Below are 63,599 nucleotides of genomic sequence, written 5' to 3' on the forward strand. Positions count from 1 at the left end.
GATCAGAGTAGAATGCTAAAACAAGGAACTTGGCTTTATCCTGAAAACAATGGAGAGCCATGAAAGGTTATAAGTAAGGGAAAGACAATCAGATCTGGGAATAACAAAGATCCTTTTAGAGGCTTCTGTGAAGGGGGATTACAGAAAGTCAGACTGTAGGTCAAGAGACACAGGGCAGAACCTGAGGCAGAGGCCCACGCCAATGATGAGCAGTGATGGTTGGGTTGGACAGATATTTTTTACTTCCTCTGGGCCTCCCCACTCCTCTCCTGTCCTTCCTGCAAATCTGCCCTGTCATCGCCTCCACAGCTGACTGTGTCTCTTTTGTTGCCATCCCATCCACCTTGGCTCCCTACTTTCTTATACACCCCTGTCCCATCTGGCTCTACCACATTTCCCACAATTCCTAGTCTTTTTTCTCCTCTAGACTTTTGCTGTCTGTCGTCCTTCTCACTTTTCCTTCTAAATTTCCTGCTGTAGGCTCCTTTCAGCGCTCTCAGTGGGGACTCAGGCCACTGCCCTGACTGGTGCTGCAATCTTTCTCCCTCAGGACAGTTCCAGCATGCAGACATTCAACTGGTAGCAAGGTCTACAGGGCCATGCCTACGGAGGCACCAAGGCCCAGATATACCTGTAGTTCTAGGAAAGAAGCTGCTGAAGGATTCACCAAGGCTGCTGCCCCGCTGGGCTTCCTGCTGGCTGGTGAAGTGCTCTCATGTACAGCAGCTACTGCGCCACCCATACCTTGCCTATGTCCTGTGATGGCGCCTGAACTCCAGAGCCAGGAGACCTGAGTTTAGGAAACCCAGAGGGCAGGCATGGGGTGATCTAAGAACAAAGACCTAGGGACATGAAGACACACACAGGGAAACACACACTCACACATACACTATGTGACACATATACAAGGACACACACACACATAGACATGCAGACCTACGGACCTAGAGACTTAGTTAGATACTCCTGCCTCTTCAGTCCTTCCTGTCTCCAGTCTCCATTCTCTTCAATCCATACTTCACACCAGCTTTAGAGGTGGCTTTCTTAAAACAAAAATGCTGAGTCACCAGTCCTGCTTACAACCTTTCTGGCTCCCATGGTTATACTTAAGGCTCTTGGAGTTCCCCTAACAAACCATATGCTCTCCCACTGCTGGGCCTTTGCGTGTATTTTTTCTTCTGCATGAGATTTCCTTCCTTGGCTCCATATAGGTAGGTTTTACACATCCTTCAATTCTTAGTTGTCATCTCCTCTAAAAGGCCTTCCATGACCCCTCTTCTAGATTGCTCTCGGTCTCCTTCTGTGTTTTCATAGCCCACCCACTCCACCCAAGCTCACAGAATTTATCATACTAAGTAGTAATTGTCTGTTTATTTGTCTAGGGGCTGCTGGGGGATCTCTGACTTAGACTGTGAGCTCTTTGAGGGCAAGGACCTTTTCTGAATCATCTATGCCTGGCGCATAATAAATGTTTAGTAAATAGTGCTTAGTAAATACCTGCTGAATGAATTAATGAATGAATGAACCAATAAAGGAAGCCACGATACAGCAGTAGACACACACAAATACACACTCACAAAGACACAGGATTATACACGGAAAGACAGCAAGAAGGACACAGACATACATAGAAAAATAGTGTGATAGAGACATTCAGAAAAACAAGGCATGAGGATCTCAAAACAAAGAATGGATGTAGGGACACATAGGCATACAAAGAGGGGAACAGGAAGCCAGAATGACAGCATCAGGGACATAAACACAGAGAAACAAATGTTCTCTTGTTGGGCTTCTGTATCCCCATTTTGAGGTACATTTTGAGATACTGTCCCTGTCATAGACAAAGACACAGGAAGACAAAGAGAAGTTTACCCAGAGGCAGACACACAATGACTACTATAAAGACACTGAGACATAACAACATACAAACTAAGGGATAGATATGCACAGAGATCCACATACAGGAGCATAGAGATCAAGATACACAGTGACACATAGAAACACAGGGATACAGAGGTAACCAAGGAGATATCAGTCAAGACCATATTCCAAGACACCAAGGACAGAGAAGTAGAAACACAGAGACATGCAGATTTTGGGTGGGGGATGAGAGTAGAACACAGATACACAGGGCCAGAGACCTACAAGTATGTAAAAAAAGACACTACACAGACCCAGAATTTGTGACAAAGATCCAAGGACACTGTTACAGGCAGAGGAACACACTAAGAGTGAGACAGGAACACAGACATATATATTCTGATATCCAGTGACAAAGACATGGGGATGGAGACACATGAAGAGTCACAAACACTAGCAAAAAGATAGGGGCTAAGGGTCAGGCCAGATAACAGAGACATAAAGACAGGCAGGTGGATTCCCAGGTATGTTGGAGACATCGTAACATAGTGACAGGGACATAGGAATTTAGAGAGAGAAATCCTAGAACAAGTAGAAATGAGGATGTGAACCCACAAATACAGTCTTATAGATGCAAGCTAGTCATAGGGACAGAAACACTGGGACACGTCTGGTGGGATCAGGAATAAAGAAACCTAGCCACATAGTAACAGATACACAGAACATAAACAAATGGGTAGAACACAGTGACAAGGAAATCTATCCAGAGAGTCAGGGATGCAAAGACACAAAATCAATATATACCTGGGGCCACTTGGAAAGAGAGACACACAAAGAGGCAACCAAGGCCACAAACAAAGAGATGGAGACAGTGAATCAGATCCAGGGACACAGAGATAGTGGCTCAAAAATAAAAAGACATAGATCCAGATACCAGACACAGACAGACAGGGACACAGAAGTGGTGAGTCAGATCAAAACAAAACCAGGGACAGAGCAAGACAGAAAAAGAAGCAGATGCAGAGAGATACCCTGTCAAACAGATCCATAGAAACAAAAACAAAGTCATGGAGATCCAGAGAAAAAAAATCAAGGACTAAAAGAGAGTTATTGAGTCATAGAACAATTTAAGACACAGCCTCAGCAATGTAAAGAAACAATAATATAGAGACACTGACAAAAGCTGTGAAAAATAAATGGAGAAGTAGGGTAAATACCAAATCACATAAAAAGAAAACAAAGTCCCAGAGATGCACAGACTCTGGGACTCACCAACAAAGGGCATTCAGAAGGAGGTACAGGCAGATTCAAGAGCACAGACACTGGAATACAGAAGCTCAGAGAAAGACGCCCAGGAATAGAGAGACTCTGGAACACACTTAAAACGGAACACTGAGGTTCAGGGATACACAAAGATTTGGGAATGTACAGAGATAGGAACACACAGACACTGGAACACAAAGGCTAATGGTCACTCAGACTCAGAAATGCAGACATTAGATCACATGCAAAGATGCAGGGACATGTAAAGATTCAGGGACATGTAGGCTCAGGGATGCACCATGACTCAAGGACACATAAAGACTCAGGAACATGCAAAGATTCAGGGATATATAAAGAATCAGAAACACACAGAAACTCAGTGATGCACAGAAAAAAGGGATGTATAAACATTTAAACACGAAGGCCCATTAGATGCCAGACACTGAAACATAGAGATCCATGAGCACACTGAGACAAGAAGACACAGATACTAGATTACAGAGGCTCAGGATATGTAAAAACTCAAACACATTCAAGGACAAGGATGCATATGCACTAAAACACAGAGATCAGGGACACACAGAAACAGGGACATACAAGTAGGGGAATACAAATGAAAACTCGGGGACACTCAGAGATGGAAATGTACAGACACTGAAACAGAGATTAATGGAATGTACAACACAGGCATGCATAAAGAACGAGATGGAGAAACTCACAGACTTACAGAGGACCAAAGACATGCAGATACTAGACTACAATATACAATTGAAACCATAGACATCAGAACACAGAGACATTGGGACACAGAAACCTTGGAAAATTGAAATGTGCAAACACTGGAACTAAACCAAAACTTGCTCATACAGATATTAAGATATACACAGCCCTTTGAAAATACAGGCAACCACTAACACACACAGAAACACTGACACATACAAACACTTAACACACATGGACACTAGAACAGATGTCAGAAAACACAGGAATGCTGGTACACAAAGACAATAGGACCGGATACTACTACACAGGTACTGGTATATGCAGACACAGGGATACACAGGCAGAGGGACATATAGAACCTCACACACACACACACACACACACACACACACACACACACACACACTGGGATACACACCACTAGGACATAAGGAAATGAGTACAAAGACTGAAGCACACAAAAACTAAAACTCAGAGACATATGGTAATATGCTGACACTGGGAAACACAGACAGCAGGATACCTACACACTAAGGCACAGAGACACAAGGACATTCAAAAACACTGAAACATACAGACACTTTGACTCACAAACAGTGGAACAAGCAAACACTGTAATGTACAGACACTGGGCTACAGATATTGAGGTACACAGAAATACTGAAACTAAGAAATACATGTAATATGCAAATGGTCACTAGTGTACACAAACACTGGGACATATAGAAACTGAGGAACATAGATATTGGGACATACACGGTCATCAAGACATGTAGACACTAGAATATACAGTCATTAGGACATAAACAGATATTAGGACATCCGGGCATTAGAGTACAGAGAGGCTGCGATCTACAGATACTGGAAAATATACAGGTACTGGGAAATACACAGATACTGAAAAATTACAGACACTGACACACAGTAATTTCAATTCACAGACACTGGTGCACAGTCAAGTAGAGACAGATATTGGGACTTATACACATTGGAGTTCAAAGACACTGGAATACATAAATATTGAGACACATAGCACTTGGGTATATAGACACTGGGACACAGCTCCTGAGACACATAGACACTTGGATATACAGACATTGAGAGATACAGTCACTGCAACATTCAGGCATTGGGAAACAGAGTGCACAAACACTGTTAAAAACAACCACTGGGACATACAGACACTGAGACACACAGACATTGAGACACACAGACACTGCAAACACTTAAACCTACAGATACTAGGACACACAAACACTGGGATATACAGATACTTGGATATAGTTTCTGAGGCACACAGAAACAGTTGCTCAATAAGTATTTCCCAAGTATGGTAAGCTAGTAACACAAGGAGGAAAATGTAGCGGATGGAAGAGAGATGTCCTTCTTGTCCTCCTCCCAGCCTAGTTGGAGTGCTCCACCCACACAGAAGCCCTTTAGCAAATAGCACCAAATACTCTGAAACAAGGTTTAAGGAATGCAGGATTTTTAAAGGAAGTGAAGCTTGTCTTGTACCTTCAGAAATGGGTAGACTTCAGAGAAGAAAAGAAGAGGAAGAGAGCATTGTATCTAGTCTAACTTTTAACTCCCTTCTTTCTTATCTGGTCCCCTACCTGGCCCCTGGCTGTCTGAGTAGCTATCCACATTGGAGCCAGAAAAGCTTTGGAATGCCTAGAGGGTTGGATATCACCAGTGCCTCTGGAATCTCAGGGCTAGAGCTCAAGGGCCACTCTGGGGCCAAAAGCAGACAGATACATGATACAAATGTCTGGATGGTACAGACTGAACGAAGTCCAGCAATGGTCTCCTCCACTGTCACCCATTCGAGTGGGTACTTATATATACCATTTCCTTTTTCCATGCTATATGACCTCAAGTTGGTCAGTTCCTCCCTCTAAGTCTCCATCTCTGCTCTGTAAAATATAGAGAATCAATCCTATTATTCAGGGCTCTGAGAATGAAATAAAAAGGATATGTACATATGTATGATTTACATGTATATATATATATATATATATATATATATATATATATACACACACACATTTATAGGGCCTAGCTCAAGGCTTGACACATAAATGGTACCTGATGCTATTATTATTCCTCACAGAAAGTCAGAGGTAGAAGGAATTTAAAAAATTACCCACTCCAACACTCTCATTTCTCACATGGAGTAGCTGGTGACCAGAGAGGGAGAAAACTGCCTGAGATCACACAGCAATTTAGTGGCAGAAAAAGAACCTGTTCTTGTCAACTCCTTCTCAAAGGCTGCTTTTAACCCTGTCTAGCTGAGTTTGGGGAGCATTTTAGACTGTAAAGGCAAAGTCAATGAGTCACAATTAGTGGGTGTTGGCCTGTCTCCCTCAGTTGGAGAATTCATTTGTCTAACATTTATAGAAAATATCTCTATGCCAGGTTATTGCTAGACAATATTAGGTACTAGAGAGCACTCAGACCTGGTCCCTGCCCCTGAGATATTCCAAAACCTGAGATAAGATGTTTATCAACATAGACAACTACAAATAAACAAACAAATAGAAAATAGAGACGTGTGTATGCAAGGCAGTAAGGGGACAAAAGTGTGACTTTGGGGGATATTAGCCTTTCCTCCTATGAAATCTTAACCCTTCCACATCCACCCCACTTAAATTAAGTGACAATGGTGTTCTTCGATATGGATAACCGTGGTTTTTCAATCTTATGTAAAGTGTGACTAAAATAATCTTGAGAGACTTCCAGCTATGGCCGAATGAGGGAATCAGCAAATCTTCCCCACAAACAGTAACCATAAAACAGATAAAATTGATAAACACAACTATTTCAAAGCCCAAAGACATATAAATAATCTAAGAAGTGGTTGTACTTTAAAAACTGCTGATCTTGAAACAGTGCACCCTGTTTCCCAATGCCTGAATGTTGCAGTGACCGTATCTCTGGAGTATGGGTGATGCCCATGACCAGCAGCACTGTCAGTGGAAGTGACTGCTTAACAGCAGGCAAGTGGATGAGAATCTGCCAGTTCAAGCTTTACTACCCTGAGTTTGTGGTCATTATTGGGACAAGCATATTCCTGAGCCACAAGCTTCCTACACACACCTGAGGCTGTGTACATAGACATAGATGACTCAAAAGAAAAAGTAAAACCTAGAGCAAATTTAGAAACAGTCTGAACTTTGAATTCACTCCCCTACCCATACATAGATCCATTGGCAAACTATAGAAAACTTACTGGCTCAAAGTAATTGAGCATGACTTCTGACTAATCATTGACTAACCAATAAGTTATGTAGAAACAGGGGCAACCACTAGGAAGCCAGGCTTACAGGAATATTTAAAAAAGAAAACAGACACATCACTAGCTGCATACTACAAAAGAGACTAGTTACTAAACAAAGAAAAAATTTTTAAAAAGCAACAACAACAATCTTTAGGGAGAAAATATCATAATACAGAATTGCTACAAAAAAATAGAGAATCATATGGAAACTGGCATTAAAGAGCACAATAACTATAATGAGAAATTCACTAGAGGAATTCAACAGCAGATTCAAAATGGGAGAAAGAAACAATAAACTTTAAGATAAATAGATCTATAGAAATACAATTTGAAGAACTGAGGGAATAATAGACTGAAGAAAATGAACAGATCCTCAGGCATCTGTGGGACAACATCAAGCATTCTAAGGCATGTATAACAGGAGTCCCGGTAAAAAGAGGAGAGAGAGAAGGTAGCAGAAAAGCATACTTGAAGAAATCATGAAAATTTCCCAAATTTAATGAAAATCATTAATCTATAGATCCAAGAAGCTCAACAAACTCTAAGTAGGATAAATTTAGACTCCACAAGCAAACACACTATAGACAAACTTCCAAATGCCAAAATTGTAGAGAAAATCATGAAATCTGCAAGAAAAAAATGAATCGTCATGGACAGGAGAGAATCAATATTAACAATTGACTTCTCATCAGAAACAGTGGGGATCAGAATACAGTAGAATGACATAATCAAAGTGGTGAAATAAAACTAGAATTATCAAAAATGATGGTGAAATAAAGACATTTACACACAAATAAGGACTGAGAGAATTTGTGACTAGCTGACCAACCTTGCCAAAAATATTAAAGGAAGTTTTTTGGGCTGAAAAACATGATAACAGATAATAACTCAAATCTACGAGAACTCATAAATATGTAGATAAACATACAAGACTCTATAATATTGTTTTTGCTCACTTCTATTAAATTCTTTTTTTTTAAATCAAGATTGACTAAAGCAATAACTATGACACTGTATTATTGGGTTTATGATAAATGAAAATATAATAGATATGAAAATAGCAAAAAGGAAAAGGGAGGGTGAATATGTACATATATGTGTATGCTTAGATAGATATCTAGATATCTATATACATATCTATCTATCCCAAATAATTGCAAAATACACATGTTTTTCAAGTACATATGGAACATTTTTAAGAAAAAACATATTCTATGCCATTTAAAAAGTCTCAGTAAATTTAAAAGGATATGTGCTCTTACCACAATGAAAGTAACTTAGAAAATATGAGAAATTTCCCCAAATATTCAGAAAAAAAAACATTCAGAACAAACCAACTAAAAAATGGGCAAAAGACTTGCATAGGCATTTCTCCAAAGAGGACATACAAATAATCAATAAACACATCAAAAGAACCTCAACATCATTAATAATTAGAGAAATATAAATCCAAACCATTAGATACTGCCTCACACCCATTAGGATGGCTACTATCAAAAGAAGAGAAAATTAGAAAATAAATGTTAATGGGGAAGTGGAGAAACTGGAACACTTGTGCACTGTTGGTGGGAATGTAAAATGGTGCAGCCACTATGGAAAACAGTATGAGGGTTCCTCAAAAAATTAAAAATAGGGAGAGATAAAAAGTGGTGTAGATGATAGAGGCTCTGTTCATCCCTCTGGCAACCAAATCAAACTCGTGACAGAAACAAGGAGCAAACGGCAAGGAAAATCACGTAGGATCTAGATGAACAAGCCTTACAACTAGCAAGAGAATTAAGAAATCACCCTACAATGGCAGAAGGTAGGACGGGGCGAAGACGTGAGGCTGCCCAGTCTCGAGCAGCTGAGCAAGACGGAGGCAGTGGCAACGGCAGCTGGCAGCTACAGACGCCTCTTAAAGGGGCCGTGTCTGCGAGCAGACTTTTGGCATAATGGTCCTGCTTGCTCTAAGCACCGGCACCAGTTCGGTTGTGCAGGGGGCACCAGGGACTTATAGGGGGGCACTGAGTTGTCAGAATGAGGGGCAGAGATGAGACTCGCTCTGTACAGAAGTGCCAGCGGTATCCATTGTTCCTCTCTTGGGCCCTCCCCACTCTCAGTGTGCAGGCTGAGCACCACCATAGCAGAGACGTCATCAAAATGGATAACAGAGGTCACTCAGCCCAGAGGATTCTTTGAAACCCCACCTCCCCAAACTCGCAGCCCCAACCAAGCCACATCCAGGTGTATCTTTAGTGAGTCAGGTGCCCCTTGCTGAGCAGCGCCTGGACTCACACTGGTGTGGTCTTCTGAGGCAACTATAAGGACAGCATCTGTAGATTGCTTACTGAATCTTAACAGGTATCCCCCAGGGGGCACATGCTGGGGCTAAACTTGGCCTGCAGCTGAACCCCTCTCAGAACTGCGCCACTGGACACCTACTTCACAAAACCGCACTAATATGACTGGGAGACTTAAAAACTTTGCTTAGTACATAGAAACAGACACAGAAAGGCAGCCAAAATGGGAAGACAAAGAAGCAGAAACCATATGAGAGAACAGAATAGAGATCCAGAAATAATGGAGCAAACAATCTAACAGATGCAGAGTTCAAAACACTGGTTATAAAGATGCTCAATGAACTTAGGAGAAGGGTAGATGAATTCAGTGAGAACTTCAACAAAGAGATAAAAGACATAACAGTGGAAATGGAAATTATAAAAGGGAACCAGTCATAAATGAAGAATACATTATCTGAAATGAGAAGTATATTAAATGGAATAAACAGAGTGAATAAAGAAGAGAATCAAATGACCTATATAGAGGATGGGAAAGCCAAGAACACACAATCAGAATGGCAAGAAAAAAGAAGACAAGACTATAATAATAATTTAAGGAGCTTACGGGACACTATTAAATGTAAAAATATCCATGTCATAGGTGTACCAGAATAAAAATAAGACATTGAGGAGCTATTTGAAAAATAATGATGGAAAACTTTCCTAATCTGGTAAAGGAAATAGACATAAAACCCCAGGAATCTCAGAAAGTCCCCCAAAAAATAAACCCAAAAAGGCCCACACCAAGACAAATTATAATTAAAATGCCAAAGGTTAAATACAAAGAGAGAATCTTAAAAGCGGCAAGAGAAAAGCAATTAGTTACCTACAAGGGAGCACCCATAAGACTAGCAGCTGATTTCTCAAACTATGCAGGACAGAAGAACTTGACACAAAATATTCAAAATGATGAAAACCCATGATCTACAACCAAGAATACTTTATCCAGCAAAGCTATCATTTAGAGTCGAAGGACAGATAAATAGCTTCCCAGACAAAAAAAATAGCTAAAGGAATATATCAACACCAAGCCAGTATTACAGGAAATGTTGGAGGGACTTCTTAAGAAGAGAAACATGCATCAAAAACAGGAATAAAGAATGGTAATAACTATATTCCTATCAACAAATACCTCAAATAGAAAAGAATTAAGTGCTCCAACCAAAAAGTAACGTGGCTGAATGGATAAGAAAACAAGACCCCTGCATATGCTGCCTACAAGAGACTCACTTCAGATTAAAATACACACATAGACTAAAAGGAAGGAGATGGAAAAAGATATTGCCTTGATGGACCTAAAGGGTATTGCTCTAAATGAAATGGGTCAGATAAAGACAAATGTCACATCATTTCACATACATGTGGAATCTAAAGAACAAAATCAACAACAACAACAACAGCAAAAGCAGAAATAAACTCATAGATACCAAGAATATTTTGAGGGATACTAAATGGGAGGGAGGTTGGGGGTCACAAAAAAAAAAAGGCAAAGGGATTGAGAGGTACAAAAGGATAGGTGCAGAATAGACCGAGATGTAGAGCGTAACATGGGAAAGATGGTTAATAATGTTGTAATAAATATGTAAGGGGGGAAAGGGGTACTAGATTTAGTGGGGTGATCACTTTGTGAGTTATGTGGATCTCTGATCACTACGTTATACAACTGAAACTGGTATATTATTGTATGCCAGCTATAATTGAAAATAATTCATTGAATTGTCAATGTAAATACAAAAAAGAAAGAAAAAAACAAAAATAGAATTACCATATGATCATGCAATTCCACTTAAGGATATTCTCAGAAAGAATTGAAAGCAGTGTCTCAGAGAGATAATTGTAAACTCACATTCAGAAGAGCATTATTTACAATAGGCAAAAGATGAAAGCAATCCAAAGTGTCCATTGATGAATAAATGGATTAACAAAATGTGGTGTATACATACAATGAAATACTATTCAGCAATAAGAAGAAATGAGTACTAATATATGCTACAACATGAAAGAACCTCAAAAACATAAGTGAAAGAAGCTATATACAAAAGATTACATATGATATGATGCCATTTATATTAAATGTCTAGAAAAGTAAAATACTGAGACAGAAAATAGATCAATAGTTGCCTAGGACTGGAGAAGGGAGTTCAGATTAACTGTAAACAGACAGGAAATAATTTTTGGAGATAATAAGAATATTCTAAAACTGAATAGCAGTAATTATTACACAACCCTATAAATTTACTAAAGTATTTGAAATGTACATTTATAATATGTGAATTTTATGGCATGTGAATTATACCTCAATATAGCTGTTTTTAAAAATCATTTTAAGAAGATTTAGCTGATTTTTCAATCAGCAACATCACAATGATTAAATTCAGTGAATTTTCTGTAAATATACAGCTGCAAGACAATTCCTAGCACCTCTTTTTTCAACCAGATTGCTATTCATAAACCACACTGTTCTCTCTAGTCTTGAAAGAGTGGGAGTTTCCCAGTACCCAAATAAGGGTAGGGCATCCCAGGTAAAGGAAATGGCATTTGGTCTTTAAAAAGTTTGTAGCTTTCAGGAATGTTATGTAATTCAATATGTCTGAATTAGAGGATTCAAGATTGGGAGAAGAAAAGAGAAGCCAGAAATAAGCTGTGAATTGTCGATACCCACAGTTCCTGGAGAGCCTTGAACACTGGGCTAAGGAGCTTTGACTTTATTCCAGGGACAGTAGGAGGCCTGTGAAGATTTTAAGCAGAAAATTAACATGTTCAGATTGACAGATTAGGAAGAACTCTCTGGAGGCTTCTGTAGAAAATAATTTGGAAGAGAGGAGCCTGGGAGCTCTTATTACGTTCTAAGCACTGTGTTAGTCTCTGGAGATAGAGCAGTGAACTAGACAGAAAAAGTCTGTGCTCTCATGGAGCTAGTGAAAGAGAGCAAACAATAAACACGTAAGAAAAATAAAAATGATTATTTCTCGAGAGCAATAGATGTTATGAAGAAAATAAAATATGTTAAAGGAAAAGTAACTGGTGGAGCTCCTTTGGCTATATCGATCAGGGAACATCTTCCTCAGGAGCTGACATTTTAGTTGAGACCTGAATGAAAAGATGGACCCAATCATGGGAAAATCTGCAGACATAGTGTTCCAGGCAAGAAGGAGCAACTAAAGCAAAAACTCTGAAACTGGAACCAAATTGCAATATGATGACTTTGGTTTGTTTTAAGAGTCAGTGCTCTAGAGGTAATAAGGCCTGATCTAGGGTAAGGGCAACAGGGTTTAGAGGAGGAGATGAATGTAAGAGATATTAAGAAGGTAGCATTGCCAGGAAAAACTGCTCAAAATGACAGAATGGAACCTAAGCCAAATGTAATAAATGACTAAGCCTGGTAGTAGGATACCTGGCAGAGTGAGTGATTGCCAGTGGCCAGGACAGTTAGTAAATCTCCCTAGCACTGGAGTTAAGTGATTTTTTAAAAATAAAAAGCTTTCTAGAGGCAAAATGGATGTATTTCATGCAACAGTGAGTATTGATTACTTGCTGCTCATCAGGTACTGTTCTATGTGTTAGGGATACAGCAGTGACAAAACAAAAGCCCCTGCCTTCATGGAGCTTATGTTGTAGTTGGAGGAGACTGAAAAATAAACAGAGCTGAAGTGAAAAATAAAGCAGGATAAGGCAAAAGAGATTGTAAGGAAGAAAGCATATATTATTTTAGACTGGGTGGTTGGTCAGAGAAGATCTCACTGAGATGACGATTGAGCAACTAGAGTAATCAACCATCTGGTTTTCCCAGCACTGTCATGGTTTTAACTGAAAACCACACATCCTGGGAAACTCTTCAGTTCTAGGAAAACCAGGGCAGTTAGACTCCCTAAGAATGGAAAGATTCTTTCAAATATTTGTTAGCCATTTGTATATCCTCTAGGGAGAAGTGTCTATTCAGGAACTCTGCCCATTTTTTCATTGGATTATTTTTTTTTTGTTGTTGTTATTGAATTGTATGAGTTCTTTGTATAATTTGGATATTAGGCCCTTATCAGAGGCATTGCTTGCCAATATATTTTCCCATTTGGATGGTTGTCTCTTTACCTTGTTGACAATTTCTTTTGCTGAGCAGAAGCTTTTTAGTTTGATGTAGTCCCATTCATTTATTTTACCTTTTACTTCCCTTGCCTTTGAGATTAAATTCATAAAATTCTCTTTATTTTTTTTAAACGTCTACAGCATCCAAGTACTAACCAAGCCTGATCCTGCTTACCATCTGAGAACAGACGAGATCGGGCACACTCAGGATGGCATGGCCGTAGACAATATAAAATCCTCTTTAAGCCCAAGGTCCTTCAGTTTAGTTCCTATATTTTCTTCTATGCATTTTATTGTTTCAGGTCTTATATTCAGGTCCTTAATCTATTTTGAGTTACTTTTGGTGTGTGGCAATAGACAACAGTCTAGTTTCATTCTTTTGCAGGTGGCTTTTCAGTTTTCTCAGCACCGTTTATTGAAGAGGCTTTCCTTTCTCCACTGTATATTTGTGGGTTTTTTTTTGTTGTTGTTGAAAATTACTTGCCCATATAATTATGTGTTTACTTCTGGACTCTCAATTCTGTTCCACTGGTCCGTGTGTCTGTTTTGCTGCCAATACCATGCCATTTTGATTACTGTCGCTTTGTAGTATAATTTGAAGTCAGGCAGAGTGATGCCTCCAGCCTTGTTCTTTTTTCTCAGGATGGCTTAAGAAATTCGAGGTCTTTTGTGCTTCCATAAAAATATGATGATTTTTGTTCTATTTCTTTAAAAATTGTCAATGGGATTTTTATGGGGATTGCATTAAATCTATATAAAGCTTTAGGTAATATAGTCATTTTAACTACGTTGATTCTTCCAACCCAAGAACACAAAATATCTTTCCATTTCTTTGTATCTTCTTCAATTTCTTTTAATAGAGTCTTATAGTTTTCATTATATAGGTCCTTCACATGTTTCGTTAGATTTATTCCTAGGTATTTTATTATTTTTTTTTATTGCAATTGCAAAAAGAATTATTTTTTCTACTTCTTTTTCTGACAATTCATTATTAGATTTTAGGAACGCTATGGATTTTTGAACTTTGATTTTGTGTTCAGAAACTTTACTGTGTTTGCTTATTGTTTTTAGTAGTGTTCTTGTGGAGTCTTTAGGATTTTCTATATAGAGAATCATGTCATCCACAAATAGTGACAGTTTGACTTCTTTGTTTCCTATTTGGATGCCTTTGATATCTTTCTCTTGTCTGATTGCACTAGCTAGGACCTCCAATGTTATATTGAATAACAGTGGTGATAGTGGACAGCCTTGCCTTGTTCCTGATTTTAGAGGGAAGGTTTTTAGTTTTTCACCATTAAGTATAATGCTCAACATCCCTAGCTATTAGGGAAATGCAAATCAAAACCACAATGAGATACCATCTCACGCCTATTAGAATAGCTATAATCAACAGGACAAGTAATAACAAATGTTGGAGAGCATGCAGAAAAAAGAACCCTCATACACTGCTGGTGTGACTGCAAATTGGTACAGCCACTATGGAAAACCATATGGAGGTTCCTCAAAAAACTAAGAATTGACCTACCATAAGATCCAGCAATCTGTCTACTGGGTATTTACCCCAAAGACTTGAAAACCTATATCTGAAAAGATATTTGCACACTGATGTTCATAGCAGCTTTATTCACAGTGGCAAGGACATGGAAGTAATCAAAGTGTCCTACAATAGATGATTGGCTAAAGAAGCTGTGGTACATATATACAATGGAATGTTACTCAGACATAAGAAGAGATGAAATACTGCCAATTGCGACAACATGGATGGACTTCGAGATAACCATGCTAAGCGAAATAAGCCAGACAGAAAAAGTTGAAAATCACATGATATCACTTATATGTGGGATGTAAACCTAAAAGCAACAAATGAACAGGACAAACCAACAGAGACTCCTGTACATGGACTATAGACTAATGTTTACCAGAAATTACGGGGTAAGGGGAGGGGGGAGATAGACAGGGTAAAGTGGGTCAAATATGTGGTGACAGAAAGAAATCTAACTATGGGAGGTGACACACAGTGTAAATATATATATGCCTTACTGTTAATGTGTACAGATGAAACATTGGATTTCATTAACCAATTTACCATAAATAAATAAGTAAATAAATTTTTAAAAAAGAATGTAAGGAGGTAAGGAAGTGTCTGTGTAATTTTCTGGGGGAAAAATGGTCTAGATAAAAAGAACAGCTTTACCTGCACCTGGCACATTTTCTCTCTTCTACTGCAGCAGGATGGTAAAGTGTCTTTTTTCTCATAGCATTTCTACCTACACACAGCTCAGCTAGAAGGGAAGGAAACTAGAAGGAGTGAGTGGGTCTTAAAACATTGAGGAGAGCAAATGGTACCTGAGCTCAATGTACTGTGTTTGTGCCCTCTTTTCTTACACATGCGTTAGAATAGCTCAGAACTGAATAAATGCATAGCAAAACTAAAGTGTATTCATACATTTAATGTTCAACATATCTAAAAATAGTTACTAAATGCAATGTTGAGATAAATACTTGGCTAGCATCTTTGTGGCATAAACTTGCACCTGGGGACCTATGTCCTCTTTTTGCTATGCCCTTGCATAAATGCCAGGCTCAGGAATGTGAAACTTACTCTGTTGGCAGTGACTCATCATTAAATGGTTCTGAACAAGGACAGATTATGATCAAAGGTGGGCTTTCAAGAGAATCAGGTTGTATAGTGGAGAAAAGGAGGAGGTTAAGGCTCAAAGAAGACAGATTAACCAGGAAGACCCTTGGTGGGGAGCTCTCAGCAGGCAGCCTGCATTACTGCATCTAACTGAAGGCAAATACGAAAGCCAGTTCCATGTCAGTTTGGTACCCTGGCCTCTGGAATGATGGTTCCTGGAGCAGAGACTCCACAGACAGAAGTTTATGTTGAATGGGTGCCTCCTTCCCCAAGCCTGACTCGGTGCCCTCTTGCTCTCTACCCCCAGTAAGTCAATTTCCAACTTGGAAAGAAATTCAGGAAATTCATTCATACGGAGGCTTAAAAGTCTCAGCAGAGTTTGCCTTCACGGTGGATTAGTCTCTTAACCAGCCTACCCCAAAGAAGTGCCTCTCACAAATGGTGATATTTCAGGCATCAGGGGAAAAGGACAATGAGAGAACTTTTCTTTCTGGTTGGAGGGAAGACATAAAATTCTTGCCAACCCACTCAAATTAGTGCTAATCTATTTCAAACTGACATAAAGGGAAGTCATAGTCAGCTTCCAGAATGAGCTTTCCATCCATGGAGTTGTCTAAAATGTGGCCTATTCCTTGACAGTCACCTTGGGAGAGAGTGGAGGTCAGTCCTTTTTTGGGTAGACAGTTGGTTTCAGATAAATTCCAAGGTCTTTTCCAGTCCTGAGATGTGAGCAAATGATATTAGCAATGAGTCTTTCTTCCTTTCTTCCTCCAAAAAAAATATTTGGAAGCTCTATTCCTGGTCTTGGAGTCTGTTAACCTGCAGGATCTGGCCCAGGTTTTGAGTGGTTACTCTCACTTGGACATATACTACTTGAGCCCTGGACTCATCTTATTATAGCATGTGCCACCCTTCCAACCTATGGGACCTAGAAGGTATTATGCTCAATGAAATAAGTCAGACAGAGAAATACAAATACCATATGATTTCACTTATATGTGGCATCCGAAAACAAAATAAATGAAAAAAATAGAAACAGACTCATAGATACAAGATGGATGTATCTGTGATGGGATGGGGCTAAGGGACTGGGTAAAAAAGGTGAAAGAGATCAAGAAATACAAATTGGCAGTCACAAAATAGTCACAAGGATGTAAAGTACAGCATAGGGAATATAGTCAATGATATTATAATAACTATGTATGGTGCCAAATGGCTATTAGACTTCTTGGGGTGATCACTTCATAAGTTATATAAATTTCTAATCATTATGTTGTACACCTGAAACATATAATATTGTATGTCAAATGTAATTGAAAAATAAAATTTAGAATATATTAAATAAATAAAGTATGATTAATATGCTAAGGGTTCCAATTGATAGTGTAAACAGCATGCAAGAACAGATGGGCAATGTAAGCAAAGAGATGGAAATCCTATGGAAGAATCAAAATGATATGCTAGAGATTTTGTACAAACTAACAGAATCCTAGAATGCCTTTGATGGGTTCATTAGTAGACTGGACACTGCTGAGGAAAGAAACTCTGAGCAAGAGATTATCTCAATAGAAACCTCCAAAACATAAAAGCAAAGAGAAAAATGACTGAAAAATGAAACAGAATATCCTGTAACTGTGAGACAACTACAAAATGTATAACATACACATATTAGGAATACCAGGAGAAGAAAGAGAGAAAGGAAGAGAAGAAATATTTGTAGCAATAATGACTGGGAATTTACCCCCGAATTAATGTCAGACACCAAACCACAATTCAGAAAGCTCAGAGAGCACCAAGCATTAAAAAAAAAAAAAAAAACCTACACCTAGGCATTCACATTTAAACTGCAGAAAATCTAAAATAAAGAAAAAATGTGGGCAAAAAGAGGGAAAAAACACCTAACCTATAGAGAAATAAAGATAGGAATTTTATGTGACTTCTCTTTGGAAATCATGCAAGCGAGAAGAGAGTGGAATGAAATAAAGCATTGAAGATAAAAACACAACATAGAATTGTGTGCCCTATGAAATTATCCTTGCAAATTGGTACAGCCACTATGGAAAACAGTCTGGAGGTTTCTCAAAACATTAAAAGTGGATCTGCCTTGTGACCCAGCAATTGCGCTTCTGGGCATTTATCCAAAGAAAACCAAAACAATGATTCATAAAGATCTATGCATCCCTATGTTCATGGCAGCACAATTTACAATAGCCAAGGTATGGAAACAACCTAAATGCCCATCAACAGACAATTGGATAAAGAAGTTTTGGTTCATATATACAATGGAATATTACTCAGCCATTAAAAAAAGTGAAACCCTACCATTTATTTGCAATGACATAGATGACAAAGGACCTAGAGGTTATTATGCCGAGTGAAATAAGTCAGACAGAAAAAGATAAATACCATATGATTTCACTTATATGCAGAATCTAAGGAACAAAAAGAACAAACTAATCGAAAACAGACTCACAAATATAGAGGACAATCTGGTGATGGCCAGAGGGGAAAGGAGTTGGGGGGCTGGGAGAAAAGGGTGAAGGGTTAAGGAAGTACAAATTAGTAGTTGATAGATGGTCATGAGGATGGGGAGCACAGCATAAGGAATGCTGTTAGCATTAATGTAATGGCTAGGTAGAAAACCAGAGGAGAAGAAGAGCAATTGGGGAGATCATTGTATAAACTATATAAATATCTAACCAATGTACTATACACTTGAAAATAATAAAATATTTTTTTTAAAAGTCAAGGAGAAATAAATATTTTCTTAGACAAATTAAAATTGAAGGAATTTGTTACTAGTAGATCTGCCTTACAAGAAATGTTAAAAAATGTTCTTCAGAAAAAAAACCCTTCAGATATACATAAAGTAAGGAAGAGCATTGGAAAAAAACAGCACCATCAATCAACTGTATCTAATTGACATCTTTCAACTACTTTATCCAACAACAATGAAATATATATTCTTCTCAAGATCACAAAGAATATTCACCAAGATAGACCACATTCTGGGCCATAAATGCACAAATAAAAGAATAGAAATCATGACAATATCTGCTCTCAGACCACAATGATATTAAACTAGAAATCAATAACAGACAGGTAGCTGGAAAAATCTCAAAATACTTGGAAATTAAACAACATACTTTTAAATAACATATGAGTCAAAGAAATCTAAAGAGAAATTAAATATTATTTTGAACTGTTTGAAGTTAAAAATACAACATATGGAAATTTGTGACATGCAGTAAAAGCATGCTTAAAGTGAAATTCATAGTGTTGAACGCATATGTTAGAAAAGAAGAAAGATCTAAAATCAATCATCTAAGCTTCTACCTTAGGAAACTAGAAAAAGTAGAGCAAATTAAATCCAAAGTAAGCAGAAGAAAAGAAATAATAAAACTTAGAACATAAATCTATGAAATTGAAAATAGGAAATCAATAAAGAAAGTAAAAAAAATCTAAAGCTGGTTTTCAAAAAGATTAATAAAAGCAATAAGGCCCTAGCCAGTCTAAGAAAAAAAAACACAAATTACTAATTTCAGAAATTAAAAGGGGACATTAGTAGAGATCCCATGGACATTTAAAGCATAATAAAGGAATATTATGAAAAACTCTATGCCTATAAATTTGATAACCTAGATGAAATGGACAATTCCTTGAAAGATGCATTCTACTAAAACTTACACAAAAGAAATGGACAATTTGAATAGGGTTATATCTTTTATAGAAATTGAATTGATAATTAACCTTGCAAAACAGAAAGCACCAGGCTCAGACAGGTTCACAAATAAATTCTACCAAACATTTACAGAGAGAATTATATCAATTTTCTACAATGTCTTTCAGAAGATAGAAGCAGAGGGAATAGTTCACAACTCATTCTATGAGGCCAACATTATCCTAATACCAAAAGCAGACAAAAACATTACAAGAAAAGAAATCTACAGGCCAATGTCTCTCATAAACATATTTGCAGAAATCCTCAACAAAATATTAGCAAATCAAATTCAACAATGTATGAAAAGAATTATATACCATAACCATATAGGATTTATCCCAGGTATGCAAGACTGATTTAACATTATAAAAACAATTAATGTAACCCATCATATCAATAGGCTTAAGAAGATAAAATCATAAGATCATATTAATAGATGCAGAAAAAAACACTTGACAAAATCCAACACCCATTAATGATAAAAAAAAAACCTCTCAAAAAACTAAGAATAGAATGGAATTTTCTAAACTTGATAAAGAACATCTACAAAAAAACCGTATAGTTAATATCATACTTAATGGCGGAAAACTAGAATCTTTCCTGCCAAGATCAGGAACAAAGCAAGTTTGTCTCTCTTCACCACTCCTTTTCAACATTATATTGTACATGTAATAAGGCAAGAAAAGTAAATTAAAGGTTTTCACACTGAGAAGGAAGAAATAAAACTTTGTTTGCAAATAACATCATTATATATATATAACAAAATCCAAAATCAACAAAATCTTGGAACTAACAAGTGGCTATAGCTAGGTTGCAGGACACAGGGTGTATTAGTCAGCTTGGGCTGCCATAACAAAATATCATTGACTGAATGGCTTAAACAACAAAAATTTATTTTCTCACACTCCTAGAGTATAGAAGTTCAAGAACAGAATACCAGCATGGTTGGGTTTTGAGGTCTTTCACATGGTAAAGGGTGAGCTCTGGTGCCTCTTCCTCTTCTTATGAGGGCACCACTTCTATCAGATTAGTGTTGTACCCTTACAAACTCATTTAATCTTAATTACCTTCTTAAAGGTTCTATCTCCAATACAGTCATATATGGGTTGAGGGTTTCAACATATGAATTGGTGTGGTGGCGGGGGCGGAGGGACACAATTCAGTCCACAGCACAAGATTAATATATAAATGTCAATTGTTTTCTATACACCGACAACGAACAAGTGGAATTTGAAATTAAAAACAATATAGTTTACATTGGCACCCCCCCAAAATGAAATACTTAGGTATAACAATTTAACAAAATATGTACAAGATCTATGTGAGGAAAACTACAAAACTCTGATGAAAGAAATCAAAGAAAGACTAATTACGTGAAGAGATATCCATAATGGATAGAAAAACTAAATATTGTCAAGACAATATTTGATCTATAGAGTCAATTCAATCCTAATCAAAATTCTAGCAAGTTATTTGTGTATATTGACTAATTGATTCTAAAGATTACATGAAGATGCCAAAGACGCAGAACGGCCAACACAATACTTTAGCTGAAGAACAAAGTTGTAGAGCTGATACTACCTGATTTCAAGATTTATTATAAATCTCTGTAATGAAGACAATGTGGCATTGGTGAAAGGATAGATAAATAGATCAATGGAAAAGAATAGAGAGCCCAGAAATAAACCCCATAAATATAGTCAACTAATCTTTGGCAAAGGAGATGAGGCAATACAATGGAGCAAAGATAGTTTCTTCAACAAATTGTGCTAGTACAACTGGATATCCACATGCAAAAAAATAAATGAATTTAGACACAGACCTTACACTCTTCACATAAATTGACTCGAAAAGGATCATAGACTTAAATGTAAAACAAACACACAAGTATAAAACTGAAAGATAACATAGGAGAAAGGCTAAGTGACCTTGGGTATGTCAAAAAATTTCTAGACAAAATGATCATGAAAGAAAGATTAAAACACTGGACTTTATTAAAATTAAAAACTTCTGCCATATAAAAGACACTAAGAAGAGAATGAGAAGATAAGACACAGAGTGGGAGAAAATATTTGCAAAAGACATATCTGATAAAGAACGGTTATCCAAAATATAAAAAGAACTCAAAACTTGACAATAAGAAAATGAACAACCTGATTTAAAAATTGGATCAAAGACTTTAAAAGATACCTTACAGAAAGAGATACAGGTGAGAAATAATCATATGGAAAGATACTCAACATCATAAGTCATTAGAAAATTGCTGATTAAAGTAACAATGAGATACCAGAGAACAACCAAAATCCAGAACACTAACAATGCCAAATGCTGCTGAGGATGTGGAGCAACAAGAATTCTCATTCTTTGCTGGTGGGAATGCAAAATGGTATAGCGACCGTAAAAGACAGTTTGTCAGTTTCTTATAAAATTAAACATATTATAACCATACGATTCAACAAACATGCTCCAAATGAGTTGAAAACTTATGTCCACATAAAAATTTAGACATGAATGTTGATAGCACCTTTATTCATAATTGCCAAAACTTCAAAGCAATCAAGAAGTCCCTCAGTAGGTGAATGTATAACTAAACTGTGCTATATCCAGACAACAGAATGATAAAATGAAATGAGCCATCAAGACATAAAAACATTAAGGAAATTTAATTACATATTACTAAGTGAAAGAAAGCAATCTGAAAAAGGCTATACACTATATGATTCCAATTACATGACATTCTGGAAAAGACAAAACTGTGGAGACAGTATGAGGATCAGTGGTTGCTAAGAGTTAGGAGGAGGGAGTGAGGGATAAATAGCAGAACATGGAAGATTTTTAGAATAGTGAAATTAATCTGTATATTATAATAATGGATACATGTTATTATACATTTGTCAAAGTCTATAGAATGTACACCAAGAGTGAACTCTATTGTAAACTATGGGCTTTGGGTAATATGATATGTCAATATAGTTTCATTGCTTGCAACAAATGTACTACTCTGGTACAAGATTTTGATAGTAGGGGAAGCTGTGTATATGTGGGGGAAGGAGTATATGGAAATCTGTGTACCTTCCACTCGATTTCATAGAGAACATAAAACTGCTCCAAAAATAAACTATTTTTAAAAAAATAAGAGAGTACTAATATTTTAACAGCTATATATGGTGCCAAGTGGGTACTAGACTTAAAGGGGGATCACTTCATAAGTTATATAAATGTCTAGCCACTATACTGTATACCTGAAACTAATATAAAATAATATTGAATGTCAACTTTTAAAAAATAAAAAATGGTTAAAAATGAGTACTCAATTCTGATATTCTTACAACCATGAGAGTATAAGAGCTAGAGTGGAATTTGGGAGTTTATACAGAGAACAATGAGATAATATAGGAAAAAGTTTCAGTGGAGGATTGAAGGGAAAATGCTAAGCCTCAAGAGTATCTTAGGCACTGGGCCTGCCAGTCCTTCTGGCATAGTCATTATCAACCTAAAAATGCACTTTATGAATATATGGTGTCATCCATGATGTCTCTAATGCTATCACTCAAAGAAGGAATTCACATAGAAAATATGGTAAAAGAGTGTGGAAAACTATGCTGGCTGCCCACCAAACATGCATTCTCTCCCTTCACCCTTACCAACAAAGTCCACATTTTTTTTTCATATATTTATACACTTCATCGACTTTATACCATAAACCACCACTTTTGTCCCCAGGTGGTAAAGACTAATTGATAAATCTAAGGACAAAAGCCAATATCCTGTGGATGGCAAAGCAAAAATACAGAAAGAACCTGGGTCACTGATGATGTGTCGGTTCTTTGAGGCTGGAGGTATATTAGGTATTTGTACTCTCTAAATTTCCCTCTGCTGATATGATCTCTAAACATATAGAAAAACCAAGTGTTTCTTAATCCTCTCCTGTTTTCCACCATTGTATGTGGAAGGAAATATCTTAAAGTCATGAGGATGTATGAGGGTCTCCAAGAGACACCAGTTTATTTGACAATCTTCAGCTGGGGCTTCACAAGAGTTGCCCATAAAAGATTCAGAAGAGATGCTACCAGACTTCTCCTTCCTCCACAATTCATTCTTAAAGCCAATGGGGTGGGGCAAACGAGGTAGGATTCAATAATGGAATGAGGCTAGGGGGAGCTGTGGTAGACCAGGACAGGTTGTAAAAGCTTAAATGATGTGAAGCAGGTAATCATGCAATTGAGGGGGACAGCTTAATGTGGGGTGTCTGAAATCAAGAAGGACAGCAGGATGATGAGAGCTTTCACATAGGAAGGATACCTGGTATCAGATATGAGAGTCTAAACAGAGTAAGGGGAGCTTTCTCATGAAAAGGCAGCCTGGTGTGAGATGTTGGAGCCTTAACAAGGTGAGGAGAATGTCCACATATAGAGGGAGACACAATGTGGAGTTTCACAGCTCAAGCATAGTGAGGAGAGCATTTATACAGGGGAGGAGCTCAGCGTACAAGGTAAAAATCAGGACAAGAAGGACATTCATGCAAGGGGGTAATCTGGAGTGAGGAGTCAGAGCCCAAGCCGGGTGGAAAGGGTAATCACACAAAGGGAGGAGCAGGCATAAGGTAGCAGAGCCCTAACAGGGTGAGAATAACATCCACATGGGGTGGGGAAAGGAACAGGCCAACATGGAGAGTCAGAGTCTGAGTAGGGATGAGAAAGACATCCACATTGGGGTAGGGGGTAGGCATGGAGTATAGGAATCCAAACATAGTAAGAAAAGTTGATACAGAGAGACAGCCAAACATAAGTTATTAGAGTCTAAGCAGGGTGAGAAAGGCATCCATATGAGGGGACATGCTGACATGGAGTGTCAGAACCTAAGTGGAGTTAGGAGATGCCCATACAAGGAGGAGGGTATGTCTGGCATGTAAGAGCCTGAATAGGGTGAGAAGGAGGATACCACACACAGGTGGCCATGAACCGACATGGAAAATCAGGTCTGAGCAAGGTGAATAAGGCATCATTAGAAAGGAGTGGTGCAGTATGAGGTGTGTCATAGCTTGAATATAGTACAGAAGACATCCTCACAGAGGAGAAGCCCACCATATGGTGTCAATGTCTGAGATGGATGATGAAGGCATATATGCAAGGGAGAAAATGATACCAGAAATCCTTGAGAAATGAGAAACAAACATGATGAATCCCATGATTGCCCCATATTACTGCCTGGAGAGATCCCCAGGGAAGAAGAGTCCCCACAAAACATAGCTGTGAAAATCAGCAAAGATTCCAACTCTCTTGGTGAGACAGAATGTTGTTAGAAACCCAGACATACTCTTAAAGGGCCTACACACAGAATAGTTTGCTTCCAGGCACTCACTCTGGGCTCCTGCAGACAAACAACTCAGAAGGCACCAGAGACATACAAGGAAAGACTGAATAGTGTGGCTTCAGAACGAGGGCTGGAGGGACAGTTTCCTTTATCCCTATGTTGAGCCCTCCTCCTATGCAGCATACAGGCAGGAGCCATCGTGCCTGGGTTAAGCCCTCCCTGTACATGGCCAAATCAGAAACTGCATTAGCCTGGTGAACTCTACTCACTCCACCTTGGTGATTTCCAGAGACCCCACCGCACTCAACTCTCACACAGCTGGAGGCACTTTCAGTGGCTGAGTCTTATGGGCAGCCCACAGGTGGCCTCAGAACTTGAGGTGTCCTAGGGCCTTTGGTGAGCTGCCCCAGGCCCAGTACTGGTGGCAGCCTGCCTTGGATCAAACTGTTACCTTTCCCATTCACTTCCAGATACAGCAGAGGCAGTGAACAACTGCAGACAACTTTGTAGCTCTTACCAGGTAGCACTAGGCCGGTCACAGGCCATGACTGAACTTGGTCTGCAATGGATCCCCTCCCAAGGGGGTCCCAAAAGCAACAAACCTGAAGGCTGGCTTCAAAACACAATAGAGCATATCTGAATAGCCATGCAATCATTATTCCAAAAGGATGATCTTAACAGGCACATCAGCCCCCTGGGGTGATCCCACACCATAGGGTCAGCCCCCACATAGCAGTTCATATGCTGTGGTCGTGGTTAATCATCAGAGCCAGTAAGGCTGAGAGTCAATCATACCTACTGATGTACCAATAGCAACCAAGGCTCAACTACAACAGGAGGGCATACACAACCCACACAAGGGATACTCCTGGATCAACTGGCTCAGGTGTTCAGGGAAACTACACCATTGTGCCCACAAGACACTTACTACATAAGGCTACCATGCCAAGACTAGGAAATGTAGCAGATCTACCTAATACATAGAAACAAACACATAGAGGCAGCCAAAATGAGGAAACAAAGAAACATGTCCAAAATAAAAGAACAGGAGAAAACTCCAGAGAAAGAACTAAATGAAAAGAGGCAAACAACCTACCAGATATAGAATTGAAAAAAAAAAAGCTGGTTATAAGAACACTCAATGAACTTAGGGAAGGAATAAATGATCTCAATAAGAACTCCAACGAAGAAATAATATGCATAAAAATGACTCAGAAACCATAAAAAAGAACCAGTGAGAAATGAATACAAAAACTGAAATAAAGAATACACTAGAAAAAATGAACAGCAGGTTAGATTAAGCAGAGGATCAAAGCAAATCAGAAGACAAGGTAGCAGAAAACACCCAATCTGAACAGCAAAAGAAAAAAGAATTTTAAAAATGGAAGCCAGTTGCTCTTTCCAGCCAGCCCTGAACCATGGACATCTCTCAGGACAACTGGCACAGGTGCCACAAGACTGAGGGCAAGAGAAAGTCCTACCACAAGAAGTGAAAATATGAGCTGGGATGCCCTGCTGTCAACACTAAGATTGATACCCACCACATACACACAGTCCATGTGCAGGAGGTAACAAGAAGTACCATGCCTTGAGGCTAAACATGAGGAAATTCACCTGGGGGTTCTGAGTATTCTACATGCAAAACAAGCATTTTTGGTGCTGTCTACAATACATTCAACAACAAACTGGTCTGCACTAAGACCCTAGTAAAGAATTGCATCATGCTCATTGACAGCACACCATACTGGCAGTGGTATGAATTCCACTATGCACTTCCCCTGGGCCACGAGTAGGGGGCCAAGCTGACTCCTGAGATTTTAAACAAAAAATGATCAAGGAAAATTCAGAATAAATATGATGAAAGAAAAAATTGCCAAAATCAGCAGTCTTTTAGAGGAGCAGTTCCAGCTGGGCAAGCTTCTTGTATACATTGCTTCAAGACCAGGCCAAAGTGGCTGAGCAGATGGCTATGTGCTAGAGCGCAAGGAGCTGGAGCTCTATCTCAGGAAAATCAAGGCCCAGAAAGGCAAATAAATTCTCATCTGTCCTATCATAGCTCATGTAATAAAGGTGTTTATTGTTGAAAAAAATGAAGGATGGTTTAAGGGACTTCTGGGACAACATCGAGTGTAACAACATTCACATCATAGAGGTACAAGAAAGAGAAGAAAAAATGCAACGGATTGAGAAACTATTTGAAGAAATAATGACTGCATACTTCCCTACCTTGGCAAAGGAAATAGACATATAAATCCAGGAAGAGCAGAGTCTCCAAAACAAGATGAATCCAAAGAGGCCCATACCAAGACATATCATAATTAAAAAGCCAAAAGTTAAAGACAAAGAGAGAATCCTAAAAGCAGCAAGGAAAAGGCATTGAGTTACTTATAAGGGAGTTCCCATAAGACTGTCAGCTGATTTCTCAACAGAAACTTAGCATGCCAAAAGGATTGGCACAAAATATTCAAAGAGATGAAAATCAGGACCTAGGACCAAAAGTACTCTACCTGGGAAGGCTATTAATTAAAATTGAAAGTGAGATAAAGAGCTTTCCAAACAAGAAAAAGTTAAAGGATTTTATAGCCACCAAGTCAATATTACAAGAAATGTTAAAGGGAGGTTTTTAAGAAGAACAAGGGGAAAAATAGAACATAAATATGATCAACAAACATGTACCTATCAATAATCACTTTAAATGAAAATGAACTAAATACTACAATCAAAAGAAATAGGGTAGCTGAATGGATAAGAAAACAAGACCCATACATATACTGTCTATAAGAGACCCACTTCAGAATGAAAGACACACACAGACTGAAAGAGATGAAAAAAGATATGTTATGCAAAGGGAAACAAAAAAAGGTAGAGGTAGCAATACTTACATCAGACAAAACAGACTTTAGAACAAAGGCTATAATAAGAGACAAAGAAGGATATTACATAATGATAAAGGGACCAATCCAACAGGAGGATATAACTCTTGTAAACATTTATGCACCCAACATAGGAGCAGCTAAATATATAAAACCATTACTGACCAACATAAGGGGAGATATCAACAGTAATACTCTCCTGGTAGGAGACTTTAACACTCCATTGACACCAATGGACAGATCTTCCAGACAAAAAATCAACAAAGAAACAGTGGGCTTAAATGAGTCACTAGACCAGATGGACTTAATTGATATTTTTAGAGCATTTCACCCCAAAGAGACAGAATATACATTCTTCTCAAGAGTACATGGAACATTCTCAAAGGAAGATGACATTTTAGGCCACAAAATAAGTCTTAATAAATTTAAGAAGATTGAAGTGTTATCAAGCATCTTCTCTGACTACAATGACACGAAATTCATTACAAGAAATAAACTGGAAAAGCATACAAACAGATGAAGGCTAAATAACATGCGTTAACAATGAGATGTAGGAAGAAAACAAAAGATACCTTGCGATAAATGAAAATGAAAACACAATGACCCAAAATCTATGGGGCAAAATGAAAGTATTCCTAAGGGAAAAATTAATAGCAATATAGGCCTACCTCAAGGAACAAGAAACATCTCAAATAAAAAATCTAACCTTACACTTAAAGGAACTAAAAAAAGAACAGCCCATGAAGCCCAAAGTGTGTAGAAAGAAATAACAAAAATCAGAGTGAAAATAAATCAAAGAGTCTAAAAAATATATAAAAGATCAATGAAATCAAGAGCTGGTTCTCTGAAAAGATAAACAAAATCAATAAACCTACACTCAGACTCATCAAGAAAAAAAGAGAGAAAATCCAAATAAATAAAATCAGAAATGAAAGAGAAGTGACAGCTGACACCACAGCAATACAAAAGACTATAAGAAAATATTATGAGCAATATTACACCAATAATGGGAAGAAATAGATAAATTCCTAGAAATATATGATCTTCTAAGACTGAATTGAGAAGAAACAGAAAACTGAACTGACTGATGACCACCAATAATATCAAATAACTAATCAAAAAACTTCCAAAAAACAAAGTCCTGGACTAGATGGCTTCATAGGCAAATTTTACCAAACATTCAAAGAAGAATTAACACCTACTCTTCTCAAACTATTCCAAAAAATCCAAGAGGAGGGAAGGCTCCCTAATTCTTTTTACAAGGCTACCATTACCCTGACTGCAAAACAAGAAAAAGACATTACAAAAACAAGAAAATTATAAGCCAATATCCCTGATGAATATAGATGCAAAAATCCTCAACAAAATATTAGCAAACCAAATTCAGCAATACATTAAAAACATGGTACATCATGATCAAGAGGGATTTATTACTGGCATGCAATTTTGGTTCAATATCTGCAAATCAATAACATGATACGCCATGTAAACAAAATGAAAGAGGAAAATTATATGATCATATCAACAGATGCACAAACACATTTGACAAAATCCAGCATCCATTTATGATAAAAATTTTCAGCAAAGTGGGAATAGAGGGAACATACCTCAACATAATAAAGGCCATATATGACAGACACACAGCTAACACCAGACTCAATGGAGAAAAGCTAAAAGTGTTTTCCTTAAGATCAGGAACAAGACAAAGATGTCCATGTTCACCACTTTTATTCAACATAGTATTGGAAGTCCTAGCTGCAGCAATCAGACAAGAAAAAGAAATAAATAGCACCGAAAGTGGAAGAGAAGTAAAACTGTCATTATTTGCAGATGGCAAGATACTATATAGAAAACCCTAAAGATTCCACCAAAAACTATTAGAACTAATAAATGAATTCAGCAAAATAACTGGATACAGAATTAATATTCAGAAGTTGGTTGCATTTTTACGCACCAATAACAAACTATCAGAAAAAGAAATTAAGAAAACAAATCCAGTTACAATTGCATCCAAAAATACCTAGCAAGCAATTTAACCAAGGAGGTAAAATACCTGTAGTTGGAAAATTATAAGACATTGATGAAAGAAATTGAGGAAGATACAAATGAATGAAAGTATATACTTTTATTCGTTATTCATGAAAGGAATTAATGGATAGGAAGAATTAACATTGTTAAATGTCCATACTACCCAAAGCAATCTATAGATTCAATGCAATCCTTATCAAGATACCAATGCCACTTTTCGCAGAGCTAGAACAAATAATCCAAAAATTTATATGGAAACATAAAAGACTTCAAAGAGCCACAGCAATCTTGAGAAAGAACAAAGTTGGAGATAACACGTTTCTACTACAAGCGTACAGAAATCAAAACAGCATGGTACTGGCATAAAAACAGACACATAGATCATTGGAAAAGAATAGAGATCCTGGAAATAAACCCATGCCTATATGGTCATTTAATCTATGACAAAAGAGGCAAGAACATATGATGGTGTAGACAGCCTCATCAATAAATGATTTTGGAAAAACTGGACAGATACATGCAAAAAAAAATGAAACTGAACCACCTTCTTACACCATATCCAAGAAAAAAAACTCAAAATGGATTAAAGATTTACATGTAAGATCTGAAGCCATCAAACTCCTAGAAGAAAACAGGCAGTAAACTCTCTGACATTTTTCTTAGTAATATTTTTTTTTTTCTGATATACCTTCTCAGGCAAGGGAAACAAAAGAAAAACTAGTGGAACTGTATCAAACTAAAAAGCTTTTGCATAGCAAAGGAAACCATCAACAAAACAACAACAAAAAAGTCAACTTGCTGAATGGGAGAAGATATTTGTCAATGATACAGCTGATGAGTTAATATCTAAAAGTTATAAAGAACTCATACAACTCAGCACCAAAACCAACAAACAATCCAATTTAAAAATGGGCAAAGGACTTGAATAGACATTACTTCAAAGAGGACATACAGATGGCCAATAGAGGTATGAAGATGCTCAATGTCACTATCATCACAGAAATACAAATTAAAACCACAATGAGATAGCATCTCAGATCTGTCAGAATGGCTATCATTTTCAATCAAAAAACAACAAATGTTGATGAGAATGTGGAGAAAAGGGAACCCTTGTGCACTACTGATGAGACTGCAAATTACTTGAGCCACTAAGAAAAACAGTTCCGCGGCTCCGCAAAAAATTAAAAACAGAACTACCTTATGCCTCAGCAATTCCACTTCTGGGTACTTATTCGATGAAATCCAAAACACTAATTCAAAAAGAAGTACTGCACCCCTACGTTCAGTGCAGTACTATTTACAGTAACCAAGATATAAAAGCAATCTAGGTGCCTATCAACAGATGATTGGATAAAGAAGTGGTACATATATACAATGGAGTATTATTCTACAATAATAAATGAATAAAATCTTATCTTGTGTGATGACATGGATGAACCTAGAGGGTATTATGTTTAATGAAATACATCAGAGAATGACAAATACCATATGATCTCACTTATATGTGGAGTCTAAAGAAAAAAATAAACAACCGAACAAATCAGAAACAGACTCATAGACCCAGAAAACAAACTGATGATTGCCAGATGGGAGGGAGGTTGAGGGGCTGGGTGAAAAATTTGAAGGGATTAAGGTACAAGTTGGTAGTTACAACATAGTCACAGGGATGTGAAGTACAGCACAGGGAATATAGTCGATAATATTATAATAATTATGTATAGGGCCAGGTGGGTACTAGGCTAATTGGGGAAAATCACTTCATAAATTAAATGAATGTCTAACCACTATGCTGTATTCCTGAAACTAATGTAATAAATATTGAATTTCAATTCTAATTGAAAAATAAAAAATAAAAAAAAGAAAAGAAAAAGAAAAAGAAATAAAAAGAAACAAGAAACAGAATGATAACAGGAAAATTTCCGAACAGAAAATAAACAACACACTTCTAAATAATCCAAGTCTTAGACTCTTTATAAAGTGTAGGCAGAGTTAATAGAAACAAAGAGCAGATGATGAAAGACCCTTGGACTAGTGCTACGAAGTAGCCATTATATCCACAAGCTGGAAAGGAGTATCAAGGAATACAAACCTAGCAGAAAAGACTATGGCCTTAAGAACAGGAGCATTGTAATGGTTAGCACATGGCTCAGGACAAAGAGCCAGAGGAATAAATACCCAGACCTCATTTGTTTCCTACCCTCTAATGTCCTATCCCCTGGTAAGCATTTACATCCCTCCAATGTGTGCCCGTTCCTAGAATTCCAGCCACATAACTAGCCTCCAGACTTCTTTGTCACCAATATTCCTACAATATTCTTTCCTAGCCCAGATAAATCAACTTATTGAGTCATTGGACATGGATCAATAAAATTTAAATTCGGATATCTCTCCTTTTTAACAAACTGAACAAGTAAATGTAACTCCTAAAACTCTGCCTACTGGGAGGATTTTGCTTCATTGCAGCCTTTCAGAGACACCCTTTAAATGGGCTACAATGCAATAGTCATTAATGTCCAGCTGATGAAACCATATTTGCAGACCCATTTATAAACCAGGGGTGTGCTGTTTCCACCTCTGTTAACTGGTTATAGTGAACTCCCCATAAGGCCATTAGGTGATTTCAATGAAAGATGTTGAAGCAGTAGGGATCAGTACCGTCAGAGTGTTCTCCAGTTGCTCATACATTTTACTTGTGCCTTCTGATTCTGTTTTGGTCTGTTCTTGTACTTACCCTTCCATTTAACAAAGAATAACACAGCATACATCCAGTATTATGATTCAGTGGAATAGATTACTACCAGTTCATGATGAACATTTTGGGGCACATAATTACTTGCTATCCCTCATTTAGGAATTTAGTCTCTACCAAGACCAAACAGCAGGTCAGAAATATTTTTTGAGTATAACATAGCAGGAGAAGACATAACTTTATTCCAAAACCCTAGGAGTCTATGATTTTCTTGTGCCGTATTCCAGTGGCTCTGCGATATCTAACTGCGCAGATATTTCTGATACCATTTTGTCTAATGGATCATAAGGTTCAGGATGCAAAATAATTCACTCAAAGTCCTAGATTTGACACAGAACTTTCTTTTGCTCCAGGCTCAAAACTGGCAGCCTTCTGGACAATCCAACAAATACTAGAGTGCAACTTACCCAAATGCAGTATAACATGCCTCCAAAATCAGTGCAACAATTTGTCTCTCACTTTTGAGAAGACAACTCAACATACTTCATGTGCACTTGAAAGGAATGTATATTCTGCTGCTTTGGAGTGAAATGCAACCCCCCAAGATTTGTCGAAGAAAAACCGCAGGTCCAGCCAGGACTGGTTGCCGACCACCAAAAGTGTCTCTGGTGGTGGCAGGCAAGCCAAGGACTGCTGACTGCTGCTGAAGAGGCTTCTTCCTTGAGTGAAGCTGGGCTGGTTGCTCAGCCACGGAAAGTCTCCAGCTGTGTGCAAGTTGGGTGGGGTAGGATCTCAGGGAGTCACCAGGGTGATCTCAGGGATTCACCAAGCCAATGCAGATTCAGATTTGGTCATCTGGCAGGAGGACTCAACATGGGAATGATGGTGCCCATCTGTAGACTGCTTGGGAGGAGGGCTCGATACAGGGATAATGAAGGCTGTCCCTCCCACCCTCCCCTGAAGCTACACAACTCAGTTTTCTCTGTATGTCTCTGATGCCTACCTCAGATGTCTCTGATGCCTACCATCTCTCCACTAGAACCTACAAGTGAGTGAGTCTGTGGGCAGGCTCTTTAAGAAGACACTTGGGTTTCAAGTAGCCTTCTGTCTCACTCTGATGGACAGAATTTTCTCAGCCAGAAGTTGTGGGAGCTCTACTTCCCAGCACTGGAACTTTGGACTGGAACCCCTTGCTCCTCAAGGAGTACCTCTAAAGCTTAGATATCCCTCCCAATTCTCCACCACCACACACAGGTGTAGAGCCAGTCCAATTCACATCTCCAGCCCTCCTACAAGTCTCAATGTGGCCTCTTTTTTATATTCTTAGTTATAGGAGTTCTGTTAAGCCAGTCTTTAGCTGGTTCTCCAGGTTGATTGTTCTATAATTTAGCTGTAATTTTAATGTGGTCATGGGAGGAGGCAAGCACAGTGTTTACCTACTCTGCTATCTTGCCCAGAATTCTCTGATTGAATACATTTTTTAATAAGATTAAGAAGAAGGGATGTCCACTCTCACCATTCCTATTCAACATCATACTGGAAATCTTAGTGCAATAAAGCAAGAAAAAGAAATAGAAACATACAAATTATAAAAGAAGAAACAAAATCTTGCCACAGTCAACATGATTTTTTTCTATAGAAAATCATAAGGAACACATTTAAAAACTTATAGAACTAATAAGTGATTCTAGAAAAGTAGAAAAATACAAAGTTAGCACTCAAAAATTGATAACATTTCTACACACTAACAACAAGTAATTGGAAACCAAAATTTCAAAATTGATAACATTTATAATAGCTCGAAAAAGGAATAGATATAAAGCTAACAAAACATGTATACACTGTATATGCTAAAAACTACAAAATACTGATGAAAACAGTAAAACACTTAAGTAAATGGAGAGACATATGGCATTCCTGGACTAGGAGAAAATATAATTTAGAAGTTAATCTATAGATTTAATGGAATACCAATTAAAATCCTAGGAGATTTTTTTTGTAGATATAGACAAACTTATCTAAAGTTTATTTGGAAAGGCAAAGGAAATAGAATAACTAGAATAATTTTGAAAAAGAAAAATAAAATTAAAGGAATCATACTATCTGAATTTAAGACATACTTTAAAGCTACAGCAATCAAAACAGTGCATTATTGACAAAGTCACACACATGAAACAAAATCAAGAACCCAGAAATAGACACAAGTATATACAGACAACTGATTTTTTACAATGGTGCAAAGGCAACTCAATGGATAAAGGATAGTCTTTTCAACAAACATTTTTGGAATTATTAGATTTCTACATGCAAAAAAAAATGAATCTCAATCTAAACCTCACACATTATATGAAAATTAAATCAAAATTGGTCATAGATCTAAATGTAAAACTATAAAAGTTTAGAACGCATAAGAAAAAAACCCATACGACCTTGGGTCTGGCACCTAAAGTTTGCTCTACAAAAAGATTTGCTTTAAAAAAAATAGACTTCATCAAAATTTTTAAATGTTTGTTTTGCAAATGACACTGTTAAGAAAAATGAAAAAACAAGCCACAGACTGGGAGATGATATTGGTAAATTACATATCTGACCAAGAACTTACAGCCAGAATATACAAAAACTCTCAAAACTTAATAAGAAAACAAACAATCCAATTAAAAGGTAAATGGAGGAACAAACAGACACTTCACTAAAGAAGATATAAATATGACAAATAAGCACATGAAAACTTGTTCACCATCATTAGATCAATGCAAACTGAAACTGTAATGAGATACCACCACATATCTATAAAAATAGCTAATGACAGTACTTAGTGCTGGTTAAGATATAGGGCAACTGGAATTCTCATATATTGCTGATAAAATGCAAAATGATATGATACGCTCATTCTGGAAAACAGTTTCGAAGTTTCTGATAAGTGAAACATGCATTTACCATATGACCCAGCCATCTCGCACCTGGCTATTTGCCCTAAGGAAATGAAAACTTATGTTCACACAAAAGCCTTTATATGAATATCCATAGCAGCTTTATTTGTAATACCCAATAACTGGAAAAAAACAAAATATCTTCCAACAGGTAAATGGATAAACAGACTGTGGTACATTCATATAATGGAATACTGTTCAACAATAAAAATAATAAACTTTTGAAGCACAGAACTACTTGGATGAATCTCAAAGGCTGAGTATAAGAAACCTAATACATAAGTTTACATATTGTATGATGCCATTTATAAAACATTCTTGGGAAAATGAAACTCTAGTGATGGATAACTGTTCAGTGGTTGCCAGGATCTAGAAATGAGAAGAGGGTGTGACTATAACAGAACTGTACATAGGATTAAATACACAGGAACAGAAGTGGAAACCTAAGAGTTATTCTTCAGGAACAGAGAGAAAAGAATTCTTTTTAAAAAGGCAAGAAAGACATGCGATTAGGACAAAATGGTCCTTCTTCAGGTTTTGCTGGCAATAGCCAGAATGACAGGAGACCCAGAAGATTACCACTGTGAGCTCTGGCCGTGCTATCTTGACAGTAGAAACAAAAGCTAAGCTTGCTAGAGGGAGAATTAAAGCTGGTTGCCAAGAAGCACATGAAGACAAAAAGATAAATGGACATCCTGGTCTCTATTGCTCTAAAGAGTAATCAGGAAAAGAAGAACCCTTCTGTTTGGTATGGTCATTGTAATTGCTCATATATTTAGAAGATTAGCATGGCCCAAGGAAGGCAATGAGATCATCTTTGAGAGCTTCTTTACCATTCTATCACAGTGATGATCTGCTAGGGAGACTCCTGATTACTATGTAATAGCTCCTCACCTCCTCACCCCCGAAACAGTCCTGGATGATAACCCCAGGTAATGAAGAAATGTGTGCCAAATCAGATGATCTGCACTCCAAAAGGAATTTTCCAGTTAAAAAACCTACTTGAAATTTGTTGGATTTTTCAAGATCCCCTTAGAAGCTCAATTCCAAGGAAGTCAAGGAGAAGAGGAGAGGATAATGGAGGAATGGCTTGGCCTTTAACAAAGGGGATCCACTCTCAGGGGAAAGTGGAAGAAATGTCTGGGATCTTGGTGATACAGGGCCCACAAAGCAAGGAGAACTAGACACATGCCAAAGAACTACAAAAAGATATAAGGGGAAGTGAAGAGGATAAGACATAATAAGCGTAATATAAAGCTTTATATTAATCTTTTGCTTGGGTAGACACCTCTTAAATGAACAATATTTAATTTGGAATACAACATTTTCATTCTTATCATTATTGCAAGAAACTGTCTTTGAAACTTCTTTTTTTTTTTTTTGAAATACACATGCTTGACCTAGAAGGGTTCTATGCATGGAAAGTTACAAAGTTATAAGTGCTACCAGTTCTGTGATGATTCATGAATACCAAGGTTATCAACATTGCCTAGTCTTGTGCAAATGAAAGCAAAGTATTATCAGAAATAAGGACGTGAAATTTTGGACTTCAAGCATAAATTTTTCTTTCATAAAAAGATTTGGCCTTGGTGAGATCAGAGTTAGCAATATGTCAACCACTTGTGTAATTTTCATATTTTAAGCATTGATTTTTCCTTTGAAGAAAGACATGACTTTGCGGGACTACTTCAATAGCAGATAAAAGGGAAAGACCCATAAGTGATAACATATTCAGAGCTAAGGCTTTAACAATTCTTTTCCAAGGCTATAAATTTTTCTCTCTCATCTAAGCCAATTTTAAATCTCTATTTGAGGTCACTGCTTCTGAGCTAAAAAGGATAAAAGTCCTCGTTTCTTTGGTAAAAGTCACATATGAAGTGATTCTTAAAGATTTATGTTTAAGTATTAGAAGTCCTAACCAGAGCAACTATGCAAGAAAAAGAAATGAAATGCATCCAAATTGGAAAAGAAGTAAAATTATCTCTTTTTTCAGATGACATGATCTTATATAAAAAAAAAAACCCTAAAGATTTCACAGAAAAATATTATTAGAACTAATAAGCAAAATCAGAAGTTGCAAGATACAAAATCAACATACAAAAATCATTTGAATTTCTATATACTAACAATGAACTATCTGGGGAAAAAATTAAGAGCAATTCCATTTACAATAGCACAATAGCATCAAAAGAATAAAATACTTAGGAATAAAGCAAGAAAGTGAAATACTTGTACAATGCAAACTAAGAAACCAAGAAAGTAAAATACTTGTACAATGAAAACTATAAAATATTGATGAAATTAGTGAAAGAAGACTCAAGTAAATAGAAAGACATCCTGTGCTCATGGATGGATTAGAAGACTTAATATTGTTAAAACGTCCACACTACCCAATGTAATCTACAGATTCAATAAGTCCATATCAAAATCTCAGTGGTGTTTTCTTACAAAAAGAGAAAAAACAATCCTAAAATTAATATAAAACTATAAAGGATCCTGAATAGCCAAAGCAATCTTGAGCAAGAACAAAGCTGGTGGCATTACATGTCCTTATTTCAAAATGTATTACAGAGCAACAGTTATTAAAAGAGTATGGGTACAGGCATAAAAACAGACATATAAACCAACAGATCGGAGATCTGAGAAATAAATCCATGCATATCTAGTCAACTGATTTTCTATGAGGGTGCCAAAAATACACAATAGAGAAAGGACAATATTTTCAACCAATGGTGTTGGGAAAACTGGATATCCACATGCAAAAGAAAGGAATTGGATCATTATCTTACACACATGCAAAAATTAACTCAAAATAGATTAAAGACTTAAAAGGATAATATGAAATTATAAAAACCCTAGAAGAAAATAAAGCTTAATGACACTGGTCTAAGCAGTAATTTTGAATTAACCTGTGGGTTTAATTCAAACATATCCCTTCATGGACATAGGAGGCAAAGAGGACTGCTTGGTCAGCAGCCCCAAGGAGGACAATGAACAAAGCATTTCCAAGCTGTGTTTGCCCCCAAGGACACTACCCAATGTTCCCATGGGCACTATCTGCCCCTTTGGCTGTTCCCATGGACATTATCTGCCTGCTGCACTTGAGGATGCGGCTGATGCGGTCCTCCCAATGCTAGCTAAGCAGCACATCCTGTTCTCATCCACGAGGTAAGACCCTTGCTTCCCTGGATGAGGTAATCTCCCTCCCATTCTCCAAGGGGAATCCAAAGTAGGAATCAGCTGAGGAGAATCCAGGATGGGCCTCTGGGTCCATATTGTTTGAGGTAGCAAGCCTTGTAGATTCTTTGGGCCCACGCAGGGAATGGAGGGACACTGATACACTTATGGGCCTCTTACAGATTCTACTGAAAATAGGAGAGTGTTGTTCTTTAAAAAAGAAGGAGCTGTGGGCCACAGTGGGTTGGCCCCACCTGCAGGTGCTGAGGCTGTTACTAAACAGTTGCATGCAGAAGAGAGAGTGAAAACTCTTGAAGAGGAAGTAAAGCTGGAAAGAAACATGCGAGTCACACAGGACATTCTGAGATGACAGAACAGGCTAGTTAGCAGCTGTAGGACCTAGCCTGCTGCTTTGTGAGAGTACAGGCACAAAAGCTAACGAGTGCTTGCATACGCACAGTGATTGCACAGTCAGAATGGAACCCCAGTAAGTGAGACCCCATAGCAGAAAGTGAGTCAGAGTCATATGAAGAAGTTGAGGTGTTCCTCCAAGGGGAAGCCACGGGTGCATCTCAGGCTCACCCAGTTAAAGTCCAAAAATTAAAGACTCAAAAGGAATGCCCAAAGGGGCAGGACACAAGGAGCCTGTCTCCTCCCTTGAACTATCTACACACCTCTGCCTGCCTATATACATCCAGAGAGCTGGTAGAACTGGCTGCCAAGTTCCACCAGAAAGGATCAGAGTCCATGGCAGGGTAGCTATTCTGCCTATGGGACACTGGGGTGGACGGAATAATACTATCTGAGGATGAATTGACCCAGATGTCCTCTGTCACCACCCACCCTTCCTGGCACCAACGTATAAAGGGGGCAATCCAATATGCAGAAAATGCATCACTGCTGAATTGGCTCATGGAGGGTTGCCGCATGATGTGGCCAAATGTGGGGGATCTGCCAATGGCCCAGCCACACTGGACATCCATGCCGGAGCTGCAAATGTTCCTTGGGGATATTAGAATGTGTCATGCTATTTATATCAAGCTGTTTGGGGAACCTGATATGGTGCCACTTACTGCTAGGATGCAGAAGCGCATCATCCAAACAGCCCCACCAGCCTATTATGGAACTTTGGTGCCTGTCCTGTCCACACTAGTGGGGAGAACAATCCAGGCAGGAGCACAGGCTGTTGCTGATTTGGAGGAAATTGAACTGGCTAGACAGAAACAAGGAGTCCAACAGGTCCAGGGGAAAGAGAGAGGGTCCACTATGGGTGTGTAGCAGAGGGTAAAGGTGGCCCAGTGAAGGTGACCAGAAAGCAGTTATGGATGGATCTGATAAAGGCTGGAGTTGATCCTAAAAGAATTGATAAGCAGCCTAATGCAATGTTGGTGGCCCTCTGGTGGCAGCTTAAACTGGAGCAAAGATTCCAGTCCCTGCCCGACTGACAGGCAACTGTCCACACCCTGAATGGGGCCCCAAATGGAGGACCAATCCAGCCCCTGGCCCCTTGCTTAGAGGAGCTGTTGCAGGACTCAAAGTAGAGTTGTCACCAGCCTATCCAGAGGATAACCCCTTGGGACCCTTGTTTGACTAGGGATGTGGCCAAAGTCTCTAGCAATTTGGGGAGAGGAGACTGCTGGAGACTAGAGGCTTCATGTGGAGATCATCATCTACTGGTTCCCCGATAATATTCAATGCACATTAGCCTTTGTTGATACTGGGGCCGAATGTACCCTGATCCTTTGTTGATACTGGGGCCGAATGTACCCTGATCCTTTTCACGGTAACCGTAAAAAGTTTCAGGGGTCCCTTTCCACATTTGATGGGTATAGATGACAGTCTATTCAGGTAAGACAAGTCATCCTCCCCTTGGCCATTGGAAGACTCCCACCACAGCCAAACATGGTTCACATTTCCCCAGTGCCTGAGTTTATTCTGGCGGTAGATGTGCTTTCCAGGCTGGACTTGCAGACGACCACAGGAGAATTCCAGTTGAGATTTCGTATGGTAAAAGCAGTCCTCTGAGGTCATGCATGCCACTCCCTGTGGTCCTCCCAGTGCCACGTCGAATGGTAGCCATGAAGCTGTACTGATTACCCAGAGGGCATAAGGACATAGGAGAAACCATCCAAGAACTGGCCAAGGAAGAAATTATCCATCCAGCACACAGTCCCTACAATGCCCCTGTGTGGCTGTTGCATCAGCCAGATGATTCCTGGCACATAACCGGACTATAGAGAACTAAACAAAGTGGTTCCACTTCTTTTCTCTGCTAGCCTAACGTCACTACTATTATGGACACGTTGAGTGTGGAATTGGGAACTTACCACTTTGTGCTAGATTTGGCAAATGCATTTTTTCTCCATTGACATTCACACAGTCAGGATCAATTCACCTTTACCAGGGAAGGGTGACAATGGTCCTTCACCATTCTACCAATAGGATATCTCCATAATCCCACTATCTGCCATGGCTTTACGGCTAAGGACTTGACAGATTGTACTAAACCCTCCAACGTACAATTGTACCATTAATTTGATGATGTCATGTTAACCTCTGATTCTCTTTCAGACCTGCAGTAGGCTGCCCCAACATTGGTAATGCACCTGCAGGGAAAATGATGGGCCATCAACGAAAACAAGTTGCAAAGCCCTGCCTTGACTGTCAAATTGTTGCAGTTTGTCTGGTTGGGTAAGACAAAGGTGATGCCCATGGCAGTGATAGATAAGATTCAGGCTTTCCCTCTACCCACCACAGTTAAACAACTGCAGGAGTTCCTAGGTCTCCTGGGATAGTGGAGGGTTTTTATCCCATATCTAGCACAACTGGTACATCCCCTCTATCATCTGATTCATAAGGGGGCCACCTGGAAATGGTAGGAGGAACAACAGAGGGCCTTCATGGCTGTCAAGCAAGTGGTGGGGACAGTACAAGCACTAGGCATCATTGATCACACATGCCTGTGCAAATTAGATGAACATGTCACTCCGGATGATTATGCCCAGGGGTTCTGGCAATGGCAGGAACAGACACACGTCCCAATTAGGTTTTGGTCCTAACTCTAGAAAGGCGCAGAGGGGTGATAGAGCCCACTGAACAAGAAGCCAATGCTATGTATCAAGCTCTTTTGGCCACTGAGGCCTTGACTGGGCCCACTGAAGTGGTGGCAGAAACAACCTATCTCACTGTAAGGTAGGTTCATTATGTGGCTGCCAGGCCCAAGGGTTTGGAGGCTCAATGCTCTACTTTAGCAAAATGAAGTGCCTACTTGCTGCAACACAGTAAGTTCTCTACTAGCATGTTGAGCCACGAGCTACAGCAGGTTCTGGGGCCAGTACTCTACTAAGCTCCAGCCACCCCTGGGCTGATTCCATATGTGCCAGAATCCACTATCTGAGATGAGAAACCCCCTATTCCAGAAGACACCTAGTATACTGATGGCTCCTGCAGGGGCCAGCCACTCACATGGTGAGCCATTGCTTACCAGCTGGTGACAAACAGCATATGGATGGATGAAGGGACCAGGCACAGTAGCCAATGGGCTGAGTTACATGCTGTACGGCTTATAACAGCCAAAGAGAAGGGCACTCTGACCATCTGTACTGATAGTTGGGTTGTGTACCATGGGCTGACTTTATGGTTAGCCTGGTGGCAGGCCAATCACTGGCAAGTGGCCCGGTGGCCCTCTGAGACCAAGATATGTAGCAGGATATTTGTGGCTTTAGTCAGCACAAGACTATTATACTCTATCATGTGAATGGACACCAACATTTGTGATGCCCAAACAATGCAGAAGCAGATGAGTTGGCCTGCATACGATGCCTGGGGGCCAAACCGGACCAGGCATGGTATACCCATCCAGGACAGGCCCTTGTTACTGTTATTCCTCTAACCCGGGACCAGATGGTGGCATGTGTTCTCCTGAATGGGCAGGACTTACCTCTTCTGGTACTCCTTAAACATCTGTCATATCATCCTTAGTCTTGCTGCCGGTAACACCTTTCTGCAATGGGCCAGTATGATGGCAGCCAAGAGCAACCGCTCGGCATGTTGGGTTTGCACCAAATTTCCAACAACGGCATCTACTGGCCTCCCTGGTGGATAGACCCAGCCAATGCCTCCACCTAGGACTAGTTTCGTACCTGGGATAGCACAGATGCAATGTTCCACTCTACACAGCAGCATGTGTACACCCTGGTCTGGGAGCGGGTCAACTGCTCCTGATCCTGGTTGAGTTACTCTGTTTGGGATGGTGTGGGATGGCTGATGGCTCTCTAAGTAGAGGTATGCCAGCTTGCCTCTCTGCTCATTGAGAGGCATAATAGGACAGGAAATGCTACACAGCACACCATGGGATGGTTACCCGAGTCCCTCCGTTAAAACATCACCATACTGACAGTTAATGACAGATAGGGCAAATGAAAGGTCTTATTCTCCACAGGAGTCTTCCTGGTCCCTTGAGAGACACTCTGAGCCTGTGGGAAGCACAGATGGCCATATCTGCCCTACAATGGTACCAGTCGATGTATGTGGAGACATCCCTACATTCCTGGACAAGTGCTTGACACTCTGTCTGACACACCCCACAACTAGGACACCTTTAAGACTTGGCATCAAGTAAAACATACCAATTGGTGGTCCTACTTCATTGCACTGTTTGTTCCCCCCTCTGGTACCATCCTTAACCAGGCATCTATTGATACCCTGACTAATCATACTGCCACGATTTTGAATTCTACTCGACAGGTCTTCTCCCTCCTCAATGACAAAGTATCTCAGATGAGGAAGGTGGTACTCCAAAACCGTATGGCATTGGATATGCTTACAGGTGCCCAAAGGGGAACTTGTGCTGTTATCCATATGAATGTTGTGTGTACATTCCTGACAACTCCCGTAATGTTACTCAAGCCCTTGAGGCCTTAACCAGGGAAATTTCACACTGAGAGTGGACCCCCTCTACCACCTGGTGGTCCTCCCTAGACTCATGGGGCAGCTACCCAGTTGTGGGGTTGCTTGGCCTATTTTTATTATTGCTAGTATGAGGATGTAGTCTTTATTGTGTTTGTGGTAAATTGATGCAACGTTCAAAGGCCCTGGCCACCCAGGGATGCTCTGTCCGGAAGAACTGATGTGAAGAATGTGAGGTGGAGGAGCTATGTCAGGTTGGAGTGTGGGGTTAATTCAAACACAGCCTCTCCACAGATATGGGAGGCAAAGAGGACTGCTTGGTCAGCAGCCCCAAGGAGGACAATGAACAAAGTGTTCCCCAGGATGAACCTGCTCTCAAGGACACTTTCTGCTGCTCCCATGGGCACTATCTGCCCCTTGGCTGCTCCTATGGACATATCTGCCCGCTCTGCTCCTGGACGTGGCTGGTTCAGTCCTCCCCAACACTAGCTAGGAAGCACATCCTGTTCTCATCTGCAGGGAAAGACTCTTGCTCCCCTGGATGAGATAATCTCCCTCTCCTCTGCTCACATATAAAACAATGCCTGCTCTTGGCCAGATGTTTTTTTGCTGCAACTCCAACCTACCAAGAGCTGAAGCTTTGCTGTATTGCAAGTAATAAATGGCATGTCTCACTCTGCTGGTTCTCCTGGTGGATTTTTCAGAATATCCAAAGCCCAGGTGTAGGTTCCTGGCCTGGAGCTCCTACATTACAGCCACCAAAAGCAAAGGCAACAAAAGTAAGAAAAATCAGACAACATCAAACTAAAAAGCTTCTGCACAGCATAGTGAAAAATCAACAGAGTGAAAAGGTAACCTATGAAGTAAGAGAAAATGTTTGCAAACCATACATCCGATAAAGGGTTAATATCCAAAATATGTAAGGGACTCCTACAACATAACAGCATAAATAAATAAATAAATAAATGATAAATAACCTGATTTTAAAAATGGGCAAAGGACATGAATAGGCATTTCTCTAAAGAAGATATACAAATGGCCAACAGGTATATGAAAAGATGCTCAACATAAGTAACCTTTCAGAGAAATGTAAATCAAAACCAAAATGAGATGTCACCTCACACTGTCGAGATAACTATTACCAAAAAGATATAAGATAACAATTATTGGCAAGCATATGGAAAAATCCGAAGCCTTGTACACTGTTGTGGGGATGTAAAATGTTGCAATCACTATGAAAAACAGTATGGAGATTACTCAAAAAATTAAAAATTGAACTACCATAAGACCCAGCAATCCTACTTTAGTGTATATATACAAAAAAACTGAAATCAGGATTTCAAAGAAACAGCTGCACTGCCATGTTTATTGTAGTATTATTCACAATAGCCAAGACAGAGAAACAACCTGAATGTTCATCAATGAATGAATGGATTATTTTTAATGTGGTAAGCAAGGCTGTTGAGGACAGGACATTGTGGACAGCACTCATACATAGGGTTGCCAGGAGTTAGAGCAAACTCAATGACACATAATGCACACATACACATACAATGGAATATTACTCTGCCTTGAAAAGGAAGGAAATTCTGCCAGACGTGACAAAATGAATGAACCTGGAAGACATTATGCTAAGTGAGATAAGGCAGTCACAAAAGGAAAAATGCTGTATCCTTCTACTTACATGAAGTATCTAAAATAGTCAAACTCATAGGAACAGAGAGTAGAATGGTGATTGCCAGGGACTGGCAGAAGAAAATGAGGAATTGCTCTTCAATAAAGTTGCAATTACACAAAATGATTAAGTTCTAGAGATCTGTTATAGAAAATTGACCCAAGAGTTAATAATACTGTATTGTGCATTTACATATTTTTAAGTAGATAGAACTCATGTTAAGTATTCTTATCACAATAAAAAGGGGAGGAAGATTTACATTTACACATTGGCATTGGAAAGTTTCATACTAAAAACTTTTTCTTATTTATTTTTTAACTTTTCTCTAAATAAAAAATAAGTATAGAAGATTCTTCCTGGGCACGTAAGGTCTGGGGGAATGGTTTTTATTTTTAAAGTGACTAAAACAAAGGCCATAACAAGAGACAAAGAAGGACCAAGTAATCCCATTTCTGGGTATTTATTTGAAGAAACCCAAAACACTACTTCAAAGGGACGTGTACATTAATATGTCATTGCAGCATTATTTACAATAGCCAAAATATGGAGGCAAACTGCGTGTCCATCAATGGATGAATGGATAAACAGGAAGTGGTACATAAATATAATGGAAGATTACTCAGTCATAAAAAAAATGAAATCTTGCCATCTGCAACAACATGGATGGACTTAGAGGGTATTGCACTGAGTGGAGTAAGTCAAAGACAAATACTGTATGATTTTATTTATATATGGAATCTAGAGGACAAAATAAATGAAGAAACAAAACAGAAATGAGCTCATAGATATAAAGAACATTTTGATGGTTGCTCAGTGGACAGGGAGGGGGATTGGTGAAGGGGGCAGGGGATTAAGAAGTACAAATTGGTAGTTAGAAAATAGTCATGGAGACGTAGAGTATACCACAGGAAATGTATTCAATAATATTGTAATAACTATGTATGTATCACTGTGTGGTACACCTGAAAAAAAATAAAAAACAAAATGTTAAAATAACAACAAAAAATTGGTATTTAAAAAATAGTCACGAAGATATAAAGTACAGCATAGGGAATACAGTCAATAATATTATAAGCACTATGTATAGTGCCATGTGGGTACTAGACTAATCATGGAGATCACTTCATAAATAATATAAATATCTAACCACTATGCTGTACATCTGAAACTAATATAAAATAATATTGAATGTTGACTTTAACTGAAAAAATTTTTAAAACTTTTAATGACTATAATTTCATCCCTATGGTGAACGTATAATTTCTAGAATGCAAAATTGAGAGAATAGTGTCATACCGTAATTAATTCCATTCAAAATGTGGATATTTGCAGCAAACTTGGAATGGCTAAGATTCTCAATAGCTGTAATTTTCTCAATTTTTCATTTGCTTTATAGTGGAAAAAAACACTAGCCAGGGTATATGTCAAATATGTCTGAAGGTTATTTGTAATGGTGCCAGGAGTTACCTGGACATATTAAGAACAAAAGATTATAACTGTAATGTGCTATAATCCAATTATACTTTGGTCTTCTATAAGTTGGTATTCACTGAACACAGTCAATATTGTAAAAACCACAGGAGCTTATTGAAATCAAGCCACATGAGATTAGTGGGTGGATTTTTCTTATTTATTTTTACATTTCTAATTATTACATTTATTTTTTATTAAAGTATAATTGACATATATTATATTAGTTTCGGGTGTACTGCATAGTGATTAAACATCTATAAACCTTATGAAGTGATTGCCATGACAATTCTAGTAATCTACCACTAAAAGTTAATACAATATTATTGACTATATTCCCTATGCTGTACTTTACATCGCCAGGACTTATTTTATAATTGAAAATTGGTACCTCTTAATCTTCTTTATCTTTTTTGACCACCACCCCAGTCCCTCTGGCAACCATAAGTTTATTCTCTGTATCTGTATCTGTATCTGTTTTGTTTTGCTTGTTCATTTGTTTTGACTTTCAAATTCCACATGTAAGTGAAAGCATACGGCATTTGTCTTCCTCTGCCTGATTCATCCACTTAGCATAATACCTTCTAGGTCCATCCATGTTGTCACAAAGGACAAGATTTCATTCTTTTTTATGACTGAATAATAGTCCATTGTGTGTGTGTGTGTGTGTGTGTGTGTGTGTGTGTGTGTGTGTGTGTGTGTGACTTCTTTATCCATATATCTGTCATTGGACGCCTAGGTTATTTCCATATCTTGACTATTGTAAATAATGCTGCGATGAACATATGGGTGCATATAACTTTTTTAATTAGTGTTTTCAGTTTCTTGAGATAAATGCACAGAAATGGAATAGCTAGATCATATGGTAGTTCTATTTTTAATTTTCTGAGGAATCTCCATACTGTTTTCTATAGTGGCTGCACCAAATTAGATTCATTAACAGTGCACGAGGGTTCCCTTTTTTCCACATTCTCTCTGATACTTGTTATTTCTCATCTTTTCGATAATAGCTGTTCTGACAGTTGTGAAGTGATACCTCCTTGTAGTTTTGATTTGTGTTTCCCTGATGATTAGTGATGTTAAGCGTTTTTTCATGTGTCTGTTGGCCATTTGTATGTCTTCTTTGGAGAAATGTCTATTCAGGTCCTCTGCCCACCTTTTAATCAGATTGTTTTGTTTGAGGGTTTTTTTCATGTTGACTTGTATAAGTTCTTCATTTAGTTTGGATATTAACCCCTTATTGGCTGTATAATTTACAATTATCTTTTCCTATTTGGTAGGTTGCCTTTTCATTTTATTGATAGATTCCTTTTAGTTTAATCTAAATCTTTTTAGTTTAATATATTCCCATTTGTTTATTTTTTCTTTTGTTTCCCTTGCCCAAGGATACATATCCAAAAGATATTGCTAAGACCTATGTAAAAGAGTTCATTGCCTATGTTTTTTTCTAGTTTTATGGTTTCAGATCTTATATTTAAGTCTTTAATCCACTTTGAGTTTATTTTTGTATATGGTGTGAGAAAGGGGTCTAGTTTCATTTTTTGCATGTATCTGTCCAGTTTTTCCAACAAGTAGGTGGATTTTTAAATTGTTACCATTGACACATTCCCATCACAATTCTTCATAATGTATTTTTGGGGATTTCTAACTGGCTTTGATTGCTTTAAAATAAGACCACATACAAGCCAACAAAGAGATCAAAATCACTGCAACAATATTTACAGTAGAATAATGTTGGAAACAACCTAATGTCCATCAATAGGTGACTAGTTAAATAAAATTGTGGAGTATTTATACAATAGAATACTATGAAACCATCAGGGGAGAAAAATTAAGAATTCTATGTGCATTGAAATGGAAGATCTCCAAGGTATACAATTAAATGGGGAAAAAAAAAAGATATATATCAGTGTTATAGGATGATGCCACTTCTGTGAAAGAGTGGAGGGTATATAAGCTTGAATATTCCTAAAATATCTTTGAGAGAATGCACAAGAAATTGGCAACAGTGACTGCTTCTAAGGAAAAGAACCAACTGGCTGAGTGGGGAGCCAGGAAGACTTACTTTTCGCTGAATACCATATTGTGCTGTGTGGCATTTAGTTACTGTGTGCATGTGTTACATTTTTTAAATGAAAAACGACATGACTTTTTAAGGTGTCAAATATTTCAGTTTAGAGATATCACGAATAATCAAGTAGCAATAAAATTAACATTAACATAAATGATAACAGTCAACAGAAACATGAAATCTGCAGAAAGAGTCTTGAGTCCATGATATTGAATAAGGCAACTAAACCTCTTCAAAAATGATTATTCATTGATGTGACCATAATTCAGATAGGTGCTATAGCATAGTCTATGCTAGACACAATTCCACATTTAAAGTACATTTAGGTGATTTTAATGTGGTTAAAAATCAATTCACAGGCATTTTTGACACAGTTACAAACTCTACGAAATGATAGTAGAGGAATAAAAATATATACAACAATGGGAGTAAAAAGAGTGAGAGGAAACACAATAGTAGATGAGATATTTCAACAAATTTTGGGAAGATGAAAATCAAATGGAGAAGCAATAATAAACTTAGCAGAGAAGAGAAAGCTACAATTTGAATGCCTCCCAAAACCAGTCATATGCCCCCAGAGGACCACAAAAGATTTGGGAATTGGAGGCATAAAATATTTTGGAAGGTGGAAGTGAATTATAAGACTGGTAACAGAGATTAGTTGTAACTCTGTATACATGGTGGTTAAACACACAAATTTTCTCCCTACTTTGCAAATTAATAATTACTATCTCCCCCACTCCACAAGATGCCTGAGGCTTATTCTCTGAAGAAAATGAAGCTGAGAGGATTTGGATGTGTGGACATCAAGTACAATAGACATTAGAGTGAAACATAGGACTGCAAACAAAGGAATAAAATTGAATTATATATCTGAAACAGTGAGATGACAGCTCCCTCCCATTGGCCTGTTTTCAGAATACTTAAACATGGGTTAAACTCCTCAGGTAGGAATTCAGAAAATTTTTTACCCAGGGAGATTAAAGACCTCAAAGAAAGGACCTCCAGATACAAAGAACTGAGTATTCCCTTAGTACAAATGCTGTTTTGCACTACTATTTTGCACAACATAGCACCCTCTGGAGAAGTCTAACAATTGAAAATTCCCAGTCACCTACTCAGAGCTTTCAGTCAGCTTTTTAGTTCACCTTTCTATCACACTGATATGTCTCCTGACATGATAGGAAGAGTAACAGAGACAACCAAAAAAAAAAAAAAAAAAAAAAAGAACCCAGAGGAAACAGTAATCTCAGAGCAGAAAAAAATTTTTTCAAAACATTAATAAATATCTTCATAAAGATAACAAAAAAGAATGAATGCATGAAACTAGATCTGTATATATTTTCAGTTCCTTTCTTTGTTTTTCTTTTTCTATTAAAAATTATTGGAGTGACATTGATTAATAAAGTCAAATAAGTTTCAAATGTACAATTCAACAGTATGTGCCACTTGGATACACTTTTAAAAGAAAAAAATGAAAGAGTTTTGGAAAACTAAAAGTGGAATTATCAGAATAAAACATTCAATAAAAGGAAATATTTCAAAAAGTATAACAATAATCATAAATGAAAGATAATAAATAAATATAATTTTAAAAATTATTGGGACATTCCAGCCAAGATGGCAGAGTAGATAAATGCTTTGCTTGCCTCTTCCCATGACCGCATTAAAATTAAAACTAAATTATAGAACAATCACCCTGGAGAACCATCTGAAGACTAGCTGAACAGAAGTCCAATAACTAAGGATATAAAGTAGAAGCCACATGAAGACTCATAAGAGAGGCAGAGACTCAAAACAGGCTAGCCCCATACCCATAAATGGCAGTTGAGAAGCAGGAGAAATATCCCAGCTTCTGAGGTCCCCCTTGAGGAGTAAAGGGTCCCAGTCCCACAACAGACTCCCCAGCCCAGAGAATCAGTGCTAAGAAGAAGAGCCCCAACAACACCTGGCTGTGAAAATCAGCAGGGATTCCCTGCCTCTGGGTGACATGGAAGGCTGCTGGAAACCAAGGTATCCTCTTAAAGGACCCACGCATTGACTCTCTGGTTCCCAGGCACTCACCCTGGGCTCTGGCAGAGGGATGGTGGTTTAGGAGGTGCCAGAGACATACGAATAGAAAATAACCTGTGTGGCTTTAGGATGAGAGCTGAAGGGACAACTGCAATCTTCCTTGAGTTGAGTCCAACCCCATATAGCCAAATCTGAATCTGCATTGGGTTGGTGAACTTCATTCGTTTTGTCCAAGTGACTCTCTGTGACCCTACACCACCCAACTCTTGCACAACCAGAGGCTCTTTCAGTGGTGGACAACCAGAATTTTCCAGTGTTTCAGTCTTTCTTCTGCAGTTCTGCAGGCCCCAGGTGGACGGCAGCTGATCTTGGTGTGCCCTGAGCCTTTTGCCGAGTGCCTCAGTCTCAGTACTGACATCAAATCTGAATCAGCATTAACCTGGTGAACACCACTCTCACCATTTGGCTGAATTCCTGAGCCCACACCTCACCCAACCTGCCTAATGCTCTTTTAGTAGCTGAGGCTGACAGACAGCCAACAGGTGGCACCAGCCCATGGAGTGCCCTGGGCCTTTTGCTGAAATGTCCCAGCCCTGGTAGTGGTGGCAACCAGCTTTGGTTGGTAGTGTGGCCACTCCCACATACCTGCAGGTCCAGCACAAGCAGCAATCAACTTCAGATCACTTTGTAGCTTCTACAGGGGAGCCCTGGTTTTGTCACAGGCAGTAGCTGACCTTGGTTTGCACAGGAGACCCTCCCAAGATGCTCCAGAACCAAAATACCTGATGGCCAGCTTCAGACCACAACAGAGCACCACCTAATTAGCCCACAAGCAGCATATTCAAAAGGTGGTCTCCACAGGCACAAGAACCATTTGGAGCAAATGCTGCTCTGTGGGGACAGTACCAACAGAGCAGCTCATATGCTGTGGACATAGCCAATCTTCACAGCCAGTCAGCATGAGGGTTATTTCACCCACTGACATGCCAACAGTGACCAAGGCTTGACTACAACAGGGGAGCACATACAATCCACACAAAAGACACTCCTGAAACACTCAGCATAGGTGATCAGAAAGACTGCACCATTGGCCACACAGGGCACCTACAACATAAGGCCACCCAGCAAAGATTGGGAGATATAGCAGATCTAACTAATACATAGAAACAAACACAGAGAGGCAGCCACAATGAAAAGACAAAGAAACATGTTTCAATTGAAAGAACAGACCAAAGCTCCAGAAAAAGAACCAAACAAAATGGAGACAAGTAAACTACTTGATATAAAGTTCAAAACACTGGTTGTAAGGATGCTCACGGAAATTAGTGAGAACTTCAACAAAGAGAAGGAAAATGGACACACACACACACACACACACACACACACACACACACACACACAACATAAAAAACCAGACAGAAATAATGAATACAATAACTTAAATGAAGAATATAGTAGAAGAAATCAACAGTAGATAAGATGAAGCAGAGGACTAAATTTGGAAGACAAGGTAGCAAAAAATACCCAACCATGACAGTAAAAAGAAAAAAGAATAAAAAATATAGGAGAGTTTATAGGACCTCTGGGAAAACAGAAAGCATAACAACATTTGTATCATGGGGTACAAGAAGGAGAAGAGAGAGAGCAAAAAATTAAATCTATTTGAGGGAAGATCTTTGGAAACATGGCAGAGTGAAAGACATCCCCAGGTCTCTACCCTGGAAACAGCAAAGCTGACTATCTAAAACTCAACAAAAAACACACAAACTGCACAACGGCAAGTCTGAGCATGGGATCTGAGCATAAGAGCTATGCAGGTCAGAACCCTGGGTGTCAGGCAGTAGACTGGGAGAAATAAATCAGAAGGATGAAGAGACCTTGAAATTAAAGAAGTCAATAGAACATCCAATTATCTCAACCCAAAAAGACTTTCACCAACACACATTGTTTTAAAGTTATCAAAAATCAACAACAAAGAATTCTCAGGGCAGCCAGGGAGAAGAAAACGGTAACGTATAAAGGAAAACCCATTAGATTACCCTCAGAGGTCTCATTGCAAATCTTACAAGCCAGAAAGGAATGGAATCAAATATTTAAACTATTAAGTAAAGGAACTACCAGTCTAGTGTAATATATCCAGCTAAGCTCTCCTTTAGATATGAAGAAGAAATTAAGAACTTTCCAGACATTCAAAAATTGAGGGAATTCTCCAGTACAAGACCTGCACTGCAGGAAATACTGATAGGGATCAGCTCACCTAAAACAAAATAACAACAACAACAAAAAATACATAATTAGGAGTAAAGTGACGATCAGGCAAATAGAAGCAAAGAAGTGGAACCCTTACTAAGAGTAAGAAGAAGAGAATTGCTATAGCAAGATAGTGATGAATGTTCAACATACATTGGGACAAATTGAGATAACAATGACTGATAAGGGGAGGATTCGAATATTCAAATTTCCAAAAGGGAATGGAGATAAACCACGCAGAGAAGAAAATGAATAACTGTATATATATAACTATCCTTGTCATATTCGTAATGATAACCACACACAGAAGATTCAGAACTAAAGTATATAATATAAAACAAGAAGAATCAGAGGCAAAACCCACAAAAGCCAACCAAAATAAAGAAAACAGAAACACAAGGACAAGGAAGCAATGGAAATACCGAGTTACCAGAAAGCAAAAGATAAAATGGCTATAAGAAGACCTCATATTTCAATAATCACCCTAAATGTATATGGACTGAACTCACCGATTAAAAGGCACAGAGTTGCAGAATGGATCAAAAAAACAAAACCCAACCATATGCTGCCTCCAGGAGACACATCTCAGCTCCAAAGACAAATATAGACTCAAAGTGAAAGGTGAAAACTGATATTTCAAGCAAATGGCATTCACAGAAAAGCAGAATTAGAGGTACTAATATCCATCGAAATAGACTTCAAAATAAAAAAGGTAAAGAAAGATACTGAGGGACATTTCATAATGATAAAGGGAATCATGCGCAAAGAAGATATAACAATTATTAATATCTATGCTTCCAATCAGGGAGCCCCGAAATATGTAAATAAATTACTAACAGAACTAAAAGGAGAAACAGATCAAAACACTATCATAGTAGGGGACCTAAATACCCCACTGTCACATATGGAAAAATCATCCAAACAGAAAATCAATAAGGAAATAACATCCTTAAATGACACATTAGACCAACTAGACATAATGGACATTTACAGAGCCTTCCATCCAAAAACAGCTTCTTCTACATTCTCCTTTACTGCACATGGAACATTCTTAAGGACTGACCACATACGGGGACACAGAGATAGCCTCAACAAATATAAGAGGGTTGAAATCATACCAACCATATTCTCTGATCATAATGCTTTGAATCTAGGGATCAACAGTAAAAAGAAAGCAGAAATAACTACAAGTACATGGAGATTAAACAACATACTATGGAAGAATAACTGGGTCAGAAAAGAAATAAAAGGAGAGATCAAGAGATACATAGAAATGAATGATAATGATAGTACAATATATCAAAACTTTTGGGACATGGCAATAACAGTAATAAGAGGAAAGTTCATATCATTACAAGTCTACTTCCAAAAAAAAAAAAAAATAAGCCCAAGTAAACAACCTAACACATCATCTTAAAAAACTAGAAAAAGAAGAACAAATGAAGCTGAAAGTCAGCAGAAGGAAAGAAATAATCAAAATTAGAGCAGACATGAAGGAAATTGAAAACAAAAAGAATAGCAAAACATAAACGCAACAAAGAGGTGGTACTCTGAAAAGGTTAATAAAATTGACAAACCCCTGGTTAGATTTACTAAAGAAAAAAGAGAAAGGACACAAATAAACAAAATCTGGGATGAAAGAGGGGAAATTATGACAGACACTGCAGAAATACAAAGGATCATACAAGAATACTATGAAAAAGTATGTAACACCAAATTTAATAACCTAGAAGAAATGGACCAGTACTTAGAGAAATACAATCTTCCTATACTGAATCAGGAAGAACTGAAAAATCTAAATAGATCATTCAGCAGTATGGAAATTGAAACAATCATCAAATCTCTACCAAAAAGTAAAAGTCCAGGACCACATGATGTCACCAGTGAACTCTACCAAACATTCAAACAAGATTTAATAACTATTCTCAAAATCTTCCAAAAAAATGGAAGACTAGGCAATACATTCCAACTCATTTTATGAGGCCATTATTACCCTGATACCAAATCTGGTAAAGATAACGCAAAAAAAGAAAACTACAGACCAATATCTCTCATGAACACAGATGCAAATATCCTAAATAAGATACTAGCAAACCGAATATAGCAACATATTAAAAAGATTATGTACCACGATCAAGTGGGCTTCATCCCAGGGGCACAGTGATGTTTCGACATACACAAATCAATTAATGTGACACACCACATAAACAAATTAAAAAATAAGAATCATATGATCATATCAATAGATGCAGAAAAAGCCTATTACAAAATATAACACCCATTTATGATCAAAACACTTAACAAAATCAGTATAGAAGGAAAGTACCTTAATATAATAAAGGCCATATATGAAAAGCCCTCAACCAACATTATAATTAATGATGAAAAACTAAAAACCTTCCCTCTAAGATCAGGAACAAGGCAAGGCTGTTCACTATCACCACTGTTACTCAATATAACATTGGAGGTCCTAAAGAATGTAATCAGGCAAGAGAAAGATATAAAAGGCATCCAAATACAAAACGAAGAAGTCAAACTGTCACTATTTGTGGATGACATGATTCTCTATATAGAAAACCCTAAAGACTCCACAAGAACACTACTAGAAACAATAAGCAAATACAGTAAAGTATCTGGATACGAAATCAATGTTCAAAAATCCAGAGCGTTCCTATACTCTAACAATGAAGTTTCAGAAAAAGAAGTGGAAAAAATAATTTTTTTTTGCAATTGCAACAAAAAAAATAATAAAATACCTAGGAATAATTTTAACAAAACATGTGAAGGACCTATATAATGAAAACTATAAGACCCTATTAAAGGAAATCAAAGAAGATACAAAGAAATGGAAAGATATTCCGTGTTCTCGGATTGGAAGAGTCAACATAGTTAAAATGACCATATTACCTAAAGCATTATACAGATTTAATGTAATCTCCATCAAAATCCTGTCAGCTTTTTTTTAAAGAAATATAACAAAAAATCATCGGATTAGTATGGAGGCACAGAAGACCCCGAATCGCCAAAGCAATCCTGAGAAAAAAGAACGAGGCTGGAGGCATCATTCTTTCTGACTTCAAATGATACTACAAAACGACAGTAATCGAAACAAGATGATACTGGCAGCCAGACACACGGACTAGTGGAAAGGAATTGAGAGTCCCGAAGCAAACCCATAATTATATGGTAAATAATTTTTGACAAAAATCCACAAACATACAATGGAGAAAGGAAAGTCTCTTCAATAAATGGTGCTGGGAAAACTTGAAGGCCCCTGCAAAAGAATGAAACTAGACCGTTGTCTATCACCACACACCAAAATTAACTCAAAATGGATTAAGGACCTAAATATAAGACCTGAAACAATAAAATGCATAGAGGAAAACATAGGAACTAAACTGAAGGACCTTGGACTTAAAGAGGATTTTATGAATTTGACCTCAAAAGCAAGGGAAGTAAAAGCAAAAATAAATGAATGGGACTACATCAAACTAAAAAGTTTCTGCTCAGCAAAATAAATCATCAACAAGGTAAAGAAACAACCATCAGAATGGGAAAATATATTTGCAAGCAATTCCTCCAATAAGGGCCTGATATCCAAAATATGCAAAGAACTCATTCAACTCCATAACAACAACAATAAAAACAAAGATCAAAAAAAAAAAAAGGGCAGAGAACCTGAACAGACACTTCTCCCAAGAGGAAATACAAATGGCCAACAAATATTTGAAAGAGATGCTCAACATCGCTATCTATTAGGGAAATTAAAATTAAAACCACAATAAGATAACATCTCACACCTGTTAGAATGGCTATCATCAACAGGACAGTAGTAACAAATATTGGAGAGGATGCATAAAAAAAAGGAACCCTCATACACTGCTGGTGGGACTGCAGATTGGTACAGCCACTATAGTAAAGAGTACAGAGTTTCCTCAAAAAACTAAGAATTGATCTACCATATGATCCAGTAATCCTTCTACTGGGTATTTCTCTCAAAGACTTGAAAACCCATATCTAAAAAGATATTTGCACACTGATGTTCGTAGTAGCATTATTCACAGTGGCCAGGACATAGAAACAACCAAAGTGTCCTCCGATAGATGATTGGATAAAGAAGCTGTGGTAGATATATACAATGGAATATTACTCAGCCATAAGAAGGAATGAAATACTGCCATTTGCGACAACATGGATGGCCCTCTAGATAATCATGCTAAGCAAAATAAGTCAGACAGAAAATTTTGAAAATCACATGATATCACTTACATGTGGGCTATAAACCTAAAAGCGACAAAGGAACAGGACGAACAAACATTGACTCATGGACAGGACTATAGACTAATGGTTACCAGAGTGTATGGGGCGGGGGAGGAGGGGTGTGTTAGATGGTTAAAGGGGGTCAAATATAGGAGCTAGGGAAGGGTGAAGTAGGTAAAGGGGACCAAATATATGGTAGCTGAAGAAAACTGGACTTTGGGTGGTAAACACACAATAGAATATACAGATGTCAAATTATAATGTACACCTGAAAATTACATAATTGTATTAACCAGTGTTATCCCAATAAACTTAATGTAAAAAAAAAAAACTATTTGAAGAAATAATGATTGAAAATGTCTCTAACCAGGTGAAGGAAATAGACATACAAATCCAGGAAGCATGGAGAGTCCCAAACAATATAAACCCAAAGAAGCTCACACCAAAAAACATCATAATTAAAAATGCCAAAAGTTAAAGACAAAGAGAGCATCTTAAAAGCAGCAAAATAAAGGCAGTTATATGTACAAGGGAGCTCACATAAGACTGTTAGCTGATTTCTAATAGAACCTTTGCAGGCCAGAAGGGATTGGCATGAAATATTCAATGTCATGAAAAGCAAGGAACTACAACCAAGATTACTCTATCCAGCAAAGCTATCATTTAGAATCGAAAGACAAATAAACAGCTTCCCAGACCAAAAAAAGCTAAAGGAGTTCATCAACACCAAGCCAGTATTACAAGTAATGTAAAAGTGACTTCTTTAAAAAGAAGGGAGTTCAACATGACTAATTATCAAAGAAATGCAAATTAAAACTATAATGAGATATCACCTCACACTTGTCAGAATGGCTATCATCAATAAATCAACACAAGTGTTGGTTAGAATATGAAGAAATGGAAATCCTTATACACTGTTGGTGGAATTGCAAATTGGTATAGCCACTATGACATTCTGGACACTCAGAAAATTAAGAATACAACTACCTATGACCCACCAATTTCACTTCTGGCTATTTATCCAAGGAAAATCAAAACACTAATTTGAAAAGATATATGCACCCCTTTGTCTACTGCAGTGCTATTAAAATAGCTGAGGTATGGAAGTAACCTAAGCACCCATCAATAGACGATTGGAAAAAGAAAATGTGGTACATATATACAATGAAATATTATTTGGCCACAAAAAATAAAATGTAATCTTACCATTTGCAATGACATGTATGAACCTAGAAGGTATTGTGCTAAGTGAAATAAGTAAGACAGAAAAAGACAAATACCATATGACTTCACTTATATGTGGAATCTAAAGAAAAAAAATAAAACGGAAACAATTTCATAGATACAGAAAATAAACTGCTGATTGCCAGATAGGAGGGGGATTTGGAAGGTCGAGTGAAAAACATAAAAGGACTAAGAAGTACAAATTGGTAGTTACAAAATCAAGGGGATGTAAGGTACAGCACAGGGAATATAGTCAATAATATTGCAATAACTATGTGTAGTGCCAGAGGGGTACTAGACTAATCGGGGGGTTCACTTCATAAATTATATAAATATCTAATCAGTATGCTGTACACCTGAAACTAATATAAAATAATATTAAATGTTAACCCTAATTGAAAATTTGTTTTAAAAAATTAAAAAAGGCTTTTCACCAGAGAGCCACTCTTGGTTTTCAGCTACCAAGAGGCTATAAGGTGCCCTGAGCTCATTTCCAAAGGCATCTGCAAGTCAAAATGTCGCATCTCTCTCTCCCAAGCTAAGTCCTCCAACCCCAGTAACCCCCAAGTCTTCTTTGACGTGGACATCAAAGGCAAGTGAATTAGTCTAATTGTCTTAGAATTGTTTGAAGATAATGTACCAAAAACTTCAGAAAATTTTCATGGATTGTGTACTGGAGAAAACGGCATTGGACCCAACACTAGGAAACCTCTCCATTTCAAAGGATGTTCATTCTATCAAATTATTAAGAAATTTATTATCAGGGTGGAGACCTCTCAAGCCAGAATGGAGAAAGTACTTGTGGTGAAAAACTTGAAAATGAAAATTTCTATTATATGCATGACCAGGAGGGTTTATTGAGCATGGTACATGCAGGCTGCAATACCAATGGTTTTCAGTTCTTTATCACAACAGTTGCAACTCCTCATTTGGATGGAAATTTTGGTATTTGGCCAAGTGATTAAAGGAATAAGTGTGGCAAGAATTATGGAAAATCTAGAAGTAAAATGTAAAAAAAAAAACTGGCTAGATTGTGCATTATTGAAGAATGTAGAGAATTGAAGGAAGGGGAAGATTGGAGTTTATTCCCAAAATCTGTTTCTGGGGACAGTCATCCAGATTTCTCTGAGGATGTAGATATAGATTTAAAAGATATAGATAAAATATTATTAATAACAGAAGACTTAAAAAACATTGGAAATAGTTTTTTCAAATCCCCAAACTGGGAGATGGCCATTAAAAAATATACAAAAGTTTTAAGATATGTGGAAGATTCAAAGCCTGTTATTGAGAAAGCAGATAGATTGAAGATGCAACCTGTATCTCTAAGCTACAAACTGAATTTTGGTGCTTGTAAGCTGAAGATGTCAAATTGGCAGGGAGAAAATGACAGTTGTTTGGAGGCTCTTTTTCTCTGCAGAGTTCAAGGATGACAAGGATTAAAAGAATATGATCAAGAGTTGGCTGAGCTTAAGAAAGCTCATGAGATAGCACCAAAAAGTAAAGCTATGCAGGCAGAGTTGCTGAAAGTCAAACAAAAAATATAGGCACAGAAAGATAAAGAGAAGGCAGTATACAAAAAAATTATTATTTAATAAGGAATTCAGTTTTGCTTGAATATTATACATTGATTGTATAAAAGCAATAAAAAAATGTAAGGGGCTATGTCTATTATATATAATCACTAATGTGTTTTCTTTGATACTTTATTTCCCTATTGTTTAGAGCTTAAGAATACTGATATGTGTTCACTCTTAATAAAAGTGTTACGAAAAATAATAAATGAAGAAGAGAAAAAAGAATGTAAATATGAATATTAAATTGGCAATAACTAACTATATACCTATCAAAAATCACTTTAACTGTAAATAGGTTAAATGTTCCAATCAAAAAACATATAGTAGCTGAATAGATGATAAAATAAGACTCATACATATACTGTCTACAAGAGACCCATTTCAGATTGAAAGACACACTGAAAATAAAGGGATGGAAAATGATATTTCATGAAAATGGAAATGAAAAAAAAGCTGGGGTAGCAATACTTACATCAGACAAAATAAACTTTAGAACAAGGGCTATAATAAGAGACAAAGAAGGACATTATAAAATGATAAAGGGATCAATCCAACAAGATGTAATAACCCTTGTAAACATTTATGCACTCAATATAGGAGCACATGAATATATAAGGCAAATATTAACAAATGTAAAGGGAGAGATTAACAGTAATACAGTCATAGTAGGTGACTATAACAGCCCATTACACCAATGGACAGCTCTTCCAGACAGAAAAACAGAAAGAAAATCGCAGCCTTAAATAGCGCCCTAGATCAGATAGATTTAATAGATATATTTAGAGCATTTCACCCAGAAGCAGCAGAATATACATTCTTCTCAAGTTCACCTGGAATATTTCCAAAGACAGACCACATGTTAGGCCACAAAACAAGTATCAATAAATTTAAGAAGGCTGAAATCTTACCAAGCATCTTTTCTGACCACAACTGTATGGAACTAGAACTCAATTACAAGAAAAAAACTGAAAAACACACAAACACATGGAAAGTAAATAACATGCTACTAAACAATGAATGTGTTAACTATGATATCATGGAAGAAATCAAAATATACCTTGAGATAAATGAAAATGAAAACAAAACAACCCAAAATCTATGGGACACGATGAAAGCAGTCTTAAGAGAGAAATTCATAGCAACACAGGCCTACCTCAAGAAACAAGAAAAATCTAAAATAAACAATCTAACTTTACACTTAAAGGAACTAGAAAAAGAACAACAAATAAAGACAAAAGTAAGTAGAAGGAAGGAAATAATAAAGATCAGAGTGAAAATAGTCTAAAAAAATAAAAATAAAAAGCCCAATGAAACCAAGAGCCAGTTTGTTTATCTTTTGTTCAAAAGATAAACAAAATTGATAAACTTTCAACCAGACTCATAAAAAAAGAGAAGACTCGAATAAATAAAATCAGAAGTGAAAAGGGAGAAGTAACAACTGATACCACAGAAATACAAAGGGTTATAAGAAAACACTATGAGTAATTATATGCCAATAAACTGGACAATCAGAAAGAAATGGATAAATTCCTGGAAACATAACAGTCTTCTAAGACTGAATCAAGAAGAAACAAAATCTGAACCAAACCATTACTACTAATGAAATCAAATTAGTAATTTTAAAAACTCCAAAAAATTCCTGAGCTGAATGGCTTCACATATGAATTTTACCAAACATTCAAAGAATTAACACCAATGCTTCTCAAATGATTCCAGATATTCAAAAGGAGGGAAGGCTCCCAAGCTCATTTTACAAGGCCACCATTACCCTAATTCCAAAACCAGACAAAGACATTACAAAAAGAAAGAAAGAAAGAAAATTACAGGCCAATATCCCTGATGAACATAGATGCAAAAATTAACAAATTATTAGCAAACTGAATTCAGCAATACATTTTAAAAAATCATACACTATGATCAAGTGGGATTTATTCTTGAGATGCAAGTTTGGTTCAATATCTATACATCAATTAACATGATACACCACATAAACAAAATGAAAGATGAAAATCATATAATCATATCAATAGATGCACAAAAAGCATTTGACAAAATCCAGCATCAATTTATGATAAAAATTTTCAGCAAAGTGGGAATAGAGGGAAAATCTTCAGTATAATAAAGGCCATGCATGATAAACCAACAGCTAAATTCATACTCAATGGGGAAAAGCTAAAAGCATTTTTCTTAAGATCAGGAACAAGACAAATATGTCCACAGTCAATATTTTTATTCAACATAATATTGGAATTCCTAGCCACAGCAATCCGACAAGAAAAAGAAATAGAAGGCACCCTTATTAGAAATGAAGTAAAGCTGTCATTTGCAGATGGCATAATATTATATAGAGAGAACCCTAAAGATTCCACCAAAAAACTTAGAACCGATAAATGAATTCAGTAAAGTAGCAGGATACAAAATTAATATTCAGAAATTGATTGCATTTTTATACATCAATAACAAACTATTTGAAAGAGAAATTTAAGAAAACAATTCCAGTTACAATTGCATCAAAAAAATACTTGGCAATCAACTTAACCAAGGAAGTAAAATACTTGTAGTTGGAAAATTATAAGGCATTGATGAAAAAAATTGAAGATACAAATAAATGGAAGCATATACTATGCTCATAGATAGTATTAACATCATTAAAATATCCATACAATCCAAAGCAATCTATAGATTCAATGCAATCTTTATCAAAATACCAATGGCAATTTTTAAAAAACTAAAAGAAATAATCCTAAAATTTATATGGAACCACAAAAGACTCCAAATAGCCAGAGCATTCTTGAGAAAGAACAAAGTTGGAAGTATCACAATATCTGATATCAAACTATACTTCAAGGCTGTAGTAATCAAAACAGCATGACACTGGCATGAAAAAAGATACATAGATCAATAGAACAGAATAGAGAGCCCAGAAATACACCCATGTCTATGTGCTCATGTAATCTATGACAAAAGAGGCAAGAATATACAATGGAATATAGACAATTTATTTAATAAATGATGTTGGGAAAACTGGATAGATATATACAAAAAAAAAAACCTGAAACTAGACCACCTTCTAAACCATATACAAAAATAAACTTAAAATGGATAAAAGACTTAAATGTAAGACCCCAAACCATAAAACTCCTAGAAGAAAACAAAGGCAGTAAACTCTCTGACACTGCTCTTAGTAATATATTTTTCTTATACATATTCTCAAGCAAGAGAAATGAAAGAAAACAAATAAACAAACGAGACTACATC

At 37.5% G+C, this 63,599-nt stretch overlaps 1 protein-coding gene and 2 pseudogenes across 1 annotated transcript in view; all 3 read left to right on the top strand.

The window, feature by feature from the left end:
* The window catches only part of ITIH6 (inter-alpha-trypsin inhibitor heavy chain family member 6), a 25,408-nt gene extending 24,646 nt beyond the window's left edge, over window positions 1-762 (top strand). Inside the window, 1 exon segment of the mRNA XM_011383458.1 lies at window positions 551-762. Coding sequence (XP_011381760.1) covers window positions 551-762 — 212 coding nt within the window.
* Window positions 763-26,614: 25,852 nt separating this feature from the next.
* On the top strand, window positions 26,615-27,230 carry LOC105307793 (annotated as a pseudogene).
* Window positions 27,231-39,823: 12,593 nt separating this feature from the next.
* LOC105307818 lies at window positions 39,824-60,359 on the top strand (annotated as a pseudogene).
* Window positions 60,360-63,599: the final 3,240 nt, after the last annotated feature.

Source organism: Pteropus vampyrus, unplaced genomic scaffold (genome assembly GCF_000151845.1).
Source record: "Pteropus vampyrus isolate Shadow unplaced genomic scaffold, Pvam_2.0 Scaffold518, whole genome shotgun sequence".
NCBI lineage: Eukaryota > Metazoa > Chordata > Mammalia > Chiroptera > Pteropodidae > Pteropus > Pteropus vampyrus.